The 72,089-nt window shown below is 48.8% G+C and overlaps 1 protein-coding gene across 1 annotated transcript; it reads left to right on the top strand.

Annotated features, from left to right (window-relative positions):
* The first annotated feature begins 18,435 nt into the window (after positions 1-18,435).
* On the top strand, positions 18,436-65,888 carry TXNL1 (thioredoxin like 1). The gene is made up of 8 exons (XM_075343382.1): positions 18,436-18,684; positions 19,867-19,963; positions 23,083-23,256; positions 24,377-24,499; positions 28,990-29,059; positions 32,737-32,909; positions 62,813-62,917; positions 65,632-65,888. Exons 1-8 carry the CDS (start codon positions 18,587-18,589, stop codon positions 65,659-65,661), a joined length of 870 nt encoding a protein of 289 aa, XP_075199497.1. The 5' UTR covers positions 18,436-18,586; the 3' UTR covers positions 65,662-65,888.
* Positions 65,889-72,089: the final 6,201 nt, after the last annotated feature.

Genomic DNA, 72,089 nt, shown 5'->3' with positions numbered 1-72,089 from the left:
GTACCTTTGGAGACAAGTAAAGAAAATTTTGCTGAACACATTCATGAGGGTCCACATGACAGCCAATGTTTCTGCTGGACTGTGCTCAAGCCAGCTGCTGACCATTGGAGATGGCACGGCACCAGTAAAATCTAGCACTGGACAGATCATATTTTCCAAGCAACGTTTGCTACATCATGACATCCATTGAGGAGTTAAAAGAGATCCACCTGCGCCTGTTAGGCTGGTTTCACACTACGTTTATTTAACATCCGTCCATAACGTTTTTTTAGCGGACAAACGGATCCAGTGCAAATGCGTTGTCACTTCAATGCATTTGCAATGGACTCGCGTCCACCTGCGTTCACCTGCGTTTGCGTGCGTTATAGTGAGGATCCAGCGACTTGCAGTTTTTTAACATCTTTCAAAAACGCTACTTGTAGCGTTTTTGAGCTGCGTCAAAATACTGCAAGTCACCGGATCCTGACTAAACAGCACGCAAACGCATGTGAACGCTGGCGTGCTGATAGACAGGATCCTGCTTGCTCTACTGAGCATGCCCAGAACCAGTCTGGCGTGATCTGTCTCTCTCTCCTCCTCCCTCCCTCACCCTCTCTCTCTCTATCTCTGTCTTTCCCCCTCCCTCTCCTGTCTCTCTCTCCCACCTGAGAGCTGCGGACACTCGTGACCAAGGTAAATATCGGGTAACCACTTCTCTTAGTTACCCGATGTTTACGTTGGTTACATGTGCAGACAGCCCGGCTCCTAGCAGCTGCAGACACTCGTAACCAAGATAAATATCGGGTATCCAAGCCCGATGTTTACCTTGGTTACGAACGTCTGCAGCTGTCAGATGCCGGCTCCCAGTCTAGTTCCCCTCACTCCCGATCACATGACTCCAATGCCCACCCCTAAAAAACCAGTGACAGGATCCTGCAAAATAACAGATGCGTTTGCATGCGTTTTTTGCTGCAAAAGCAGGATCCGCTTTTGCGGCAAAAAAACGTTCATGACGCATGTTAAATAAACGTAGTGTGAAACCAGCCTAAGCCGCAGATCAGCAGACGTGGGGAGATTACCGTGGGCTCGGCGTCCTATGTTATGAAGGGGCTAAAGTTGCTCTTGGCAGCCTCAGGACCAATTTTCTTGTTGTCTTTTCATCAATATTTGAGGGAAGTCCAGTTCTAGGTAATGCCAATGTTGTGCCAAAATTCAAGCCAGTTTGGGTGATGAGCTGAATTGGTTGGTGCCGGACATAGCATGTACCTTTGTGACCAAAAGGTTACATTTTGGTCTCATCTGACCATAGCACCTCCCTTGGCGAGTCTCCCACAAGTTTTGGCTGTAAGTAAAGGCTTTTTTCTGGCCACTCTTCCGTAAAGGCCAGCTCTGTGGAGTGTACGGCATATTGTGGTCGTATGGACAGATACTCCAATCTCTGCTTGAAAACTCTGCAGCTCCTTCAGGTTGACCTTTGATCTCTATTCTGCCTCTATGATTATGTGAAGCCCCTCCAGTGTTGTGTCGGTGCATTACCTTCAGGGACTCCACGCAGCTGGATCTTGTCACAGGTAGGAGATCTTCTATTTAGGATTGTCGTGACGCCACTCTCAGAATTGCGGTCAGTGGGGACCGCCACTGCAGGTTAAGGGATGCCTGAGGCTGATGGTGGGTGCAGTCAGTTGTAATAGCCTCCTGAGAGTGAGGCAAGCCCCAGGGCCCTGTGTAGGTGTGTGGAACCACAAGGCGCAGAATAACTCAACACAAGCAGAATGTCTTTCAGGGGTTTTACTCACTGTTGATGGCAGGGTGAGTAACCCGGGCGTAGCTGGGATGAACCAGGCTGGAACCAGGTATCCTTCAGGCTGACTGATGAGGGTGGCTACCGACTCGCCTTCCTTAGCCCTTCTGTGGTTTGTGGTAACCCCGACTTTTAGTCCCTATGGGGGTCACCCAGGGAAGTAACTGCTCCCCTCGTTTCGGCCCGTTTGCTTGTAGCCTGGACCAGATCACTCCAGCTGCTTGCCTCCTGTGAACTATGGGCCCTAACTGTGGCTACGTGGCTGCAGACTCTGTGGTGTTGTGGTGTTGTCTTGGGGGTTTGAAGTGCCCCCTCAAGCAGGTTTGGCAGAAGAAAGCTGGATCTATCTCCGCACTGGGACCTGCTACCCGTTTGGGCCTGGTAACTCCCTGACAGTCTCCTTACTTTCCACTCCGTTGCTCTCTCTTTAGCTGTGTGTGGATTTCGGGCAGCACTACCAGGTGACCGTTCTCCCCCGTCGGTACTCACTCCGCGGACGCTGTTAGACTGCAACAGCTCCAGGGTCTGCTCCTCACGTCTGCTTCTGCTCCCCCCCGAGCTGCACACTAAACTGACTCACTGTTCCCTCCTCTCCTGTTCTTGCCTACGTCACCTAGCAACCAGGCTCTCTACCACACCCCTTGAGTGGAGATGGAGGCTTCGCACCGGCTTCGCCCCCTCCTGGGATCCCCAGGGGTCCTCCCAAAGGTACATGTGTGAGACCTGATCACTATGCGCCTGTGTAGTCACACCTCGGTCAGCCTTCTGGATTACCTGTTTGTACTGTCCCCAGCATGGGTGCAGTACTCAGTGGTGCCTGACCAGGTCAGGGGCGCCACATTCCCCCTTAGTTATCACCAGCACGTCCTCGGGCTGCAAGACAACATTTTAAAATGCATAAAACATTAAAACATGGTAAAACATTTTAAAACCACCAGGTACCATACATCACCACCCTCCACCCACAAGTCCGTTAACCCACCCAAAACCCTCTCACGTTGGCCACGCCTTCAGCCACTTCTGGCAGGATGTAGAGGCGGCTTTCATGGGCTGGTGGTTTCAGGGTATACCTGGCCTGGTGGAGCCGCGCCTTCAGCCTCTTCTGGCAGGATGTAGAGGCGGCCTCCACAGTTGGTGCCAACCAGGTACCCTCTTTGTGGTGGAGAGTCAGGCCCCATAAACAGGCGTGCTCCCTGGTTGCAGGTGAGCCAGGCCCCTAAACAGGCGTGCTCCCTGGTTGCAGGCGAGCCAGGCCCCTAAACAGGCTGGCTCTGGTGGTGGTACCTCTGGGGTAACCATTTACACTGCGAGAGTTTGTGGCTATAGCTAGTTCATAGCCTTAAGGTTCATGGGTTTCTCACACTAGTTCATGTGGGCACATTTCTTGAACATTAACGTTGCAAAACTTCAAACTTTAACTTCTGTACTTTACTTTACATGAACTTTGCTCCTTCTTCCTCACCAGGGCTTGGGCCTGTAGGGCTGCGGCACCTGTTGCTTTCTCCATCTCTGTCATCATCTGTAGTGGTCTCATCAATGGGTTCTTTATCTTTTCCTTCCTCTTCTTCTTTGTTTCTGTAGGGATTTCTGGGACATGGTGTAACATCTAGGGCATACCATCCTCTTTCTCCTTGGTGCTTGGTAAACTCCACTGAATCTCCCATCTGTAAGTTTCTTCCTGGATGTCCTCTAGGCAAATGGGCTCTAACATCCCTTCTGTTCACAAAGATGCCTTCTTTCATGCCAGGTGCAACTATGAAACCGTATCCAGATTTTAAACTAAATTCCTCTACAATTCCACGACAAAGTGGGCCTCTGACCTGGGATTTAGCTCTCCTTAAAGACCGTTTCTCTTCCAAGTCTCTGGCTGTTACTTCATCCTTCTTCTCTGGAGATTGCTGTGCAGGTGGATCCCTTGTCCTGCTGCGGCGCCGTGTCCTGCGGGCTGGATTCTGCTGGGTTGCTACTTCACTGCTTGCAGACTCCCAGGTGATGTATCTGGACAGATCTTCCTCAGCGGAGGGTGTCGGGCTCTCTTCATCCCAGCGGGAATATGGCAACATCTCTGGCTCTGGGCATGGATCCACTGCTGATGGCTCCGGGGTCAGCTTCTCAGCTTCCTGGCCTCCCCTCCCCCTTAGTTCTTCTGAGCACTCCTCTTGTGGCAGCGCTGGGGATGGGTGTTCATCAGCTGGCCAGGGCGGTGGACTTTTTGGCGTGGATGTTGCAGGAGTCTTCCTGTGGGTGTGCGGAGGGAGCAGATACCGGTCCACCATCTCCTGTGGGAACTGGGCCTCTAGATCAGCCTTCAGCTTCCAGTATTCGGGGTCCTCTCCCAGCAGGGACTTCCTAGCAGGGACTTCCTTGGACTGGGGAGCGGTGTCTACTCTGGCCTTGCAGGCCGGGGTAAATGATTGTACAGTCTTGTCTTTGTGGGCCGTGCCCTGCATGGCGGCGGCCTGGTCTTGGCGGGCCGCGCCTGGCATGGCGGCGGCCTGGATCAGCGTCGCAGTTGCAGTCTCAATCAGGGTCGCAGCTGGAGTCTTAGCGGGCATCGCTACTGTGGCCGGTTCTTGGCGGGCCGGGCAGGGCATCGCTGCGGCGGTCTGGGCTTGGCGGGCCGGGCCTAGCATGGCGGCGGCCTGGGTCAGCGTCACACCTGCGGCGTGGAGGAGGGTCGCGGCTGCGGAGGGATCTTGGCGGGCCGGGCTGGGCGCTTCTGCGGCCTGGTTCAGCGTCGCCGCGCCGGGCATCTCTCCTGGGACCGCGGGCATGGCAGCAGGGGTCGGGGCACTCGCGCTGGCAAGGGCAACACTGGACTCACCCATCGGTGGCACCATCGGGGTCTGAGTCGTCGCTTGGTCTGGCACTCGTCGTGCGGTTCCCCTCTCATAGGCCTGAACCGCTGCAGCCATCTCCAGAAGCTCCGTGCGTCCCTCTCTGATCTGTTGCACGATTCTCGCCTCCAGCCGGTTGCTGAACTGGGCAAGCTCTCGGGCCCACCAGGCTGCGGAGCCTGGCTCTGAGTTTTTGTCTTCAGACGCCATCTTCACCGCGTCGTCGCTGCTCTCCAGGTCTTCTCTCAGCAGCAGACTTCTGACTTCTTCTTGCAGCTGAAGTGCCAATTCCTTCACTTCCTGCAACTCCTCTCCCAGCAGCAGGCTTATGGCTCCCTTTCTGTCCCGACGTCTCTGAACGCCTCCGCTCCCATCACTTGCGAGGTCAGGACTCTGCAGGGGATCTCTGGGTAGCCACACCTCTTCGTGGGCGGTAACTTCTCCCAGCGCGGGCTGCTGTTGTTTTTCAGCGCGCTTTTCATGGTGGCAATATGGCGGCGCTTCCAATTTTTCAAGCGGACCACCCAGGCACATGGTCACCTGTCTGAACAGGTCTAGTCCTTATCCTGTTCGTGACGCCAGATCTGAAGCCCCTCCAGTGTTGTGTCGGTGCATTACCTTCAGGGACTCCACGCAGCTGGATCTTGTCACAGGTAGGAGATCTTCTATTTAGGATTGTCGTGACGCCACTCTCAGAATTGCGGTCAGTGGGGACCGCCACTGCAGGTTAAGGGATGCCTGAGGCTGATGGTGGGTGCAGTCAGTTGTAATAGCCTCCTGAGAGTGAGGCAAGCCCCAGGACCCTGTGTAAGTGTGTGGAACCACAAGGCGCAGAATAACTCAACACAAGCAGAATGTCTTTCAGGGGTTTTACTCACTGTTGATGGCAGGGTGAGTAACCCGGGCGTAGCTGGGATGAACCAGGCTGGAACCAGGTATCCTTCAGGCTGACTGATGAGGGTGGCTACCGACTCGCCTTCCTTAGCCCTTCTGTGGTTTGTGGTAACCCCGACTTTTAGTCCCTATGGGGGTCACCCAGGGAAGTAACTGCTCCCCTCGTTTCGGCCCGTTTGCTTGTAGCCTGGACCAGATCACTCCAGCTGCTTGCCTCCTGTGAACTATGGGCCCTAACTGTGGCTACGTGGCTGCAGACTCTGTGGTGTTGTCTTGGGGGTTTGAAGTGCCCCCTCAAGCAGGTTTGGCAGAAGAAAGCTGGATCTATCTCCGCACTGGGACCTGCTACCCGTTTGGGCCTGGTAACTCCCTGACAGTCTCCTTACTTTCCACTCCGTTGCTCTCTCTTTAGCTGTGTGTGGATTTCGGGCAGCACTACCAGGTGACCGTTCTCCCCCGTCGGTAGTCACTGCGCGGACGCTGTTAGACTGCAACAGCTCCAGGGTCTGCTCCTCACGTCTGCTTCTGCTCCCCCCCGAGCTGCACACTAAACTGACTCACTGTTCCCTCCTCTCCTGTTCTTGCCTACGTCACCTAGCAACCAGGCTCTCTACCACACCCCTTGAGTGGAGATGGAGGCTTCGCACCGGCTTCGCCCCCTCCTGGGATCCCCAGGGGTCCTCCCAAAGGTACATGTGTGAGACCTGATCACTATGCGCCTGTGTAGTCACACCTCGGTCAGCCTTCTGGATTACCTGTTTGTACTGTCCCCAGCATGGGTGCAGTACTCAGTGGTGCCTGACCAGGTCAGGGGCGCCACAATTAATGCCCTCCTTGCCTGGGCTAACAGTTTTAGTGGGTGGCCCTCTCATAGCAAGTTTGTTGTGGTGCCATCTTCTTTCCTTTTGATGATAAAGAGTTTGATGGTGCTCCGGGTTTATCAGAGATTGGGATATTTTCTTTTAGAAGCCAACCTTGATTTGTACTTCTCAATAACTTTATCTCTGACTTGTTTGGGGATCTCCTTGGTCTTCACGGTGTTGTTTGGAGATCTCCTTGGTTTTCATGATGTTATTTGGAGATCTCCTTGGTCTTCATTGTGTTGTTTGGAGAGCTCCTTGGTCTTCATGATGTTGTTTGGAGATCTCCTTGCTCTTTCTTGTGTTGTTTAGTGATCTCCTTGGTTTTCATGGTGTTGTTTGGAGATCTCCTTGGTCTTCATTGTGTTGTTTGGAAATCTCCTTGGTCTTCATGATCTTGTTTGGAGATCTACTTGGTCTTCATGGTGTTGTTTGGACATCTCCTTGCTCATTATGGTGTTGGTTGAAGATCTCCTTGGTCTTCATGGTGTTGTTTACAGATCTCCTTGGTCTTCATGGTGTTCTTTAAAGATTTCCTTGGTCTTCATGGCGTTGTTTGGAGAGCTCCTTGGTCTTCATGGTGTTGTTTGGAGATCTCCTTGGTCTTCATGGTGTTGTTTGCACATCTCCTTGCTCATTATGGTGTTGGTTGAAAATCTCCTTGGTCTTCATGGTGTTGTTTAGAGATCTCCTTGGTCTTCATGGTGTTCTTTAAAGATTTCCTTGGTCTTCATGGTGTTGTTTGAAGATCTCCTTGGTCTTCATGGTGTTGTTTGGTTACTGGTGCCTCTTGCTTAATATTGTTGCAGCCTTTGTGGCTTTTCAGAAAAAGTGTGTATATGACTGACCCCAGGACGCTTACACTACACACAGGTGGACTTCATGTCAATAAGCATGGGAGTTATAAAGGTAATTGCTTGCTCCAGAAATTTTTAAGTGCTTCATTGCAAAAGGGGTGAATACTGGTGATGGATGAGCACTAAAATGCTTGAATGCTCATTACTCGATTCGAGCTGGTCAGATGCCAGGACGAGGTTGACGCGAGTAATGAGCATTATGGAAAGTCAATGGTTGGGTAGTTTGGGTCTCTGCCTACGTACAGCCAGCCATAACCAAAGCATTTCCAGCCCAAAGTTGGGTTATTTTGAGTCACATTACATCTAAGAATGTTGTTTTATCCAACAGGAGACCTATTCAGAGACTGTGAATGGCTCTCCTTAGGGTTCCTGCAAACATCATGCAGTGAAGCGAGCCTCTGCGTTATGCTCGCTGTTTCATGTGCAAAATATTCGAACACCCATGGCAAACCTGGACAAGTTCAAGTACATGGACGCGCTAATGCTTATTCGAATAACAAGCAGTACCGAGAACACTTACCCGTCACTAGTAAATACATATACACATGGACATTTTTATTTGTTTTCTCTCAGAAATTTAATGTTTGCCTATATTTTTCTTACTTCACTTTCCCAACTTAGACTATATCGTGCTGATGCATCACACATTATCTGGATTACAAAAATATTTAAACACAAGTTGTAGTGTTACAAAATAGGTAAAAAGCCAAGGGGGTGAATACTTTTTGCAAGGTACTGTATATACAATATACAACCAGCCACATCAAAGTTGAAGTGAAGAACTGCAGCGCCACCTATTGGAAGTAGCCATCCTAAAAGTTAATATTGACTACAGGGTCATAAAGCTGGTTTCACACATCCGTTTTTTGCCGTCAGGCAGAATCCGGCAAAATACGGATAAAACGGATCCGGCGCTGTTTTCGTTTTATTCCCCATTGACTTGTATTAGCGCTGGATTGTGATGGGTGGCCTTGCGTTGCATGCGGCGAAATTTCTTTGTCTGGCTGCTGGAAAGGACGCAGCATGGAACGTTTTTTGTCTCCGGCAAAAAAATGGACCACGCCGGATCTGGCGCCGTCCGGCATGTTGTATAATGGAAGCCTATGGGCACCGGATCCGTCGTCATCCGGCATATGACGGAATCCGTTTTTTTTAACTGAGCATGCTCAGTATCACAACGGATCCGTCAAAAAACGGAAGTAACGCATGGAAAAAAGTGATGCGACGGATCCGTTTTTTCATCGGATCCGTCGCATCAGTTTTTTTGCCAGATTGTGCTTGATGGCAAAAAAGTGATGTACCTAAGAAGGTAAACCAAAAACGACAATTGCAGACATGTTTCAGGATTTTTACCCCTCATCATTGCAAAGCAACATAACTGGCTACCTTGGTGAGAGGCCTCTGAGAGGGGGTCTACAGATACTTACACAAAGGGCCTGTTTTAGATATGGTTGGGGCCTAGGCAAAATATTAAAGTGGGTTCCTATATCCTAACATATTGCACCACTCCACGCAACCATTTAGGTTAGATTTACATGTGCTGAGATCAGACTGTTAAAAGAGCGCGATCCACATTATTGAAGTAGTTTGGTGCTTGTTTCCCGGCCTCTTTACAAAGGATGATGAAGAATGATGGGCAAAGAACGATCATTATAGATCACTCTGTACTCACACAGTATCATGTTATCAACAGCATATCTGCAGTCTGTACCTGGCGATGTGCTGCTGAGATCAAAGATTTCTGTTCCACAATAAACCATCCAATCCCCGATGGATGAGTGGCATTTTGTTCTTTTGTTGGGCGATTGCCGACATGTTTACATGACATCTCGTCTATGCTGCCAGGATTTATAAATGGATGCCACATACACACATATATACACATATATAACACTGAGCACATTTGTGAAGGTAGCCTGGGCTATAGGTCGTTTGTCCAAATGTAATAAGATTATCTGTGTGTGTAAATAATCAAAGTATAGATGTCGTTGCATAATTATCTGTGTGTCTATATGACAATTGCATAGAAGCTTTATTATATGATTCTAAGGGGCACTTTGTACACTGCAGCTGCGATGTCGGTGGGGTCAAATCGAAAGTGACGCACATCCGGCGTCGCAGTCGATATCGTAGTGTGTAAATCCTTTTTGATACGATTTAAGGAGCGCAAAAACGTCCAAATCGTATCATCAGTGTAGCCTCGGTCATTTCCATAATTTCGGAAGGACCGATGTTACGATGTTGTTCCTCGTTCCTGCGGCAGCACACATCGCTGTGTGTGAAGCCGCAGAAGTGAGGAACATCACCTTACCTGCGTCCTGCGGCTCACGCTGGCTATGCGGAAGGACGGAGGTGGGCAGGATGTTTACGTCCCGCTCAGCTCCGCCCCTCCGCTTCTATTGGCCGCCTGCCGTGTGACGTCGCTATGACGCCGCACGACCCGCCCCCTTAATAAGGAGGCGGTTCGCCGGCCAGAGCGACGTCGCAGGGCAGGTGAGTGCATGTGAAGCTGCCGTAGTGATAATGTTCGCTATGGCAGCTATCACCATGATATCGCAGCTGCGACGGGGGCGGGGACTATCGCGCTCGGCATCGCAAGCATCGGCTTGCAATGTCGTAGTGTGCAAAGTGCCCCTAAGATGTGCATACAGGAATGTGCTAATTATATAATCAAGCCAGAATGCACAATAAACAAAGAGGTATTTAGAAGAGAATCTGTAATCAGTTAGTTCTCACCATGTGAGATGTGGGATGTGAAATGTGGGATGTGAGATGTGGGAGGTTGCTTCCTTGTTGTTGCTCAGCAATGTGTTAACAAAGAAGTATTCAGTAAGCAAGAAACAGGCTGATGACGTACTATATGAACACTGCTGGTAATCTCTAACCAATCAGGGACAATGTTGAACTGAATAACTGTGTGTATTTTACAATATACGGATCAGAAGACCATTGAGCTTCTCCCGAATAGAGACACGTCTCTGTGTGGTTATTGCTCCTCATACATACATCTGCGCAGATTGATTTGGACTCCGTCTTTGTGACCCTGAAGAACCCAATTTGCAGGTTTTCCCTAAATTCCCAACCTTGACACATTCACACATGTATACACTGAGCACATACACACATGTATACACTGAGCACATACAGACACATGTATACACTGAGCACACACACATATATACACTAAGCACATACACAAGTATACACTGAGCACATACACACACATGTATACACTGAGCACACACACACACACACACACACACACGTATACACTGAGCACATACACACATGTATACACTGAACACATACACATGTATACACTGAGCACATACACACACATGTATACACTGAGCACACACACACACACACACATGTATACACTGAGCACACACACACACACACACACATGAGAAATATGCATTCCATAAGGAAAATACAATTGAATAAACCTGGTGGACAGGCCAACTCAGGTTTTCAGCAGCTCAAAATACATGGAAGAATGGAGAACCAGAGCAAAAAAGCTGAATCAAAAATTACAAAGTTTATTTTTATTTTTATATTCAAAGTGCACAGTGCAATACATGAAACATTGATGTTCAATAAAAAAGGGGGGTGGGGAACATGGGTGCAAAACAAATCAACATTAGCCGGGTGTGGACCAACAGGCAATATAATGTTCAAATATAGAAAAACCCCTGATTGCCTGCAATGAAGAAGGTCAATATGCTAAATAAGAGCATATATGTGTGGTTACCCTGGAGGAGTGAGAACACAGAAAAATCGAACTGTAGGTGGTCAGATATGGCTTAGCAAAGGAGATGGTTAACAATCAGGAGACAACCCAATATAGGGAAAATCAGATCAAAACGTAAATAGCGCAGGATCCCAAGTGGGAAGAAAAGTACTCCTGACTGAACAATCACAGGACTAAGCCACACAGAGAGCTCGAACTGTTGGTGATCAGAAATGGTTTGGCAAAGGAGATGGTTAACAATCAGGAGACAACCCAATGTAGGGGAAATCAAGTCATACATGAATAGCACAAAATCCCATGTGGGAAGGGAAATGCTCCTGACTGAACAATCACAGGACTGAGCCAAAGGATTGCCACAGTAGAAAATGAAATGTCCTCACACAGTTAAATAAACCCCCTAGATTTGTTGATACAAGGGGGGAGTCAGATGGAAACCCCAAGGCTCTAGGGCAGTCCTGTGATTGTTCAGTCAGGAGCATTTCCCTTCCCACATGGGATTTTGTGCTATTCATGTATGACTTGATTTCCCCTACATTGGGTTGTCTCCTGATTGTTAACCATCTCCTTTGCCAAACCATTTCTGATCACCAACAGTTCGAGCTCTCTGTGTGGCTTAGTCCTGTGATTGTTCAGTCAGGAGTACTTTTCTTCCCACTTGGGATCCTGCGCTATTTACGTTTTGATCTGATTTTCCCTATATTGGGTTGTCTCCTGATTGTTAACCATCTCCTTTGCTAAGCCATATCTGACCACCTACAGTTCGATTTTTCTGTGTTCTCACTCCTCCAGGGTAACCACACATATATGCTCTTATTTAGCATATTGACCTTCTTCATTGCAGGCAATCAGGGGTTTTTCTATATTTGAACATTATATTGCCTGTTGGTCCACACCCGGCTAATGTTGATTTGTTTTGCACCCATGTTCCCCACCCCCCTTTTTTATTGAACATCAATGTTTCATGTATTGCACTGTGCACTTTGAATATAAAAATAAAAATAAACTTTGTAATTTTTGATTCAGCTTTTTTGCTCTGGTTCTCCATTCTTCCACACACACACACATGTATACACTGAGCACATACACACATGTATACACTGAACACATACACATGTATACACTGAGCACATACACACACACATGTATACACTGAGCACACACACACACACACACGTATACACTGAGCACATACACACATGTATACACTGAACACATACACATGTATACACTGAGCACATACACACACATGTATTCACTGAGCACACACACACACACACACACACATGTATACACTGAGCACACACACACATGTATACATTGAGCACATACACACATATTGTCACAGATCCTCTGTGCAGAGTATCTTGGACTAGGAGATGCTCTGCTGTGTTTTTCTGGGCTACTGGCTGGCAGGTTGATTGACAGCGCAGGCTTCTATGCTGGTTCTGGAAAGTGCTGTTTGCTCAGGTGTTCCATCTTCTGGGTAATTTCTCTTCTTTACTGAGCATGTTCTCCCAGAACCTTGCCAGTTGTATATTCTGGTTCTGCGGTTGTGCTGTTGGCCTGAGTTCTTGCCTATGCTATGATTTTTGTTTCCTGACCCTGGACTGTTGTTTGACTCCTCTCTGCCCATTCCCTGTTCCTGTTGTCACCTCCTGGCTTTGGACCATTACCTGACCACGTCTCAATTTTCTCCCTGAATCCATTACATGTCTTCCCAGAATTCTGACCCTTGGATGTGACCTGACTATGTTTCTGTGTACTCCCTGTGTCCATACATGTCCTTCTGTTACCAGACCCCAGCTTTTCTGACTCTTCTACCGTTTGTACTACTTGTAAGTAGTGACTAGCATCACACATATATACACTGAGCACATACATACACATATGTATACACTGAGCACAAACACACGCATATGCATAGACTGAGCATACACACACATATGAATGCACTGAGCACATACATAATTGTATAAACAGAAACATACAGACACATATATACTCACCAGGAGGCCATACATTCTGATGTCCTCATTAACCCCTTCACAGGGGGCCAATTTCCATTTTTGCATTTTTGTTTTTTTCCACCCCCTTCTTTCCAGAACCATACATTTTTAGTTCTCTGTTCACATAGGCTTGTTTTTTGTGGGAAGAATTGTACTTTTGAATTACATTAATTTTGTCACATGGTATACTGGAAAACAGGTAAAAAAAAATCCAAATGTGGAGAAATTGTGGACCCCCCCCCCCCCAATTCTGACGTGTTTTTGGGAACTGTTTTTATGGTTTACATTTTGTGGTAAACATGTCCTCGGAAAAAGATTCCCCTCATCAGTACGATTACAGCGATATTAAATATGTCCAGTTTTTTCATTATTTTAGTAGTGAGAAAAAATAAATAAATCAGAAGTTTGTAAAAAAAAAACCCCTAAATAAATTGGGGGCTGTCTCCATTTTTTAAGATTCGTAATGCTTTCAATTTTTCAGTCGATGGAGCCGTGTGATGACTTATTTTTTGAGAGATGAGACGTTTTTATTGATGCCATATTGGGACACCCATAACTTTTTTTACAGCATTTTTTCTGGTATTGCAGTGCCCAGAGAAATTTAATTAATTTTTTTTGTATACGGTATTTACATATAGAGGTTAATTATTCTTATATTTTTATATATATTTTAATATATTTTTATATATTATACTTTTCTGCTGGCGCAGTCGCTTTTCTAAATGCGTTGATACCACATGTGTATTTTTTTTCAATTTTTTATTATTTATATTTTTAATGGTGCAAAAGGGGGATGATTTGAATGTTTATATTTCTTTAATATTTTTAAAAACATTTTTTTTTTACTTTTTACTGTATTTAATATTCCCCTTAGGGGACGAAGCTGCAATTGTGTGATCCCTTGTGTTATATACAGCAGTGTCACAGTGTATACCACAGTATTGCTGTATATAGCAGAAATCACAGTCTCCTTTGAAGCCCGGCCACAGGCAGGTTTCAGTGGAGCTCAGCTATGACAAGCACGGAGGTCTTCAGAAGCCCCCCTGCTGTCATAGCAACCCAGGGGCAATCGGCGACCACCTCACAGGTGCGCCAATGGGTGCTTAAAATGGCGTGCCCACATCCCGGCGCCTGTTAAATCCCACTATTACAGAAGACGCGGGAGCTCTGGAATTGAGTGTTTCCAACCGCCTGCTGCTACCACCGTCACTAGCTGATCAGTGGGGGTGTGGGGTGTCGGACCCTCACCAATCAGACATTGATGACCAGTCCTAAAGATACGCCATCAATGCTAAAGTAGTAGACAACTCTTTTAACCCCTTCATGACCTAGGATATATATATACATCCTAGGTCACCTCCTTCTCGGCGAGCCCAGTTTTTTTATAAGTGATTATTTTTATTTCACTTTTTTTTTAGAAAGCATGATAAAGAAAAAAACGATTTTTTTTGGCTTTTTTTTCGCTGTTCAAATATATTTTTAAAATCTGAAGTTTTACAGACAGAACGCGAGAATACATCAGATTATTTAATATACTATGTGTATTTTTACAGATATAAAATATCTCTAGGTGCTTTAAAAAAAAAAAAATAAAAAAATAAAGCACCTAGAGATATTTTATATCTGTAAAAATACAGATAGTATATTAAAATATCTGACGTATTTTTGCGTTCTGTCTGTAAAACTTCAGATTTATTTCAATGAAAATATATTTGAGCAGTGAAAACAAAACCAAAAAAATCGTTTTTTTCTTTATCATGCTTTTTAAAAAAAAAATGAAATAAAAAATAATCAAAAATGTAAAACATACAGAAAATTGTAAAGAAAAAAGTTTAAACCATGGAGCAAAATATATAAAATCCTCTATAAGTAATTTAAAAAAAAAATAATGGCTACAAAATTATTATTTGTTCATTTTTAATAATAGTGTGGAAAAGTTGAAAAAAATATAAAAAATATATATATAAATCTGGTATCTCAGGAATGCAGTTGTTAAAAAAAATAAAAAAAAATACTGGGTCTTAACCCCTTAATGACCAACGAAGTACATGGTACGTCATCAGCTGGTGTCATTTCCCGCACCATGACGTGTTATGTCCGCCATGGAGTAATGTGACGCCCTGGCCTATCAGGTCGTCACAGGGTATTGTGCAATCTTCCCTTCTGCACGGTATCCTACCCTCCTTGGATACGGGTCCTGGTCCTTTGGTGTTGCTAACAGCTTAGCCAGTAAAAATCCTAGGAACACTTTGCACCATACCCACCAGACACCCATTGGGGGGCCTAAAGGAAATAGGACCGCCCATATGGGGAGTTGGTAGGGGAAAGTGACAAGGTGGAAAAGGAGTAAGGGAGTTGAGTGGTGACTCTCAAGAGGAGAGGTCACAGGTTAGGAGCTGGGCTCCTTGAGTACTAGGTGGCAGACGTTGGTCTGGGCCTGGTAGGAGCTGTAACCCCGGTCGCAGGGGATCGTGTCAAGGGGCACAGATTGCCGAGGAGGGCCTTGAGCTATCTCCGGGCAGGGGCCAGGGAACAACGGGGTACGCGGACCCTAGGCCAGGAAGTAGCTTCAAGCGTCCTGGTAATTTACTCGACAGGGGTGAAGTCTTCAAGATTCATCCCTCACCCGCTCCAAAATCGGGGTACTAGCGCACCGATGGGATAGGACTTTCCCTGACACAGTCCACAGAAATCCCGAGCGTGAACCCTGAGAGCAAGCTCACTCCGTTAGCCATACGGATGAGCGGGACCTGACTAGTTCCACACCACAGGGTCCAAACAGTGAACAAGGTGCCACGGAAAAGGCATTCTAACAAGCAACACCAAGGACACGGATCCAAGCGTGCTCCCTCCTTGCTGCAGCGGTGCTCAGAATTCTGGTTTACAAGCTGTCAGTGTCATTATTCTTGGACTGAGTGAGTACGCAGAAACCCTTCCTTTTCCCAACGGCATCCCACACTCCTGCACCACCAACATCGGGCCCCGGGGCACAAACCCCCTACCCATGGAGGAATTAAACACCTTGCTGCCGTACCATCGCCACCAGGCTCCCCCTCTCCCCAACAGCAGCGGTGGTATCCCACCTTACCACGCACCGTGGGTGGCGTCACGAACTTCTAACTCCCCTGTACATACTCCCCTTTTCAAACTTGAGTGTCCGCACAAACACCCGGGTCCGGAGACCCCTCGAGCCACCGCGGTTCCGGATCCGAGCGGCTCGGCCGCTGGCACGGGGGCGGTACAGTAAAACTTACAGTTCTGAGCCAGCAGCAAGCAGTCACTGACAACTGACATGGGAAGAGGTCCCGGTAGTCAGATCAGGCTAGTTTTACACTTGCGTTGAATGGTATCCGTTGCATTGCGTTGTGTTACGGATGCAATGGATGTGTTGCATATAGTGGCACAACGGATGCAACGGATCGTACAAAACAACGGAAAGCTTTTTTTTTTTTATTTTTTTTTCTTATTTACAGTTTTACTGGCAGCAGACTATTGTGAACGATCAGCTGATCACCCGGCTGCCGGGCGCTCAGCTGATCGATCTCACATACCGGCTGCCGGGCGCTCAGCTGAGCGCTCTCACATGCCGGCGGCCGGGCGCTCAGCTGAGAGCTCTCACATACCGGCGGCCGGGCGCTCAGCTGATCGCTCTCACATGCCGGCTGCTGGGCGCTCAGCTGAGCTCTCACATGCCGGCGGCCGGGCGCTCAGCTGAGCTCTCACATGCCGGCGGCCGGGCGCTCAGCTGAGCGCTCTCACATGCCGGCGGCCGGGCGCTCAGCTGAGAGCTCTCACATACCGGCGGCTGGGCGCTCAGCTGATCGCTCTCACATGGCGGCGGCCGGGCGCTCAGCTGAGCACTCTCACATGCCGGCGGCCGGGCGCTCAGCGGAGCGCTCTCACATGCCGGCGGCCGGGCGCTCAGCGGAGCGCTCTCACATGCCGGCGGCCGGGTGCTCAGTAGAGCGCTCTCACATGCCGGCGGCCGGGCGCTCAGCGGAGCGCTCTCACATGCCGGCGGCCGGGTGCTCAGCTGAGCGCTCTCACATGCCGGCGGCCGGGCGCTGAGCTGAGCGCTCTCACATGCCGGCGGCCGGGCGCTCAGCTGAGCGCTCTCACATACCGGCGGCCGGGCGCTCAGCTGAGAGCTCTCACATGCCGGCTGCCGGGCGCTCAGCTGAGCTCTCACATGCCGGCTGCCGGGCGCTCAGCTGAGCTCTCACATGCCGGCTGCCGGGCGCTCAGCTGAGCTCTCACATGCCGGCGGCCGGGCGCTCAGCTCAACGTTCGGCCACCGAGAAACAAAATAAAGTTTTTGTGATTTAAAAAAAAAAAATGAGCATGCACAGTGAAAAATAAAGGTTTCTGCCGCTCAAAAAAACGTTACATGCTGCGTTCCCTCCACCCGACGCAGTGTCAAAATAACGACGCTGCGTCGTCCAGCGGATGCAACGCTGACACTTGCGTTACAGTGCGTCGTCCATACAAGTCTATGGAGAATAGCGCAGTGCATTAGCGGACTGCGCTATTCCCCATAGTGACGGACTGTGCTGAATGCAAGTGTGAAAGTAGCCTCACTGTGCTTGGTCAGTCAGTCTGACTGGCTGATCACAGCATGATTGTGCGGTGGGTGCCAAAGTATCAGCACTTCCTGCATGATCACCGCCAGAGCTGATTAACCCCTGTAGATGCCACGATCAATAGTCACACAGCATTTAGAAGCTTGTGAGAGGGCGGGGACTCCCTCTGCCACCCCCATAGGCATTACCATTATGAAATCAGGGGGAGCCGATGGTTGTCATGGCACCCGGACATCAAGGAATGACCTCCTGATGTCCCAGGTATGGTGGCCTGTTAGACCCAGCCATAGGCAGGGTCTAACATCCCTTTTATCAGTGTAATCTCACAGGTTTCATGTATTGCAATGCAGGAAACCAGTGATCATAGAAATAAGAGTTACTGTCCCATAGAGGGACTAAGAAAAAAAAAGAAAATATATAAACCTCCTCCCTCCCCCCACAAGATAAAGAACTAAAAATATTACACCAATAAATATGAATATTTATGTATAAACAAAAATAACCAAATAATGTACAAATGTTTAGTATCGCCGCGTCCAGAACAACACAATCTATAAAACTGTCCCAAAATAGTACCACTAAAAACGTCATCTTGTCCCGCAAATATATATCAAATTGACACTGGTCAGAATTGAGTGGCTCAGTTCTTAAAGAGTTAAAGGTGAGGAGTGTGCACCATAACCACTGTCTCTCCCTATCAAATCTCCATTATAGCTTAAGAAACGCTCCCTCTATATTTTGTCCTCACACCGCCATTTTTCCGAAGCCTGAACGCTATTGTCTGTGTTGCGCATGCGGAAGTCACGTGACGAGAAGCATAGTCTCCTACGTAAAGGACGCGTACGTAGTAACGTGAAAAATCTGCCAGCGAGAAAAATGGCGGCGCTGGATCAGCGTCACGTGGTCCGGCATGCTACCTCTTTGCATTGTGGGGATTAGAGAACAGCCAGGGCCCGGCGTGACGCGGCAGAAACGAGCGAGTGCAGCAGCCGGTGGATACAGGAAGCAGTGAGGGAACATGGTGGGGGTGAAGGTGATCGGGGGAGACGCGGAATTCCAGCCGGAGCTGAGCGCCGCCGGATCCAGGCTCAGTGTGGTGAAGTTCACCATGAGAGGGTGAGAAGGGCAGAGCGCCGGGGACGGACGCTGGGAGTATAGTGCGTGACCGGCAGCAGGGCAGGCCAATGGGTCTCCGTACCCTAATGTGTGTGCAGAACAGTGAGTGCAGCTCTGGAGTATACCATAGGCTCAGTAATGTATGCACACAGTGACTGCACCAGCAGAATAGTGAGTGCAGCTCTGGAGTATAATACAGGATATAACTCAGGATCAGTAATGTATGTACACAGTGACTGCACCAGCAGAATAGTGAGTGCAGCTCTGGAGTATAATACAGGATATAACTCAGGATCAGTACAGGATAAGTAATGTAATGTATGTACACAGTGACTGCACCTGCAGAATAGTGAGTGCAGCTCTGGAGTATAATACAGGATATAACTCAGGATCAGTACAGGATAAGTAATGTAATGTATGTACACAGTGACTGCACCAGCAGAATAGTGAGTGCAGCTCTGGAGTATAATACAGGATGTAACTCAGGATCAGTACAGGATCAGTAATGTAATGTATGTACACAGTGACTGCACCAGCAGAATAGTGAGTGCAGCTCTGGAGTATAATACAGGATGTAACTCCGGATCTGTGTAGGATCAGTAATTATGTACACAGTGACTGCACCAGCAGAATAGTGAGTGCTGCTCTGGAGTATACTATAGGCTCAGTAATGTATGCACATAGTGACTGCACCAGCAGATTAGTGAGTGCTGCTCTGGAGTATACTATAGGCTCAGTAATGTATGCACATAGTGACTGCACCAGCAGATTAGTGAGTGCAGCTCTGGAGTATAATACAGGAGGTAACTCAGGAACAGTACAGGATCAGTAATGTAATGTATGTACACAGTGACTGCACCAGCAGAATAATGAGTGCAGCTCTGGAGTATAATACAGGATGCACCGCAGGATCAGTAATGTAATGTATGTACACAGTGTGGTGCATTCTGGGAGTTGTAGTCCTCCATGTGCCCGCTGAGCAGTAGTAGTGCCGCTCGTCCCTCCGCTCACCATGTTGCGTGCACAGTCAGGTCTGAGTCCCGGCTGCTGATCTGGGCTTAGTAATTAGTTGTTTGCTTCCTCTAATCCCTCGTTAGTGGATTGCTGCTGTCGCCTCCTCTGTTGCTTTCCTCTTTATTTTGGTGCGGTGCTCTCTCATTTCTCGCGGTCTCTTTCTTTCAGGTGCGCCCCATGTGTGCGGATAGCGCCGGTGTTCACATCACTCAGCAATAAGTATCCACAAGCTGTGTTTCTGGAAGTAGATGTACATCAGTGCCAAGTAAGTGACCCGCACCCGACTCCGGGGCTCTGCCTGCTCCCGTCTATCCTATGGTCCTCTGGTCATTCACTTTTGTCCTGTGTGTAGCAACAACTTCAGGCCGATTTCCAGCAATACTCTTTTATGGCCAGGCTGTTCTTATGTCACTGAGAGATCAGCACAAATGAGGCTGAAGAGCTGTCTTAGATCGGAAGCCTCTGCCACTCCAGCTCTATTGTTTGCCCAGTGCCATCTATTCTTGCTTGACTGACTGATCCTTTATCTAAAGTCACACAGCAAAGAGGCTGTCAGGGAGGAGGCAGCTGCACTGGGCGGGTAATAGAGCTGGAGTGACAGAGGTTTCAGATCTAAAAACAAGTCTGAAGAACTATTTGTACATCTGAAGCCTCTGCCACACCAGCTCTATCGCTCGTCCAGCGCCGCCACCTCCTACTTGACTGATTGCTCCTTTGTCTGAAGTCACATAGCAAAGAAGCTGTCATGGAGGAGGAAGGCGGTGGCAGCTCTGGGTGAGCAATAGAGCTGGAATGACGGACTTCAGATCTAGAACTAGCTGTTCAGTTTAATTTGTAGATCTGAAGCCTTTGTCACTCCAGCTCTATTGCTTGCCAGTGCTGCCGCCTCCTGTTTTACTGAGAAATCCTTTTTCTGAAGTCACCCATCATAGAGGCTCAGTCAAGCAGGAAGAGGTGGCGCTGGGCGGGGAATAGAGCTGGAGTGACAAGTTTCATATCTACAAATGAGGCTGAAGAGCTATTTGTAGATCTGAAGTCTCCGTCCCTGCAGCTGTTTTTCCCACACAGTGCTGCCTCCTCCCGCCTGACTGATGGATCCTTTTGTCTCAAGAGGCTGTCATTCAGGCGGGAACAGGTGGGGCTGGGTGGGAAATAGAGCTGGAGTTATAGGTTTCAGATCTACAAGTGAGACTGAACAGCTATTTTGTAGATCTGAAGTCCGTCACTCCAGCTCTATTGCTTGCTCAGTGCCATCTTTTTTGCTTGACTGACGGATCCTTTATCTCAAGTCGCACAGCAAAGAGGCTGTCAGGGAGGAGGCGGCGGCACGGGGCAAGTAAAAGACCTGGAGTGACAGAGGTTTCAGATCTACAAAAGAGACTGAAGAACTAATTGTAGATCTGAATCCTCTGCCACACCAGCTCTATTGCTCGCCCAACACCTTCTCCTATTTGACTGACAGCTCCATTGTCTAAAGTTACACAGCAAAGACTGTCAGTTAGGGATGAAGGAAGAGGCGGTGCTGGACGGGGGAATAGAGCTGGAGTGACGGAGACTTCAGATTTACAAATATAGCTTCAGCCTTATTTGCTTATCACACACTGATTTCTCAGTGATGGAGGAGGGGATTGGCCATGTAATAGTATTGCTGGGCTTTGAATGACCTTTATGCACATATAAATACTTTGTGGAGGTGAAATCCTGCTGTAGATTCCCTTTGAACTGAATGGTTAAAATCCGCACCAAAAAGTGCAATTCTGCATTGAGAATTGATGTACTGTGAATAACCCCCCCCCACCAAAAAAAACCCCCCAGATTCCATCCATAAGAATACCCTCCAAAAAATGTAGCACTTCTAGGTGATTGAATTAAAACTTCCTTTTTTGCTTTAGAAAAAAACAAACAAAAAAAAAAACCTGAACCAAGGGCCCCTGAAGAGGATAAGTGTCGAAACATGTGTCGGGGTGGGAGGGGCTCAGACCCTGATACACTTTCCACTGTAGCATTATTTATAAGTATTGACTGGTTTCTACATTTAGACCTCTTGCCTTTTTTCTTGCTGTCAGGGAATCGGCATGGTGGAATGTGGGTTGTTACTAATGGGCTCTTTATTGCAGGATAATAATAATAATTGTTCTATACTAACATTTTCTATATTTTTCCTACTGATTCTGCCTTGTAGTCATTGAATAAGGAAGCCCACTTATTTTACGGGTGCGTGATTCCAGAAGCACGTGCTGGGGCCCTAGAGTGTGCGATTTGAAATTTTTGCTCTTTTAACCTCTACTGCGTGTTTTGTTTCTAGTGTATAAATAGTCACTACACCCAGAGATGAATTCCCAGAGGGGTGTAAATTATAATATGAGTTCACTTGAGGGGGTTTTCCACTGTTTAGGCACATCAGGGGGCTCTGCAAATAAAATCCGCAAACTATTCTAGAAAAATGTGCGCAAAAGTCATAGGGCGCTTCTTCCCTCTGGTGCAGCCAAAGAGTACTGTACAGTCACATGTGGGGCATTGCCACGTTTTGGAGAAATTGTGTAATAAGTTTTGGGGCCTTTTTTTTAACCTATTACCTTTGTGAAAATAAAAAAATCTGGGGCTAAAACCGTATTTTAGTGATTTTTAAAAATGCAATTATTAGCTCTTTACCACAGAATGGTATCAAATTCTTTGACATCTTTGGTGTCAATATCCCCACTGCATCACTAGATGAATTCACTGAGGGGTGCAGTTTGTAAAATGGGGTCACTTGTGGGGGTTTCTGCTGTTCTGGCACCTCAAGGGCTCTGCCAATGTGACATGATCATCCCAGCAAAATCTGCATCTCAATATGGCGCTTCTCCCTTCTTTACTTTGCCTGAAATGTAGTTTCCACCACATGTAAAATATCGGCGAACTCGGGAGAAATTACGTAACAAATTATATGGTCCATTTTCTCTTAATAGCCTTTTTGAAATTAAAAACATTGGGCTGAAACAACATTTTAGTGGAAGCAACTTTAATTTTTAATTTCCGCAGCCCAATCTTGCAGAATTCTATGGATCATTTGTGGGATTAAAATACTCACTACACCCCTAGATGAATTCCTCAAGAGGTGTGCCTTCCAAAATGTGGTCACATGTGGAGGGTGTTTGCTTTTTTTCCCCACCTTAGCAAGTTTTCAAATGTGACATGACACCTGCAGTATTCTGTTCTTGCCAAATCTGCGCTCAAATGGCGCTCCGTCCCTTCCAAGCCCTGCCGTGCACCCAAACAGTAGTTTTCCACCACATATGGGGTATCGTTGTACTCAGAAGAATTTGGAAAACAAATTGGGCGGTGCTTTTCCTTCTGTTATCTCAATTTTTGTCTTATTTGTCTCCATTTTTGTTTTCTTTTTAGGGGACAGCTGCAGCCAATAACATATCGGCAACCCCCACCTTTTTATTCTTTCGAAATAAAGTGAAAATCGACCAGTACCAGGGGGCAGACGCCGCCGGCCTCGAAGAAAAGATCAAACAGCACCTAGAAAATGATCCCGGGAACAACGAGGACACAGATATTCCCAAAGGCTACGTACGTAATAATACAATGATGATTTGCCCTCGCCGGCGCCCTACTTGTTGCGTTGCCCTTTCCGGCGCCCTACTTGTTGCGTTGCCCTTTCCGGCGCCCTACTTGTTGCGTTGCCCTTTCCGGCGCCCTACTTGTTGCGTTGCCCTTTCCGGCGCCCTACTTGTTGCGTTGCCCTTTCCGGCGCCCTACTTGTTGCGTGGCCCTTTCCGGCGCCCTACTTGTTGCGTGGCCCTTTCCGGCGCCCTACTTGTTGCGTGGCCCTTTCCGGCGCCCTACTTGTTGCGTGGCCCTTTCCGGCGCCCTACTTGTTGCGTGGCCCTTTCCGGCGCCCTACTTGTTGCGTTGCCGGCGCTCACAGGTCCCTCTTGCTGGTGCCGCTGTATAAAGGAATTTGATGGAAGCAGTGGTTGATCATACACGCTGCCGCTATTCTAGGCTGCAGAGGTTTATAGAATCATGCAACCACGAAGTCTCGATCACCACTCCACTTAAACACCACCTACCTGTATAAATCCTGAGCCCCCCAATATAGTATTCAGTGGGGATCCACATGGCTGGGCCCCCAACACTTGGGGGTGTTTTGACTGCAAACACCTTGATTTGAAAGCACCTCTTCCGCCTTTGTTTCAGCGCTGGAGTGGTGCCTTTTAACCTAAGGTCCCTCCCCATACTCATATATTCGCCCTCCTACGTTTTCATCCTATTTTTGGCCTCGCTCTAGTCCTGCAGCGCCATCTTGTGCTTGTAACTTCTGACTGACCGGGAGAAGTTACGTCGTAAAGTCTGAGATAAAGTCTATGAGAGTCAGAACGAGGCTCTCATAGACTCTTAACGATTTGTGACTTCTGGCACGCTCCATGAAACATTGGAGCTGCTGTCAGGTGACAAATCACAGAGACCGATCGGAGCAATGGAAGATGAAGCAGCCTAAAGTTGAGTATAAGACGCAGGGCGGGGGACTTGGATTTAAAGCACCAATCCAGCTATGGTTAAAGCACCATTGTGGGATTTTTTTCAATCTACTGTACTAGTTTTTATATATATTATTTTTTTTTTTTCTTTTTAATTTGCCCTTTTTTCCTATTTCTCATGACTTTCACTCCTCACCATTTCCTTGCAGATGGACTTAATGCCCTTCATCAATAAAGCTGGGTGTGAATGTCTTAACGAGAGCGACGACCACGGGTTTGAAAACTGTTTACGGAAAGATCCGACGTACCTAGAATCGGACTGCGATGAGCAGGTGAGTGGCGGCACTTTCCACGGCACACACCCTTATTTGTGGTGGGGAGCAGATTGGTGACCTGACGCTTACCCCCATGTGCTTCTCTATGGGGAAGGATTTTATACTTGTGCCCCCTTCTTTGCAATTCCTCGTGTGCATGGGACCTTGGTGGATGATAGCGCCTGCCATTAGTCATGGAGATTATGGCCGTGGTGGCATCATGTTCAGCAGAAAGAACTTATGGAGAAAACCCAATCATCTAGGGAAATGCGGGTATTAAAGGGAACCTGTCACCAGTTTTTTGGCCTATAAGCTGCGGCCACCACCAGTGGGCTCTTATATACGGCATTCTAACATGCTGTATATAAGAAACTCTGTAAATGGGACTTTCTATACAAAGTCCTCAAAAACCAGCGCTAGAAAAGGGTTATAACATTTTAAAAAGTTTTTATTATCAATTTGTTGCTATCCTTGTTCTAGATAAGATAAGAAAAATAAACCACAGTACATAGATAAGAAAAAATAATAAATAGTGAATAAAAATATTAATAATAAATCAAATTATCACAGCAGGCTTTCTCTGAATAGTCTGTTGTAATGCCCCGGCCGGTGGCAAAACAACCAACTATAATAGTATGGTATAATGGTGGTGTAAAACAGATACCATATAAAACCGGATCAAGCTAACGCTGTAATCTGTAGAGGGTCCAGAGTGATTTAATAGCAATTTGCAGTATATGCATATAATTTACAACGTTCCAGGTGCCTCCAGATGAAGTGGAGAGACCGCTCTCCGGTCAGTCTAAGCCGACAATGTGGTAGGGCACCGGTTCATATAGTTATTCCAACAGGTTTTTTTTACCTGCAGCTTGATTTGGGCAGGAATCCCCGCAGATCTAGTTGCTGCACACACCTCCTTTGTAACTGGAGCCGTTTCAATGCAGGATTCCCCTGTCAGAGCTTCCAGAGCGAACAGTGCAGAGACGGTGAACCGCAATATAGTGCTGGCTCTAAGGAGGGGTACAGTTGGTACAGATGTCCCCTATTACCGCTTCCAGAGCAAACTGAGCAGAGCCGATAACGCTAAGCAGAGCTGGCTCTAATGAGAGATGTAAAATAAGCAGTCCAGGAGTCTCCTATTAGCGCTTCCAGAGCAAGCGGAGCAAAGCTGACAAAGCACTATATGGTGCTGGCTCCAAGGAGGAATAGAATTTAAGCACAGATTGCAGCTTCTCCAACTCTTCAAGTGGCAGCCTGGGCAGTCACCTTAATAGGCTGATCTGATCCACACGAGGGAGAAGTCGCTAGAAAGAGTGTCGCCACACAAGATGAGCTGAGCAAAGTCCACATCCGACGCGCGTTTCGGGGGTGTTACCGGTCCCCTTCCTCAAGGATCAAGCCTGCTGTGATAATTTGATTTATTATTATTTTTATTCACTATTATTTTTTTCTTATCTATGTACTGTGGTTTATTTTTCTTATCTTATCTAGAACAAGGATAGCAACAAATTGATAATAAAAACTTTTTAAATGTTATAACCCTTTTCTAGCGCTGGTTTTTGAGGACTTTGTATAGAAAGTCGCATTTATAGAGTTTGTGATATCAGGCAAATTGAAGGGGTCACTTTGTCATTTAACCTAGCTGCAAGAGTCTAAGGGTTATTAGGTCAAGCGCTGACAATTGCCTACGGGCAGTTTACGTTAAATTTTGCTGTATATAAGAGCCCAGGCCGCTGTGAGAACATAAAAATCACTTTATAATACTCACCTAAACCAGTCGCTGCGGTGCTGGTTGGCCCGGTGGGTGTCTGTTCTCCGGGACCGGCGCCTCCTCTCTCGGCCATCTTGCTCCTCCGTCTTCTGAAGCCTGGGTGCATGACGCGTCAACGTCATACACACTCGCCAGCACTGAGGTCCTGCGCAGGCGCACTTTGATCTTTCCTGCTCAGGCCAGATCAAAGTATTGTAGTGCGCCTGCGCAGGACCTCAGTGCCGGTGAGTGTGTATGACGTGGATGCATCATGCACCCAGGCTTCAGAAGACAAAGGAGGCGCCGGTCCCGGAGAACAGCGCCGCCAACCAGCACCGCAGCGACCGGTTTAGGTGAGTATTATAAAGTGTTTATGTTCTCACAGTGGCCTGCACTCTTATATACAGCATTCTAACATGCTGTAAATAAAAGAGTCCACTGGTGGTGGCCGCAGCTTATAGGCCATAAAACTGGTGACAGGTTCCCTTTAAAGGGCACAGATCATTTCCAATTTGGGAGGTATGTCTTATCTCCAACTACCTGCCTCTTAGTTCTTAGCCCCGTAGGGAAAAATAATAAAAGTCCAGGGACAACCCCTTCCCAACATGTGCATCAATTTGTTTTGTTTTTTTTTAAGTCACATAGCTAATAAAAAAAAGTGGAATAAAATGCGATCAAAAAGGCATATGTAAATTAAAAATGGATCTGAAAACGTTATCTTGTCCCGCAAAATTAAAGCCGCCATAGAGCTCCGTTGGTTAAAAGATTAAAAAATCTATAGTTCTTAGAATACATCAATGAATTTTTTTTTTTTTTTGTATAACATTTTTTTTATGGTGTAAATGCAACAAAACAAAAAAATATAAATGTAGTATCGCTCTAATCTTACGGACCCGAATAATAAAGCTGTCTTATCACTTTTACCGCACAGTGAACGGCATAAAAAAAACAAAAAAAAAAACAATTCCTGAATTGATGTTTCTTCTTGGTTCTGTCTCACAAAAAAAACAACATAATAGAAAGCGATCAAAAAAATGTTGTTGGCCAAAATGGTACCAATAAAAACTCCGAATCATCCCGCAAAATCAAGCCCCCTCATGACTGTTGGCAGACAAAATAAAAAAAAAATGTAGCCTCCAAAATTTGGTAATCTGGCCTGTGGTTTAGCAGTGTCCATCTTTTTATGCAGCCTTTTAGATGTGCACAAAAGTGCGGTTATCAACAGTTTTGTTCACCTTTTTGAAAAGGACACCACTGAACGGAGGCCCACTCCCTTTTGAGCCCCCCAATGTGCCTAGATCAAAGTTATCGAACTTATCGTCCACATGTTTGGCATTGTTGTAGTGAGGAGAGCCTGCTTAATTTATGGGGTGCAGGTTTACAGAAACACTAGCTGGGTAGAATGTATGGGCACTACAATGTACTGGGCACTACAAGGGCTTAGTTGCAATTTTTAATTCAGCAACATTCATTGCGTTAGACTAAATGGATTATTTCCAGAGACCAATTCCTCACTAGACCCTTGAACTCCAAGAGGGGTGTAACGTCCGAAATTTGATCGCTAGAGGGGATTTCTTCTGTTCTGGCACTTAAGGGCTCTGCAAATGGAGTCTGCACACTATTCTAGGGAAAATCTGGGCTACAAAAATCCAAATGGTGCTCCATCCCTCCTTAGCCCTGCGGTGCGGCCAAACAGTACTGTGCTTTCCTATATGGGATATTGTCGCTTTCAGGACAAATTGGGTAACACACATGGGGCATTATTTATCTATTCCCTTTGTGAAAATTGGAAATCTGGGGTTAAAACAACATTTTAGTGGTTAAAAGGTAATTATTTTTTCTTCACCGCCCAATAGTACAACATTTTGGACACACCTGTAGTGGTCATATGCTCACTGTGCCCCTGGATGCATTCATTGAGGGGTGCAGTTTGTAAAATGGGGTCACTTGTGGTGGGTTTCTGTTGTTCTAGCTCTATCAATATGACATGATACCTGCAAACCATGCCAACTAAATCTGAGCTCAAATCTGGCGCTCCTTCCCTTCTGACCTTCAACAGTAGTTTTCAACCACATATGGAGTTTTAGTGTACTCAGGAGAAATTGTGTAACAAATTCTGTGGTCTCTTTTCTCCTATTATTCTTTTTGAAAAATGAGACTTTAGGGCCAAAGCAATATTTTAGTGGAAAAATTGGATTTTTTTTTTTTTTTTTTTTTATGTTCACAGTCCAAAGTTACACAATCCTATGACTCCTCCTGAGGGTTAGAATTGCTCACTTCTCCCCTAGATAAATTCCTTGAGGGGTGTAGTTTCCAGAATGGGTTCACTTGTGGGGGTTTTCTGCTGTTTTGGTGTTTCAGGGGATCTTCATATGACATGACGTACACTAATGATTCCAGCCAAAATGTGCTCCAAAATTTAAATAGCGCTTAATTCCTGAGCTGTTGCCACTTGGGGATGGTACAAGACATCCGTGAAGTGTTGTTTTTTTTTTTTTTTTTTTTTTTGTTTTTTTTTTGGATGGTCCTGTGACATCATGACGTACGTCTCGCTGCAGGATCTTTTAGGCTCATGTGGTGCCCAGGACGGCGGGACCAGCTGCTGCCTTAGAGGGACGGACTGGACGCTGGACCCGGGCAGCGCAAATCGAATTGTTCATCTGTAGTCGTTACTTTTCTGTGAGTTATAGGATTATTTTGTTCTTTTTGGAAATATATCCAATCTTTTTATTTTTTTTGCCCCTTTCTTGTCCCTCAGCTCCTGATCACTGTAGCTTTCAACCAGCCGGTAAAGTTGTACTCCATGAAGCTACAAGGTCCAGACAACGGTAAGTGTATGACGCGTTTTTCATGCAGCGTGTTTCTGTAAAGTCTGTATATAAAACCTGTATTGCTCCTGCCCTGGTACTACAGAAGGTGCACGAGAGTCATACGAAGTATCTTCATAATGGAGATCATCTAAAGGACACCTCTGAGCAGGACTTCTCAGGCTGCGGTACAAGCTTCCTCCATTCAGGCCTCCATCAGTTTGTTTTTCATATACTTGTTTTAATAATAGTCTCCTGTGGGACATCAGGGAGTGGGGAAGCAGCCCCTTTCTCCACCAGTGTGACATCTGTGAGGGAGGAAGTAGCTCCACCTTCTCCTGTGAGAGAGGAAATACCACCTTCTCCTCCACCCTTATGATGTCTGTATGGGAGGGAGTAGCCACCTTCTCTGCCCCTGTGACCCCTGTGAAGGAGGAAGTAACCACCTTCTTCTCCGGCCGTGTGACGTCTGTGAGGGAAGAAGTAGCCACCTTTTCCGCCCATGTGACCTCTGAGAGGGAGGATGTAGCCACCTTCTGAAAACGAGGATGTAGCCACCTTCTTCTCTGCCTCGGTGATGTCTGAGAGGGAGGATGTAGCCACCTTCTTCTCTGCCTGGGTGATGTCTGAGAGGGAGGATGTAGCCACCTTCTGAAAACGAGGATGTAGCCACCTTCTTCTCTGCCTCGGTGATGTCTGAGAGGAAGGATGTAGCCACCTTCTTCTCTGCCTCGGTGATGCCTGAGAGGAAGGATGTAGCCACCTTCTCTGCCTCGGTGATGCCTGAGAGGAAGGATGTAGCCACCTTCTTCTCTGCCTGGGTGATGTCTGAGAGGAAGGATGTAGCCACCTTCTTCTCTGCCTGGGTGATGTCTGAGAGGAAGGATGTAGCCACCTTCTTCTCTGCCTCGGTGATGTCTGAGAGGAAGGATGTAGCCACCTTCTTCTCTGCCTCGGTGATGCCTGAGAGGAAGGATGTAGCCACCTTCTTCTCTGCCTCGGTGATGTCTGAGAGGAAGGATGTAGCCACCTTCTTCTCTGCCTCGGTGATGTCTGAGAGGAAGGATGTAGCCACCTTCTTCTCTGCCTCGGTGATGCCTGAGAGGAAGGATGTAGCCACCTTCTTCTCTGCCTCGGTGATGTCTGAGAGGAAGGATGTAGCCACCTTCTTCTCGCTGAAGATCTCTAGGTCTCATATGGCCATCTGCTTGGTCAGGATGAAAGTGTATGTTCTCTCTGTTGCACAGACATTTAAAGGTGGTTCTAGAACATAGTTATATCTACAGTATTGAAGGTAAATGAATGATTGCTGAGACTGATCCCAAGAACAGGAGGCGCTTAAAGAGGCTGGTCACTACTTTAACATTGATGGTCCATCCTTAGGATAGGTCATCAGTGTCTGATCGGCCGGGGTCCAACACATGGCGTTACCAGGTGTCGCATATCTGCCGATCAGACATAAATGACCTATCCTAAGGATAAACAATCAATGTTAAAGTAGTGGACAACCCCTTTTAATGTTGGATGTGTGAATGGATCGTTTATTGAGCATGTGTGACCACCACTTCTATGGAGTGACTGGAGCAGTGGTCGCACATGCTCAGTACAGCTTCATTCACATAGGGGACTTCAGTTTTCATGTTACACAATTTTATTCTTTACATCTTTATATCCCTTAGGGATCCTGAACCCTGAGATGGCTTGTTCTGCAATACTTTAAGACAGGCTGGAATACTGCTGATGACCTCCTATGCAGTAGGAGTACATACCTGGCAGACCCTAAGGGGCCTCCAGTAGACCCCTCCCGGCTGCCGTAACACAATTAACACCATGTGACCCTAAGTATTTCCGTCATCCAACTTCTGGTTCTAATTGCGGCAGTTAAATCCCTTAGATGCTGCTGTCAGCTGTGACTGCGGCGGCATCTAGGAGGTTTGACTCCAGAAATTGTAGTTGGCTCATATTTATCATCCGGAGAGTTGGCCTCAGTCCCGGCACATCTGCAATGTGCTAATATCTTCTTGGAGAGAGCCACAGACGTTCTCCACGCGTCTGACAATCCCCTATATCTGCTAATCTGACATTTGTATGATCACCACCATTGATGCCTGAAAAAAAAAATACCGTATTTTTCAAATTTTAAGACTCCATTTTCCTTCCAAAAATTTGGGAGGAAAATGAGGGGTGCGTCTTATAAGCCAAATGTAGCTTACCAGGTAATGGTGGAGAATGGTCACAGGAGGCAGCGGCGATGCTGTGGGCAGTGTGGCTTGCTATGTGATGGGCGGTGACACAGGGGTCATAGTGAGAATGTCAATAGTGTGGGCTTCAAATAATGGCGAGTGTTACGATTCAGGGACCGGGGAGGATCAAAAAATGCGGAATCCCAAAAAGGTAACAGAGTGGCTGGAAACTTAACGGACTGCAGACCTAATCCTGACACACAACTAGAAGAAGCCGTGGGATGAGCCTACGATGACATGGACTCCTCAACAAAACTGGAGAACTAAATAATCTCACAGATGGGGATATAGGAAAGCTAATCTGCCTCGAAGCAGTCCCCAAAGATGGATAGCCCCCCCACATGTAACGACTACAGTGATATAGAAAAACACAATACAAAGCCAGAAACAGGTTCAGCAAAGGTGAGGCCCAATCTATCTTTATAGGAAAGAATAGGAAAGAGCAACTGTCTGCAGCCGTAAAAAACCCTAATATATACCAGCACTTCTGATGTGGAAAAATCCTGAGGTCACACAACCTCTCCCCCACTGTATCAGGACTCGGATGTTACTGGGATCCAAAAACACTAATACAGATGAGGGACTGAATTAATACCAAGCATGTCAAACTCAATATCTTGCAGAATCATGGAGCTTTGTATACAGACACTCCCAGCAGGGAATGATCCCATTCCACCAAGAACTCCACACAGACAAAATAGCAATCAAGCCTTAGTATTAAAGCAGAAAAAAAAACACCAAGAAAGTAGAAAACAAACAGCAGAGGTACAAAGACCACTTATCTGAGAGGAGTTCTGGTAGTGAGCAGAGCTGATTACAGAATGTTCTTAACACACAGGAGACAATGACCACCGGCAAGTAACAGGAGAAAACTACTCAGTTATATAGCCCAATCTGACCCTGATTGCCTGTCCTCTGCAGGTGTGTGACTTTTATTCCACACATCAACTGCACCGCCAGCACTGACCACAAGAGGGAGCCCCAAACTGGAAAACGTATTCACAACAGGCGAGTACGCAGATTAAGCTCTTGGCTCATGATCTCTTCTGCACACGCAACTCCTCCAGCCCATTGATCTCCCAGCAGCGGACTTAAGGAAAATGGTGCTTGGAGGTGGCGCATGTGCAGATAAGATTTCGGCTTGTCATTGAACCGATAGCTCAATCTGCACACGTACTGATTCCCGGTGCCATTTCTTTGATGCCTGCACCGACAGTTTCTGGATGTTCCTGCCTCACAGGCACCACCACCCCTATCTCCTGTGACACCACCCCCCCTTCACGCTCTCTCACTGCCGCTGCCCCCTTCCCCGCTAAGACACCATAAGACGGACCCCCATATTATGTGTTTACTGTCTAAATTGGGGTGCGTCTTTATAAAACAAAAATTACGGTATATATTTTAAAAAAAAAGTCATTATGGAAAGGTAAAAATGAAGCACATTCCTTTCCGCAGGTCAAGGTCCAAAGTTTGTAAAAATCTTCATAAACCTCCCGCGCTCCATGGATTTTGACGAAGCCGTAAGGAGTGAACCGACCCAAGCGCTGGAATTGACGGCGGACGACATTAAGGAGGACGGCATCGTACAGCTCCGCTACGTGAAGTTCCAGAATGTAAACAGTGTAACGGTGAGTCTTGTGGTCGGTAATGTCCCAGATGGACCTTCCTTCCCAGCGTGGTGGCGAATGTGTTCAGCAATTTTAAGAATATCTCTCCTCTTACTCCATTGCTTTTTTGCAATTTTAATTCGTATTAACCTCTTCACCCCTGGGCAATTTTTTTTTTTTTTTTTTTTGTGCTTTTTGCTTTTCTTCTTCCGAGAGCCGTAACTTTTTTTATTTTTCTGTCAATCTTGCCATGAAGAAAGTGCGACATCTGTTTTTGGGATATTTTATTCAGTTTTCACTATATGGGAAAACTGATGTGTCAGTGCGATGCCTCAGGTCGGTACGAGTTCGATGATACTAAACATGTATAGGTTTACTTTTATCTAAGGGGTTAAAAATAAAAATCACAAGTTTGTCCAAAAAAAAGTGGCACACTTTTTCCGCAATTTCCGAAACCCGTAACGTTCTCATTTTTCGGGATTTGGGGCTCAGGGACGTCTTAATGTTTACGTGTCGAGCTGACGTTTTTCTAAGTACCATTTTGGCGCAGATGCTACGTTTTGATCACCTGTTATTGCAATTTGTGCAAAATTTGCGGCAACTAAAAACCGTAATTTTGGCGTTTGGAATTTTTTTGCCGCTTACCTATCAGATTAATTGATTTTATATTTTGATCGGGCATTTCTGAATGGAGCGATACCAAATGTGTTTCCTTTTTTTTTTACCCTTTACTTGCAAATGAGGGGGTGAAATGAACTTTTTTTTTTTTTAATAGTCCCCTTAAGAGGCTATAGAATTCAGCAATGTGATCACTTGTGCATTTCTGTAGATCACAGCTGCACAGCTCTGATCTGCAGAAATGCAGCTTTCCTCTCAAACATGGCGCTGTGATAGCAGTAAGAGGAAGTGAGCTATGATACCTACAGGAGTAATCACATGACCCTCTACTACGGTACCATTGCAACCATCGGCTCTACGTGATCATGTCGCGTGACTTCCGATGGCTGCCGGTGAGTGTGAGCTTACCACGGCAGGCATTTACATCACCCTTTCAGATTTTGACAGCAAAGGGGTTAAAAGGTGTGTGTGGATCACGAATCCACCTGCGCCTGAAAGCCGCACATGTCAGCCGTTCAAATCAGCTGACGTGTGTGGGAATCACCACCGGCTCACCGCAGCAGCCGGCGGTGGTTACCCTGACACAATCCATGATGTACCCAGTATGTCATGTGTCGTGAAGAGGTTAACATTTAACGTTGTTTTTGAGATATTAAGACTTTTTTTTTTTTTTTTTTTGATTTATATTTTCTTGTTTACAGCTGGTTGTTTAGGTGACAGACCACCTTTACAATCTAGCTTGTAAACACTGTGCTGAAGATGACTGGGATTAGCAGGTGTGGATCCTGGACAGTGGTTTACAAGCTTAATAAAAAAAGAACTTGTAAGCAGCTGCGCACGCTCTGTTGTCTAACAGCGGTGGTCAGTTTCCAAGACAACAAGCTGTAAATAATTGTAAATATCCCAGTAGTGAGAGATGATGAGACTTTATAGAGATGGGAATTAACCCTTTAACTTAGTAGGATTGGTTGTATATGTGGAAAAATTGCACAAAGTGCTGCAGCCCCTTCACTCTTAGGGACAGCGGGGCTCTAGGAGGTCAGACCCCCCCCTTCCCCATCGATCAATTACACAATGACATATCACATAACACCCACAGATGGGGTTCAGTAGGCTGAGATACCCACATTTATGTGTGATCATTGTTCTGTGACTGAGCGAGAACGTTGCGGCCCCTCCATACCCTTCACTTCAGGGTCTTATCGTTTTGATCTAATAAGTAAAAAATGAGTCACCGACAAAGTACAGTGTTTCCCCGAAAGTAGGACCCCCCCGAAAGTAAGACAGGGTGGGGGTTACGGGGGGGTCCTTCAATGGCCTCCCCCGAATGTAAGGCAGGGTTGGGGGGCTGCTGTGAAATGTAAGGCCCTTACCTTTGGGCCGCCGCTGTCCCCCATTGGGTCCCCAGGCTCCAGAGGTGTCCTCAGGTGCAGCTGGGCGGGTCCAGCGCTCATGGGGTTAACTCGCCGTGTTAACCCTGCAATCCGCCCAGCTCAACAGCTCATTGGCCGCCCCTGCTCCCCACGTCACCGCCGGCCCCCGGCTCGAGCGCTGATTGGCCCAGCAGCTCGGGCTGTAATTGGCCGCCCCAGCCCCACGTCACCGCTGTTTCCCTGCTGATTGGCACAGCGTTCCCTGCAGCACAGGCCTTCCGCACCCACAGCCGCACCGCAGAGGAAAACGTCCAGCATTTAAAAACCAAGTAGGGAAACATGTACTGTATAGGGTATGGGGCTGTGTGCAGTGGGATACGGCACTGTTATGGGGTGTGGGGCTGTGTGCAGTGGGATACGGCACTGTTATGGGGTGTGGGGCTGTGTGCAGTGGGATACGGCACTGTTATGGGGTATGGGGCTGTGTGCAGTGGGATACGGCACTGTTATGGGGTATGGGGCTATGTGCAGTGGGATACGGCACTGTTATGGTATGCAGGCAGAGGGTATACTGGTTGTGATGGAATAAATCTTGTTTTATCTTCCAGTATAACTCATTCAGACTGTTTGTTGTTGTTAGTTCGTTGTTTTACATCTTATACATGGAAATACCGTCATACGGTAATACGGTAGTAACAAGATATTCTTGATACGCTACATTTGTTTTATTCTACTGTTTGGTGATGACTGACTCTTCAGCATGTTAATAAATGTTAATTTATTGGTTAAAAAGAAATTGTCATTTTTTTTTTCGGCTAATGCAAGACCTCCCCTGAAAGTAAGACAGGGTGGGACTTTTTGGGGTAAAATTAATGTAAGACAGGGTCTTACTTTCGGGGAAACACGGTATGAGGCTTCCACAAGACTGATCCCCATATTTTGGCTACTTGCAGTACATAAGGATGTTTCTTCATCGTTCCTTATGGGAGACCCAGACCATGGGTGTATAGCTTCTGCCTCCGGAGGACACACAAAGTACTACACTAAAGTGTAGCTCCTCCCTCCGAGCATATACACCCCCTGAATAACCAAATTTAGCCAGTTCAATGCTTTGTGTTCAGGAGGCATACATCCACACATGCATTCTCATCTGATTTTTGATTTTAAAGAGTTTGAAGAAAAGCGGGTCCAAGCTGGACCCCCGGCATGTCCCTTCTCACCCCACTGTGTCGGCGGTGTTAAGGTTGATTTCAAGGCTGGAGCCTTACATGCCGCGCTCCTTCACCATCCCTCGGGCTCTGGCTTGAAGTGGGAGCCAGCACGGTTCTCACTGCTTTGCAGGAGACCGGTCTCCATCCGCAGCCCTTTCAGGACCCTGCCGGACGGAGCACTCATCCCTCAGGGACCTGGCCCTGCGTCTCACAAGCTAAGTATTTGAGACGTTATTGCAGGGGGTCCTTTGCATCTTTATTGTTGGGGAGAGTGTGTCAGGTTACTTTAGTGACATTTCCGGCCGGTTCTCTGGTTTTCACCTGAGAACCGCGCCGAGGGTGCCTGCTCGCCGGCCGCATTGTAAAATTTAGGCCCCGGCTTCGGCTGCGGCCTACTTTCGTTTCCACTGCCCCTGCATGTCAGTCATGCAGAGGGACAGTGCGGCGGCGCCCACTGGCCGTTCAGCACAGGGGAGGACACTCCTCTCTGAGGAGATGTTTCCCTCCCCTGTATATCTCCTTGGCCCTCCGGTTCCCACTCTTGGACTAGGCCCCGCCCCCCCTCCTCACTCCGGCGCCATTTTATTAGCGTTCTCACACTGATCGGCGCTGGCTGCTGCATCTCTGCAACCTAGAAAAAAAAACAAGGAGAAAATTGTAGAAAAAATACCCTGACTATAAATAAATAAATTGCAAGTGCTTAATAAACAGGGTACTTAGTATATACATTTTTGCAAAAAGGTAAGAAGCTGTCTCACCTCGTCACGGTGTACCCATCTGAGACAGTCCCTAACCTACTAAAGTTAAAAACATATTCTGTACCTGACTAGTGTCATGTCAAAACTTCAATATGGATGGTAAAGTGGTTAGCTGGGTCCCAGATTAAATACACAGCAAAAAGTGAGAAGCAGGTAATTGTTCAGCCTCAGTATCAGGAGGGCTGCACCCCCAACTTGCATTAACCCCTTCAGCCCCCGGGCACTTTCCGTTTTTGCGTTTTTGTTTTTTGCTCCTTTTCTTCCAAGAGCCGTAACTTTTTTATTATTCCGTCAATCTTGCCATATGAGGGCTTGTTTTTTGCGGGACGAGTTGTACTTTTAAATGAAATCATAAGTTTTACCATATAGTGTACTGGAAAACGGCAAAAAAATTCCAAGTGCGGAAAAATTGCAAAAAAAGTGGGATCGTACAATAGTTTTTGGGATATTTTATTCACGGTGTTCACTATATGGTAAAACTGATGTCTGGGTGTGATGCCTCAGGTCGGTGCGAGTTTGTAGACACCAAACATGTATAGGTTTACTTGTATCTAAGGGGTTAAAAAAAATTCACAAGTTTGTCCAATAAAAGTGGCGCACGTTTTGCGCCATTTTCCGAAACACGTAGAGTTCTTATTTTTTGGGATCAATGGCTCAGTGATGGCTTATTTTTTGCGTCTCGAGCTGACGTTTATAATGGTACCATTTTTGCGCAGATGCTACGTTTTGATCGCCTGTTATTGCATTTTGCGCAAAACTTGCGGCGACCAAAAAACGTAATTTTGGCGTTTGGAATTTTTTTGCCACTACGCCGTTTACCAATCAGAATAATTGATTTTATATTTTGATCGGGCATTTCTGAACGCGGCGATACCAAATATGTGTATATTTATTTATTTTTTAACCCTTTAATTTTCAATGGGGGGAAAGGGGGGTGATTTGAACTTTTAGGTTTTTTGTTTTTTTTTTTATTTTTTAAAACTTTTTTTTTTACTTTTTTTTTTTATTTTACTAGTCCCCCTAGGGGGCTATAGCAATCAGCAATCCGATCGCTGATCGCTATCTGCTGATCACAGCAATACCGCTGTAATCAGCAGATTCACTCACTTTGGTTTTCCCTCTGCTCTCGGCCGAGGGAAAATGAAAGTGAAAGATCATAGCAGCAGGCGTCATCACATGACCCTGTGCTACGATGGCAACCACCGATAGTCACGTGATAACACACGTGACTTCCGGTGGGGGCGGCGGTAAGTAACAAACATGGCCGCGCGCATTTAAATCTTGCTGCCAGACTTTGGCAGCAAGATTTAAGGGGTTAATGGCCGCGGGTGGAAGCGATTCCACCCGCGGCTAGCAGGCACACATGTCAGCTGTTGAAAACAGCTGATATGTGTGCCGATCCACGCCGCCTGCCCGCGGCAGGGGGCGGGGCTTAACGGGACACGATCTATGACGGATAGATCCGTCCAAGGTCGTGAAGGGGTTAAAGCAAGATAACAGACAAAAAAAAACAAAAAACTGAGCTGTGACAAATGTCAGCTTCTTACCTTTTTGCAAAAATGTATATACTAAGTACCCTGTTTATTAAGCACTTGCAATTTATTTATTTATAGTCAGGGTATTTTTTCTACAATTTTCTCCTTGTTTTTTTTCTAGTCTTGAGGCTGCAATTCACATGCTTGTGATGTTGCATGTTTATTGAACATTTGTCACAGCTCAGTTTTTTGTTTTTTTTTTGTCTGTTATCTTGCTTTAATGCAAGTTGGGGGTGGCTCCCTCCTGATACTGAGGCTGAACAATTACCTGCTTCTCACTTTTTGCTGTGTATTTAACCCCATAGCGACGGCCTAACGTCTCAAGACGTCGGAAAAACAGGGTACTTATTCTGTTCCGACGTCTTGAGACGTCAGGCCGGAAAAAGCTTGTAGCGCCCCCCAGTGACGAAAAATCTCGGGGGTTTCAGCTACCGGAGGTAGCTGAGACCCCTAAGATTATGAATCGGGGTGTTTTTTTTGGACCCCGTTAATGCGATCGCCGGTATACACTGTATACCGGCGACAACATTAAAAAAAAATAAATGGCCGGTAAAATTGATTTATTTCTCATCTGACGTGATCAAACATGTCAGATGAGAAATAAATATGAGCCCTTAGTGCCCCCAAAGCCCCCGGTACCGGAGAGTCCCCCCACCACCCCTACCCCCCCTCTGGAAAATCCAAGATGGCGCCGACGCGCGCTGAAAACTCCCGCCGCCGCCGGCTCTGCATTCATTTCCCTCCGATCTGAAATGATCAAACATTTCAGATCGGAGGGAAATGTCCTCCCCCTGACCCCTCCTCCGGGCCACCGGAGATCTCTGGTCCCCGGAGCCCCCTCCGGTCTCCAGAGCCGGCTCCCCCCTCCCTCCTCCCCCTTCCCCCCTCCGGAGCGTGGAAGATGGCGGCCGCATTCATCCTGCTCTTTCTGCCGCATGTGACACGTCACATGCGGCAGAAAGTTGTCCCACCGTCACCCCCCGTCACCCCCCCCCAGCCCCCGGTCTTACGTTACCTGTCTGCTGGTGCTCCGTCCCTGCGATCACGCCGCCTGCTTCTTGAAAGCTGGCGGCGCATGCGCAGACAGCGGCTGTCAGCTGGATCCCTGCAAGCAGGGACGCTGACGTCGCTGCTGCACAGGCTGCTGCACTATGGACCGGGGGAGGGTGAGTATAGTGATCTGCAGCCACACTCCTCACATGGAGAGGCTGCTATTCCAGAAAAGGGGGGTACGTTCTGTGAGCGTGCCCCTCATATTCTAGAATGAGGTTACTGCAGGTCACTCTGCCCTAGGTTGGACCGGGGCAGTGTGAGTGCAGTATTCTCAGATTACTGCACCCACACTGCTCATGGAGAGCTTGCTCTTCCAGAAAATGGGGGATACGTTCCCTGAACGTGCCCCCCATATTCTAGAAGATCCAGAGTCTGCGTGGGACCTCCAAAATGGATTACAGTGACCGAAATTTATTTATTTTCAATAAATTGGTAAAAGAGGAATGTTTCGGGGAGTTTTTTTTTCAAATAATTTTTTTTTTTGTCTTTATTTTTTTCTATTACTTGACTGGGTTAGTAATGTCGGGTATCTGTTCAGATGCCGTGACATCACTAACCCCAGGGCTTGATGCCAGGTGACATTACAGCTGGTATCAACCCCATATATTACCCCGTCTGCCACCGCACCAGGGCGCGGGATGAGCTGGAGCGAAGCGCCAGGATTGGCGCATCTAATGGATGCGCCACTTCTGGGGCGGCTGCGGCCTGCTATTTTTAGGCTGGGAAGAGTCCAATAACCATGGCTCTTCCCACCCTGAGAATACCAGACCCCAGCTGTCCGCTTCACCTTGGCTGGTGATCTAATTTGGGGGGGACCCCACGTTTTTTTTTTTTTTTTTTAAAAACGCCTGGGGAGCCCTCCAAATTGATCACCAGCCAAGGTGAAGCTGTCAGCTGTGGTTTGCAGGCTACAGCTGTCTGCTTTACCCTAGCTGGCTATCAAAAATAGGGGGGACCCCACGTCGTTTATTTTAATTATTAATTTTTTGGGGGGCTAAATACAAGGCTAGGCACCCTTTAGTGCCACATGAAAGGCACTAAAGGGCGCCAGCTTAGAATATGCAGGGGGTGGGACGTTATATTTGTTTGACATCTATCCATTCATCCATTGTAGCATTTTAGGCTGTGCGCCCACAATCGGGATTTGCAGCGTTTTGGGCGCAGAGTGTTTTCCCTGCGTCCATAGCGCTGCGTTGTGCAGTAGAAGCACAGTGGAAGGATTTTTAGAAATCCCGTGCCCACTGTGCTTCTCTTCTCCGCAGCATAAACCAACCTGTGGTGCAGCTTCCCGAGCCTCAGCATGTCAATTTATGCTGCGGAGATGAGTGTTCTCTGCAGGTAGCATAGAGCTCCACAGCGGCCTGAACCCAAATCGTGGGCATGGGCAGCTGCGTTCTCCCGTGGACAACACTCACATCTCTGCAGGAAGGCTGACACTGTATACTAGACGCCGTGTCGCTGGATCATGGCCACATAGCCTAAAAGTGAGACATTTGTTGCTACAGCAACATTTTTGTGAAGTACCTGTGGATTCAAAATGCTTACTATACTCCTGAATAAAATCCAGTTTCCAAAATGGGGTCACTTGTGGGGGGTTTTGTGCTGTATAGGTACCCAAGGGGCCCTGCAAATGTGACATGGTGCCCGCAATTTATCTCAACTTTTCCAGAATTCAAATGGTGCTCCTTCCATTCCAAGCCCTCCCATTTATCCAAACAGAGGTTTTAGGCCACATGTGGGGTATCCCTGTGCTTATAAGACATTGGATAACAACCTGTTGGGTCCACGGTTTGTTGTTGTCTCTTGAAAAAGTGAGAAATTTGATGCTGAAGCAACATTTTTGTGAAAAAAAAATGAAAATTTTCAATATGGCAACCTAAGCTTATCAAATTCTGTGAAGTATTCGTGGATTCAAACTGCTCACTATACACCTAGATAAAAGCCTTGAGGTGTCTTGTTTCCAGAATGGAGTCACTTGTGGGGGACCGCCACTGTTTAGGCACCTCAGGGGCTCTCCAAATGCAACCTGGCGTCCGCTATTGATTCCAGCCAATTTCTTCGTCGCTCTATTGGGAGACCCAGACGATTGGGTGTATAGCACTGCCTCCGGAGGCCACACAAAGCAATTACACTAAAAAGTGTAAGGCCCCTCCCCTTCTGGCTATACACCCCCAGTGGGATCACTGGCTCACCAGTTTTCTGCTTTGTGCGAAGGAGGTCAGACATCCACGCATAGCTCCACTGTTTGTAGTCAGCAGTAGCTGCTGGCTATATCGGATGGAAGAAAAGAGGGCCCATATGGGGCCCCCAGCATGCTCCCTTCTCACCCGCGGTGGTGCTTGTAAGGTTGAGGTACCTATTGCTGGTACAGAGGCTGGAGCCCACATGCTGTTTTCCTTCCACATCCCCTGGAGGGCTCTGTGGAAGTGGGATCTTGCCGGCCCCCAAGCCCTGGGGCCGGGCTCCATCCACAGACCCATAGAACCTGCTGGATTTGGAGCGGGAGTGCCGTTCAGGGACAAGGCCCTGCAACTTTCAGGTACTCTGTGTCCCCGGCAGGCACGGACACTCTCAGGCTTGCTGAGCGTTATAGTGCGCCGGGGACAGTAGCGCTGTGCGCCGGGGTTAGGTCACTGCAGCTTTGCTGAGTGACGTTTCATGTTGGGAACTACTGCGCCGACCGCTCCTGGAGCGGCGGCGCAGCTGCGACTTGTAGTGCGCCGGGGACTTTGCGCCGACCGCGCTTTTACGGCGGCGGCGCTTCTAACTTTAGCCCCCGGCTTCTGCGGCCTAGTGCCGCTTCGTTCCCGCCCCCACCCTGTCAATCAGGGTAGGGGAGAGACGCTGCTCAATTGGCAGCGCCGAGGGCTGGAGCTTTATTTACATGCTCCAGCCCTCTCACTAGGCACAGGGGGAAGCAGACTTCCCGCTCTTCGTCGGTGTACGCCCAGGGCCCGCCCCCCCCTCTCCACAAGGACGCCGGCAGCCATTACACATGCGGTCTGGCTGGGGAAAGGCAGCAGGCTCTGGGAGACCCAGACTAGAGGGATTTCTGGCGTCCACACACCGCTCCTAAGCGGGCGGTAAGCAGCACAGTAGTGCTGGCCCCTCTAGTGCCTCAGTGTTATATTAGTGTACTTTTTTCTTGGTACCATATATATATATATATATATATATATATATATATATATATATATATATATATATATATATATATATATATATATATATATATATATATATATATATATATATATATATATATATATATATATATATATATATATATATATATATATATATATATTTATATAGTGCACTGTAAGGTCGCTTCTTGGCTGGACACCCTGTACTGCTCTGAGGAGGCAGCAACATGTCATCCGCAAAACGCAAGGGTGCCAAGGCACAGGCTGTGTACACTGTTTGTACTGCATGTGGGGCTAATCTACCAGCAGGCTCCAACGACTCTCATTGTGTGCAATGTTCAGTCCCAGTGGCACTTCGTCAGCCAGAGCCTATGGTGGTAGTGGCCCAGGCAGAGACGCCTGTGAACCCTGCCCCGGTGACGGGGACAGACTTTGCAGTTTTTGCTGATAAAATGTCTGTGACTATGACAAAAATCCTGGAGACCTTGCAGTCCAGGCCAGTTGCTCAGACCATGGACACTGCTGTGTCTATGCTCTCCGGTCCCCCTCAGTTGGAACTAATCCGTACTTCAGGGGGGTCTCAAGCATCACAGGCTGAAGTCTCTGACTCAGATGACAGTCCCAGGCAGCCTAAGCGAGCTCGCTGGGAAAGACCCTCCACGTCATCACACTGCTCAGGGTCTCAGCGACAAGAGTCTCTCTGTGATGAGACTGAGGACGGTGATCAGGATTCTAATCCTGAGGCCCCTCTCAATCTGGATGCCCCTGATGGTGACGCCATGGTTAATGACCTTATATCGGCAATTAATAGACTGTTGGATATTTCTCCCCCAGCCCCTTCTGCAGAGGAGGCAGCTGCACAGCAGGAGAAGTTCCATTTCCTATATCCCAAGCGTAAATTAAGTGCTTTTTTGGACCACTCTGACTTCAGAGAATCGATCCAGAAACACGACGCTCATCCAGACAAGCGTTTCTCTAAACGTTCTAAGGATACCCGTTATCCTTTTCCCTCTGAGGTGGCCAAACGCTGGATCCAGTGTCCAAAGGTGGATCCCCCAATTTCCAAGCTTGCGGCTAGATCCATAGTCGCAGTAGAGGATGGCGCTTCACTTAAAGATGCCAACGACAGACAGATGGACCTTTGGTTGAAATCTGTCTATGAAGCTATCGGCGCGTCGTTTGCTCCAGCATTCGCGGCCGTGTGGGCACTCCAAGCTATTTCAGCTGGTTTAGCACAGGTGGATGCTTTCATACATCCAGCAGTGCCGCAAGTGGCGTCCCTAACTTCGCAAATGTCTGCGTTTGCGACCTATGCGATCAATGCTGTCCTAGAATCTACGAGCCGTACCGCTATGGCGTCCGCCAATTCTGTGGTTTTGCGCAGAGCCTTGTGGTTAAAGGACTGGAAAGCAGATGCTGGTTCCAAAAAATGCTTAACCAGCTTGCCATTATCTAGAGACAGACTGTTTGGTGAGCCATTGGCTGAAATCATAAAACAGTCCAAGGGTAAGGACTCTTCCTTACCACAGCCCAGAGCAAGTAAACCTCAACAGAAAAAGTGGCAGTCGAGGTTTCGGTCCTTTCGAGGCTCGGGCAAGGCCCAATTCTCCTCGTCCAAAAGGACTCAGAAAGAACAAGGGAGCTCAGATTCCTGGCGGGCTCACTCACGCCCCAGGAAAGCAAATGGAGGAACCGCTTCCAAAGCGGCTACCTCATGACTTTCGGCCTCCTCCCTCCGCATCCTCAGTCGGTGGCAGGCTCTCCCGCTTTTGCGACATTTGGCTGTCACAGGTCAAAGACCGGTGGGTAACAGACATTTTGTCTCGCGGGTACAGAATCGAGTTCAGTTCTCGGCCTCCACTTCGGTTCTTCAGAACCTCCCCACACCCCAACCGAGCAGATGCCCTGCTGCAGGCGGTGGACTCTCTAAGAGCAGAAGGAGTCGTGATCCCTGTCCCCCCTCAGGAACGGGGGCGAGGATTTTACTCCAATCTCTTTATGGTTCCAAAAAAGGACGGCTCCTTCCGTCCTGTTCTGGACCTAAAACTGCTCAACAAGCATGTGAACGCCAGGCGGTTCCGGATGGAATCCCTCCGCTCAGTCATTGCCTCAATGTCTCAAGGAGATTTCCTAGCATCAATAGACATCAAAGATGCTTATCTCCACGTGCCGATTGCTACAGAGCACCAATGCTTTCTACGCTTCGTGATAGGAGACGACCATCTTCAGTTCGTAGCTCTGCCATTTGGTCTGGCGACAGCCCCTCGGGTGTTCACCAAGATCATGGCGGCAGTGGTAGCAGTCTTGCACTCTCACGGACACTCTGTGATCCCTTACTTGGACGATCTACTGGTCAAGGCACCCTCTCAAGAGGCATGCCAACTCAGCCTGAATGTTGCACTGGAGACTCTCCAGGCGTTCGGGTGGATCATCAACTTCCCAAAGTCAAATCTGTCACCGACCCAATCACTAACGTATCTTGGCATGGAGTTTCATACTCTCTCAGCGATAGTGAAGCTTCCGCTGGACAAGCTGCGGTCTCTACAGACTGGGGTGCAGGCTCTCCTTCAAAGTCAGTCGCACTCCTTAAGACGCCTCATGCACTTCCTCGGGAAGATGGTGGCGGCAATAGAGGCGGTTCCGTTTGCGCAGTTTCATCTGCGTCCACTTCAATGGGACATTCTCCGCCAATGGGACGGGAAGTCAACATCCCTGGACAGGAAAGTCTCCCTTTCCCAGACGGCCAAAGACTCTCTGCAGTGGTGGCTTCTTCCCACCTCATTATCACAAGGAAGATCCTTCCTACCACCGTCTTGGGCGGTGGTCACGACAGACGCGAGTCTGTCAGGGTGGGGAGCAGTCTTTCTCCACCACAGGGCTCAGGGTACGTGGTCTCAGCAGGAGTCCACCCTTCAGATCAATGTTCTGGAAATCAGAGCAGTGTATCTTGCCCTACTAGCCTTCCAGCAGTGGCTGGAAGGAAGGCAGATCCGAATTCAGTCGGACAACTCCACAGCGGTGGCATACATCAACCACCAAGGGGGGACACGCAGTCGGCAAGCCTTCCAGGAAGTCCGGCGGATTCTGATGTGGGTGGAAGCCACGGCCTCCACCATATCCGCGGTTCACATCCCCGGCGTAGAAAACTGGGAAGCAGACTTCCTCAGTCGCCAGGGCATGGACGCAGGGGAATGGTCCCTTCACCCAGACGTGTTTCAGGAAATCTGTCGCCGCTGGGGGGTGCCGGACGTCGACCTAATGGCGTCACGGCACAACAACAAGGTCCCAACCTTCATGGCACGGTCTCGCGATCAAAGAGCGCTGGCGGCAGACGCCCTAGTGCAAGATTGGTCGCAGTTCCGGCTCCCTTATGTGTTTCCACCTCTGGCACTCTTGCCCAGAGTGCTACGCAAGATCAGATCCGATTGCAGCCGCGTCATACTTGTCGCCCCAGACTGGCCGAGGAGGGCGTGGTATCCGGATCTGTGGCAGCTCACGGTCGGCCAACCGTGGGCACTCCCACACCGACCAGACTTACTGTCCCAAGGGCCGTTTTTCCATCGGAATTCTGCGGCCCTGAACCTGACTGTGTGGCCATTGAGTCCTGGATCCTAGCGTCTTCAGGATTATCCCAAGGGGTCGTTGCCACCATGAGACAGGCTAGGAAGCCCACGTCCGCTAAGATCTACCACAGAACGTGGAGGATATTTTTATCCTGGTGCTCTGCTCAGGGAGTGTCTCCCTGGCCATTTGCATTGCCTACCTTTCTTTCTTTCCTGCAATCTGGGTTAGAAAAAGGTTTGTCGCTCGGCTCCCTTAAAGGTCAGGTCTCGGCGCTATCCGTCTTTTTTCAGAGGCGTTTGGCACGCCTTCCTAAGGTGCGCACGGTCCTACAGGGGGTTTGCCATATCGTACCCCCGTACAAGCGGCCGTTAGATCCATGGGATCTGAACAGGGTACTAGTTGCCCTCCAGAAGCCGCCCTTCGAGCCTCTGAAGGAGGTTTCACTTTCTAGACTATCACAGAAAGTGGCTTTTCTGGTAGCGATCACATCTCTTCGGAGAGTGTCTGAGCTGGCAGCACTATCATCCAAGGCTCCCTTCCTGGTCTTCCACCAGGACAAGGTTGTGCTGCGTCCTATTCAGGAGTTTCTCCCGAAGGTGGTATCCTCTTTTCATCTTAATCAGGATATCTCTTTGCCTTCGTTTTGTCCTCATGCAGTTCATCGGTATGAGAAGGATTTACATTTGTTAGATCTGGTGAGAGCACTCAGAATCTACATTTCCCGCACGGCGCCCTTGCGCCGTTCGGATGCACTCTTTGTCCTTGTCGCTGGTAAGCGCAAAGGGTCGCAGGCTTCTAAAGCCACCCTGGCTCGATGGATCAAAGAACCAATTCTTGAAGCCTACCGTTCTGCTGGGCTTCCGGTTCCATCAGGGCTGAAGGCCCATTCTACCAGAGCCGTGGGTGCATCCTGGGCATTACGACACCAGGCTACGGCTCAACAGGTGTGCCAGGCAGCTACCTGGTCGAGTCTGCACACTTTCACCAAACATTATCAGGTGCATACCTATGCTTCGGCGGACGCCAGCCTAGGTAGAAGAGTCCTGCAGGCGGCAGTTGCCTCCCCGTAGGGGAGGGCTGTCTTGCAGCTCTAACATGAGGTATTTCTTTACCCACCCAGGGACAGCTTTTGGACGTCCCAATCGTCTGGGTCTCCCAATAGAGCGACGAAGAAGAAGGGAATTTTGTTACTTACCGTAAATTCCTTTTCTTCTAGCTCTTATTGGGAGACCCAGCACCCGCCCTGTTGTCCTTCGGGATTGTTGGTTTGTTTGCGGGTACACATGTTGTTCATGTTGAACGGTTTTCAGTTCTCCGATGTTACTCGGAGAGAATTTGTTTAAACCAGTTATTGGCTTTCCTCCTTCTTGCTTTTGCACTAAAACTGGTGAGCCAGTGATCCCACTGGGGGTGTATAGCCAGAAGGGGAGGGGCCTTACACTTTTTAGTGTAATTGCTTTGTGTGGCCTCCGGAGGCAGTGCTATACACCCAATCGTCTGGGTCTCCCAATAAGAGCTAGAAGAAAAGGAATTTACGGTAAGTAACAAAATTCCCTTCTTTGCAGTCAAATGGCACTCCTTCCCTTCCGAGCCCTGCCATGCGCCCAAACAGTTGATTTCCACCACATATAAGGTATCGCCAAACTCAGGAGAAATTGCACAATAAATGTTATGCTGAATTTTTTCCTTTTACTCTTGTAAAAAAAAAAGCTACCTGGTTGAAATAACAATTTTGTGGTAAAATTTTATTTTTTTTTTTTCATGGCTCAACGTTATAAAATTCTGTGAAGCACCTGGGGGTTCAGGGTACTCACCAAACATCTAGATAAATTCCTTGAGGGGCCTAGTTTCCAAAAAGGGGTCACTTGTGCGGGGTTTCTGCTGTTTAGGTACCTTAGGGGTCCTCCAAATGTGACATGGTGCCCGCAATCTTTTTCAGCCAAATTTCCTTTCCAAAATTCAAATTTCTTCGGCGCTCCATTGGGAGACCCAGACGATTGGTGTATAGCACTGCCTCCGGAGGCCACACAAAGCAATTACACTAAAAAGTGTAAGGCCCCTCCCCTTCTGGCTATACACCCCCAGTGGGATCACTGGCTCACCAGTTTTCTGCTTTGTGCGAAGGAGGTCAGACATCCACGCATAGCTCCACTGTTTAGTCAGCAGTAGCTGCTGACTATATCGGATGGAAGAAAAGAGGGCCCATACTAGGGCCCCCAGCATGCTCCCTTCTTACCCCACTTGTGGTTTGTAAGGTTGAGGTACCCATTGCGGGTACGGAGGCTGGAGCCCACATGCTGTTTTCCTTCCCCATCCCCCTGAGGGGCTCTGAGGAAGTGGGATCTTACCGGCCACCAAGCCCTGAGGCCGGGCTCCATCCACAGACCCATAGAACCTGCTGGATGTGGAGCGGGAGTGCCGTTCAGGGACAAGGCCCTGCAACTTTCAGGTACTCTGTGTCCCCGTATGGCAGGCCACGCACACCCCAGGCTTGCTGGGTGTGCTAGTGCGCCGGGGACTGTAGCGCTGTGCGCTGGGCTTATAGTCCCTGCAGATTACTGGGGGACTTTATGTGTGTGGATCGCCGCGCCGACCGCCCCTGGAGCGGCGGCGCAGCTGCGACTTGTAGTGCGCCGGGGACGCGCCGACCGCGCTTTTACGGCGGCGGCGCTTCTAACTTTAGTCCCCGGTTTACTGCGGCCTAGCTCCGCTTCGTTAACGCCCCCCACCCTGTCAATCAGGGTAGGGGAGAGACGTTGTTCAATCGGCAGCGCCGAGGGCTGGAGCACGATTTACATGCTCCAGCCCTCTCACTGAGCACAGTAGGACACAGGCTTCGCGCTTTTTCTCTGTGCACGCCCTAGGCCCGCCCCCAGGCTTGCAGCTCCCCAGGACGCCGGCAGCCATTATACACATGCAGTCTGGCTGGAGGACGGACGCAGGCTCTGAGGGACCCAGGCTAGGGGTTTCTGGCGACCACACACCCGCGCTAAGCGGGCGGTAAGCAGCACATACGTGCGGCCCCACTAGTGCCACAGTGTTATATTTGTGTACTGCACTGTAAGGTCGCTTCTTGGCTGTACACCCTATATTGCTTTGAGGAGACAACAGCATGTCATCCGCAAAACGCAAGGGTGCCAAGGCACGGGCTGTATACACTGCTTGTACAGCATGTGGGGCTAATCTACCAGCAGGCTCCAACGACTCTCATTGTGTGCAATGTTCAGTCCCAGTGGCACTTCGTCAGCCAGAGCCTATTGTGGTGGTAGCCCAGGCAGAGACGCCTGTGAACCCTACCCCGGTGACGGGGACAGAATTTGCAGTCTTTGCTGATAAAATGTCTGTGACTATGACAAAAATCCTGGAGACCTTGCAGTCCAGGCCAGTTGCTCAGACCATGGACACCGCTGTGTCTATGTTCCCCGGCCCCCCTCAGCTGGAATTAATCCGTAATTCAAGGGGGTCCCAGGCATCACAGGCTGAGGGCTCTGACTCCGATGACAGTCCCAGTCCGCCTAAGCGAGCTCGCTGGGAGAGACCCTCCACGTCATCACGCGGATCAGGGTCTCAGCGAGAAGGGTCTCTATATGATGGCTCAGAGGTGGGTGATCAGGAGTCTTGTCCTGACGCCGCACTCAATTTGGATACGCCAGATGGTGACGCCATGGTAAATGACCTTATAGCGGCCATCAATAGGCTGTTGGATATTTCTCCCCCAGCCCCTTCTGCAGAGGAGGCAGCTGCACAGCAGGAGAAATTCCATTTCCTGTATCCCAAGCGTAAATTGAGTACTTTTCTGGACCACTCTGACTTCAGAGAATCCATCCAGAAACACAATACTTATCCGGACAAGCGTTTTTCTAAACGCCTTAAGGATACACGTTATCCTTTTCCCCCTGACGTGGTCAAACGCTGGACCCAGTGTCCAAAAGTGGACCCTCCAATATCCAGACTTGCAGCTAGATCCATAGTTGCAGTGGAGGATGGGGCTTCACTTAAAGATGCCAATGACAGACAGATGGACCTTTGGTTGAAATCTGTCTATGAAGCTATTGGCGCGTCGTTTGCTCCAGCATTCGCGGCCGTGTGGGCGCTCCAAGCTATTTCAGCTGGTCTGGCACAGGTGGACTCTCTCATACGTCCAGCAGTGCCGCAAGTGGCGTCCCTAACTACGCAAATGTCTGCGTTTGCGACCTACGCTATCAATGCGGTACTGGACTCTACGAGCCGTACCTCAATGGCATCCGCCAACTCTGTAGTTTTGCGCAGAGCCTTGTGGTTAAAGGAATGGAAAGCAGATTCTGCTTCTAAAAAATGTTTAACCAGCTTGCCATTATCTGGAGACAGACTGTTTGGTGAGCAATTGGCGGAAATCATTAAACAGTCCAAAGGTAAGGACTCCTCCTTACCCCAGCCCAGATCAAGCAAACCTCCACAGAGGAAGTGGCAGTCAAAGTTTCGGTCCTTTCGAGGCTCGGGCAAGCCCCAATTCTCCTCGTCCAAAGGGACTCAGAAAGAGCAAAGGAGCTCTGATTCCTGGCGGGCTCACTCACGCCCCAAGAAAGCAACCGGAGGCTCCGCTTCCAAGGCGGCTGCCTCATGACTTTCGGCCGCCTCCCTCCGCATCCTCGGTCGGTGGCAGGCTCTCCCGCTTTTGCGACATTTGGCTGCCACAGGTCAAAGACCGGTGGGTAACAGACATTTTGTCTCACGGGTACAGGATAGAGTTCAGTTCTCGTCCTTCGCCTCGGTTCTTCAGAACTTCCCCACATCCCGACCGAGCAGATGCCCTTCTGCAGGCGGTGAATTCTTTAAGAGCAGAAGGAGTGGTGGTCCCTGTTCCTCTTCAGGAACGAGGTCAAGGTTTTTACTCCAATCTCTTTGTGGTGCCAAAAAAGGACGGCTCATTCCGTCCTGTTCTGGATCTAAAACTGCTCAACAAGCATGTGAACGCCAGGCGGTTCCGGGTGGAATCCCTCCGCTCAGTCATTGCCTCAATGTCTCAAGGAGATTTCCTAGCATCAATAGACATCAAGGATGCTTATCTCCACGTGCCGATTGCTACAGAGCACCAACGCTTTCTACGCTTCGTGATAGGAGACGACCATCTTCAGTTCGTAGCTCTGCCATTTGGTCTGGCGACAGCCCCACGGGTGTTCACCAAGATCATGGCGGCGGTGGTAGCAGTCTTGCACTCTCAGGGACACTCTGTGATCCCTTACTTGGACGATCTACTGGTCAAGGCACCCTCTCAAGAGGCATGCCAACTCAGCTTGACTGTTGCACTGGAGACTCTCCAGACGTTCGGGTGGATCATCAACTTCTCAAAGTCAAATCTGTCACCGACCCAATCACTAACGTATCTTGGCATGGAGTTTCATACTCTCTCAGAGATAGTGAAGCTTCCGCTGGACAAGCAGCGGTCTCTACAGACTGGGGTGCAGGCTCTCCTTCAAAGTCAGTCGCACTCCTTAAGACGCCTCATGCACTTCCTCGGGAAGATGGTGGCGGCAATGGAGGCGGTTCCGTTTGCGCAGTTTCATCTGCGCCCACTTCAATGGGACATTCTCCGCCAATGGGACGGGAAGTCAACATCCCTGGACAGGAAAGTCTCCCTTTCCCAGACGGCCAAGGACTCTCTGCAGTGGTGGCTTCTTCCCACCTCATTATCACAGGGAAGATCCTTCCTACCACCGTCTTGGGCGGTGGTCACGACAGACGCGAGTCTGTCAGGGTGGGGAGCAGTCTTTCTCCACCACAGGGCTCAGGGTACGTGGTCTCAGCAGGAGTCCACCCTTCAGATCAATGTTCTGGAAATCAGAGCAGTGTATCTTGCCCTACTAGCCTTCCAGCAGTGGCTGGAAGGAAGGCAGATCCGAATTCAGTCGGACAACTCCACAGCGGTGGCATACATCAACCACCAAGGGGGGACACGCAGTCGGCAAGCCTTCCAGGAAGTCCGGCGGATTCTGATGTGGGTGGAAGCCACGGCCTCCACCATATCCGCGGTTCACATCCCCGGCGTAGAAAACTGGGAAGCAGACTTCCTCAGTCTCCAGGGCATGGACGCAGGGGAATGGTCCCTTCACCCAGACGTGTTTCAGGAAATCTGTCGCCGATGGGGAAGGCCGGACGTCGACCTTATGGCGTCCCGGCACAACAACAAGGTCCCAACCTTCATGGCACGGTCTCGCGATCAAAGAGCGCTGGCGGCAGACGCCCTAGTGCAAGATTGGTCGCAGTTCCGGCTCCCTTATGTGTTTCCACCTCTGGCACTCTTACCCAGAGTGCTACGCAAGATCAGATCCGATTGCAGCCGCGTCATACTCGTCGCCCCAGACTGGCCGAGGAGGGCGTGGTATCCGGATCTGTGGCAGCTCACGGTCGGCCAACCGTGGGCACTACCAGACCGACCAGACTTACTGTCCCAAGGGCCGTTTTTCCATCGGAATTCTGCGGCCCTGAACCTGACTGTGTGGCCATTGAGTCCTGGATCCTAGCGTCTTCAGGATTATCCCAAGGGGTCGTTGCCACCATGAGACAGGCTAGGAAGCCCACGTCCGCTAAGATCTACCACAGAACGTGGAGGATATTCTTATCCTGGTGCTCTGCTCAGGGAGTGTCCCCCTGGCCATTTGCATTGCCTACCTTTCTTTCTTTCCTGCAATCTGGGTTAGAAAAAGGTTTGTCGCTCGGCTCCCTTAAAGGTCAGGTCTCGGCGCTATCCGTCTTTTTTCAGAGGCGTTTGGCACGCCTTCCTAAGGTGCGCACGTTCCTACAGGGGGTTTGCCATATCGTACCCCCGTACAAGCGGCCGTTAGATCCATGGGATCTGAACAGGGTACTAGTTGCCCTCCAGAAGCCGCCCTTCGAGCCTCTGAGGGAGGTTTCACTTTCTAGACTATCACAGAAAGTGGCTTTTCTAGTAGCGATCACATCTCTTCGGAGAGTGTCTGAGCTGGCAGCGCTATCATCCAAGGCTCCCTTCCTGGTCTTCTACCAGGACAAGGTAGTGCTGCACCCCGTTCAGGAGTTTCTCCCGAAGGTGGTATCCTCTTTTCATCTTAATCAGGATATCTCTTTGCCTTCGTTTTGTCCTCATGCAGTTCATCGGTATGAGAAGGATTTACATTTGTTGGATCTGGTGAGAGCACTCAGAATCTACATTTCCCGCACGGCGCCCTTGCGCCGTTCGGATGCACTCTTTGTCCTTGTCGCTGGTAAGCGCAAAGGGTCGCAGGCTTCTAAGGCCACCCTGGCTCGATGGATCAAAGAACCAATTCTTGAAGCCTACCGTTCTGCTGGGCTTCCGGTTCCATCAGGGCTGAAGGCCCATTCTACCAGAGCCGTGGGTGCGTCCTGGGCATTGCGACACCAGGCTACGGCTCAACAGGTGTGCCAGGCAGCTACCTGGTCGAGTCTGCACACTTTCACCAAACATTATCAGGTGCATACCTATGCTTCGGCGGACGCCAGCCTAGGTAGAAGAGTCCTGCAGGCGGCAGTTGCCTCCCTATAGGGGAGGGCTGTCTTGCAGCTCTAACATGAGGTATTCTTTACCCACCCAGGGACAGCTTTTGGACGTCCCAATCGTCTGGGTCTCCCAATGGAGCGCCGAAGAAGAAGGGAATTTTGTTACTTACCGTAAATTCCTTTTCTTCTAGCTCCTATTGGGAGACCCAGCACCCGCCCTGTTGTCCTTCGGGATTTTTGGTTGTTTTTCGGGTACACATGTTGTTCATGTTGAACGGTTTTCAGTTCTCCGACGTTACTTCGGAGTGAATTTGTTTAAACCAGTTATTGGCTTTCCTCCTTCTTGCTTTTGCACTAAAACTGGTGAGCCAGTGATCCCACTGGGGGTGTATAGCCAGAAGGGGAGGGGCCTTACACTTTTTAGTGTAATTGCTTTGTGTGGCCTCCGGAGGCAGTGCTATACACCAATCGTCTGGGTCTCCCAATAGGAGCTAGAAGAAAAGGAATTTACGGTAAGTAACAAAATTCCCTTCATTGCTCCTTTCGTTCCAAGCCCTCCCATTTGTCCAAACAAAGGTTTCAGACCACATGTGAGGTATCACCGCGCTCATAAAAAAGTGGTTAACAAACCTCGAGGTCAAATTTTTGGAATTACCTCTTGAAAAAGTGAGAAAATTGATGCTAAAGCAACAGTTTTGAGAAAATTATTAAAATTTTCAATATGACAACGTAACGTTAACAAAATCTGTGAAGTACCTGTGGATCTAAAATGCTCACTATACCCCTAGATAGAAGCCTTGAGGGGTCTAGTTTCCAAAATGGTGTCACTTGTGAGGGATTTCTTCTGTTTAGGTACCTTTAGCGGACATGTAAATGCAACATGGTGCCCGCAATCTATTTCAGCCAAATTTGCTTTCCAAAATTCAAATATTGCTCCTTCTGTTCCGAGCCCTCCCATTTGTCCAAACAGAGGTTTCTGACCACATGTGGGGTATCGGCGCGCTCATAAGAAAGTGGGGAACAAGTTTTGGGGTCCATTTTGTTGTGTTATTTCTTCTAAAAGTGAATAAATTTGGGTTAGAGCAACATTTTTAGGTAAAATTTAATTTTTGCTTTTTTTCATTCCACATTGCTTTTGTTCATGTGAAGCACCTGAAGGGTTAATAAACTTCTTGAATGTGGTTTTGAGTACTTTGGGGGGTGCAGTTTTTATAATGGTGTCACTTTTGGGTATTTTCTGTCATCTAGGCCTCTCAAAGTCACTTCAAATGTGATGTGGTCCCTAAAAAAATGGTTTTGTAAATTTTGATGTAAAAAGGAGAAATCGCTGATAAACTTTGAACCCCTCTAACTTCCTAACGAAAAAAAAATTTGTTTCCAAAATTGTGCTGATGTAAAGTAGACATGTGGGAAATGTTATTTATTAATTATTTTGTGTCACAGAAATCTCTGGTTTAACGGTATAAAAATTCAAAAGTTGAAAATTGCAAAATTTTCAAAATTTTTGCCAATATTCAATTTTTTTCATAAATAAACGCAAAAAATATTGTCCTAAATTTGGTACTAACATGAAGTCCAATATGTGACGAAAAAACAATCTCAGAATCACCGGGATCCGTTGAAGCGTTCCAGAGTTATAACCTCATGAAGTGACACTGGTCAGAATTGCAAAATTTGGTCTGGTCATTAAGGTGAAAATTAGCTCCGTCACTAAAGGGTTAATCTGGGACCCAGCTAACCACTTTACCATCCATATTGAAGTTTTGACATGACACTAGTCAGGTACAGAATATGTTTTTAACTTTAGTAGGTTAGGGACTGTCTCTGATGGGTACACCGTGACGAGGTGAGACAGCTTCTTACCTTTTTACAAAAATGTATATACTAAGTACCCTGTTTATTAAGCACTTGCAATTTATTTATTTATAGTCAGGGTATTTTTTCTACAATTTTCTCCTTGTTTTTTTTTCTAGTCTTGAGGCTGCAATTCACATGCTTGTGATGTTGCATGTTTATTGAACATTTGTCACAGCTCTTTTTTTTTTTTTTTTTTTATCTCTGCAACCTGTCTGGGGGTCCGAGCTGTGGGATCCGGAGGGCACACAAAACGGTCTGGTAAGCCACAACCTCTGGTTGTGGACTTTATTATACACTCTCTGGGGGTCATTCTGAAGGAGTGTGTTCTTTACTGCAGAGCCTCCACCTCAGCAGCATGTCTCACATTAGGAGCAAGGCTCCAAGGCTGTACTCAATATGCACTGCATGTAAGCTCGTACTGCCTGAACCGAGCACATATCCACATTGTGATGCCTGCTCTAACATGGTGGTGCCTCAGCCTGGAGTCTCCCCAGTGGTCCCTCCGGCTGCTCCGGCCCCGGTGGCTGAATCCCCGGCTTGGGTAGAATCGTTTTCTAAGGCTATCTCCCAGTCCTTTGCCGACTCCATGGGACAGCTGTCCCGGACTCTGCTGAGCATGCATCAGCCCCCTTCTCAGGGCGCCTCTGCTGCTTCGGCTCGCTCTGCAGAGCTCACAGAGGATTCTTCATCTGCTCCCAGACCCCGTCCTCCTAAAAGGAGACGCAGGGTCCCCTCTCCTTCCTCGTCCCGCGGCTCCGATTCACGAGCCAACTCTCAGGACGAGGAGGATGTCTTTACTGGGGGCTCGGACGCTACCTCCATGTGCCCCATTGATCTGACCGAGGGTGATGCGGATGTTAGTGATTTGATTGCGTCCATGAATTCTGTACTGGACCTCAATCCGCCAGTATCAGAGGAGCAACCTTCTCTGGCAGAAAAGCACCAGTTTACCTTGCCTAAGAGAACAAGGAGTGTGTTCTTTAACCACTCCAGTTTTCAAGCCACTGTGTCCAAGCCTGTCCTGACAAACGCTTCCCAAAGCATGGTTCTGATGACCGTTTTTCTTTTCCACCAGAGGTGGTCAAGGAGTGGGCTCACTCACCAAGGGTAGACCCTCCAGTGTCTAGACTCTCAGCCCGGACAGTTGTATCTGTGGCTGATGGCACCTCACTTAAGGATCCCACTGACCGCCAGGTTGACCTCCTGGCCAAGTCTGTCTATGAGGCGGCAGGGGCCTCGTTCTCCCCATCCTTTGCAGCAGTGTGGGCTCTCAAAGCCATCTCTGCTTCCCTAGAGGAGATGCATTCCCTCACTAGGGACTCTATGCCCAAATTGGTTGCCTTAACTTCCCAGGGTTCAGCCTTTTCAGCCTACGCCATGTCTGCCATGCTGGAGGCTTCTCACCGCACTGCGGTGGCCTCCGCTAATTCCCTCGCTATCCGCAGGATCTTGTGGCTTCGAGAGTGGAAGGCAGATGCTTCTTCAAAGAAGTACCTTGCTGGGCTCCCATTTGCTGGGTCCAGGCTGTTCGGTGAACAACTGGATGAAATTATTAAGGAGGCTACTGGCGGGAAGAATACTTCCTTGCCACAGACTAAACCCAGGAAACCTGTCCAGGGCAGGAACCAGTCGAGGTTTCGTTCCTCTAACTGGGCGGCCTCTAAGCCCTCGGCCTCGTCCACTAACTCAGCCAAGGACCAGAAGCCCACCTGGCGCAAGAAGCCGCGTCCACAAAGGTCCGCAGGAGCTGCTGCCACCAAGGCAGCCTCCTCTTGACTATCTGGCTGAGCCAGCAACGTCCTTGGTCGGTGGCAGGCTCTCCCACTTTGGCGACGTGTGGTTTCAACACGTCTCCGATCAGTGGGTGCGGGATATCATCTCCCACGGCTACAGGATAGAATTCTCTTCCAGCCCGCCAAACAGATTTTTTCTGTCAACTCCCCCCTGCTCCAAGGCCGCCGCCTTCTCTCAGGCCGTGGCATTCTTACAGGCCAACGGAGTAATTGTACCGGTTCCCGCCAGGGAACGGTTCAGAGGTTTTTACTCAAATTTCTTCCTAGTCCCCAAAAAGGACGGTTCCTTCCGGCCCATCCTGGATCTCAAGCTTCTCAACAAGCATGTTCAGGTGCGGCATTTTCGCATGGAGTCTCTGCGATCAGTCATTGCCTCAATGACCCAAGGAGATTTCCTGGCATCCATCGACATCAGAGATGCCTATCTGCATGTGCCAATTGCAGTTTCACACCAGCGTTGGCTACGTTTTGCAATCGGAGAGGAACATTTACAATTCGTGGCTCTCCCCTTCGGGTTAGCCACGGCCCCTCGAGTATTTACCAAGGTCATGGCAGCAGTGGTTGCGGTTCTGCACCTCCAGAGGTTTTCAGTGATTCCTTACCTGGACGACCTTCTTGTCAAGGCTTTATCCAGTGCAGACTGTCAGCGGAGTGTCTCGCTCACTCTCGCCACTCTTGTTCAATTCGGGTGGCTTGTCAATCTGCCCAAGTCCACTCTGACCCCGACCCAAAAACGTACGTACCTAGGGATGCAATTCGAGACTCTGCCGGCACTTGTGAAGCTGCCCTTTGTCAAACAGCAGTCCCTCCATCTGGCGGAGCGCTCTCTGTTGAGGCCCCGCCGTCATTCCATCAGGCACCTCATGCAGGTGCTGGGTCAGATGGTGGCGTCAATGGAAGCGGTTCCCTTTGCCCAGTTCCATCTGCGTCCTCTGCAGCTGGACATTCTCCACTGTTGGGACAAGCGGACTTCTTCCTTGCACAGGTTGGTGGCTCTGTCGCCACAGACCAGGAGCTCTCTTCAGTGGTGGCTTCGGCCCCTCTCTCTGTCTCAGGGACGCTCCTTCCTGATCCCGTCCTGGGTGATTCTCACCACGGATGCCAGTTTATCCGGCTGGGGAGCAGTATTTCTCCACCACCGAGCACAGGGCACTCTCGATCAATGTGCTGGAAATCAGAGCTGTGCTCCTAGCTCTCGTAGCCTTTCACCACCTGTTGGCGGGCAAGCACATTCGAGTCCAGTCAGACAATGCGACAGCAGTTGCCTACATCAATCACCAGGGCGGGACTCGCAGCCGCCTGGCAATGTTGGAGGTTCAACGCATCCTTCAGTGGACGGAGGACTCCAAGTCCACCATATCCGCAGTCCACATCCCAGGCGTAGAAAACTGGGAGGCAGATTATCTCAGCCGTCAAACCGTGGACAGCGGCGAGTGGGCTCTGCATCCGGCAGTGTTCCGGTCGATCTGCCGCAAGTGGGGCACTCCGGAAGTGGATCTAATGGCATCCCGGCACAACAACAAGGTCCCGGTTTACGTGGCTCGCTCCCACGATCCTCAGGCCTTTGCAGCGGACGCGCTGGTTCAGGATTGGTCCCAGTTCCGTCTGTCTTACGTGTTTCCCCCTCTAGCTCTCTTGCCCAGAGTCCTGCGCAAGATCAGAATGGAGGGCCGTCGGGTCATACTCATTGCTCCAGACTGGCCCAGGCGAGCTTGGTACCCAGACCTGCTCCGTTTGTCCGTAGAGGTGCCGTGGCATCTTCCGGACCGCCCAGACCTTCTCTCACAAGGTCCGTTTTTCCGCCAGAATTCTGCAGCTCTCAGATTGACGGCGTGGCTCTTGAGTCCTGGATCCTGACAGCTTCCGGCATTCCTCCCGAAGTCATCTCCACTATGACTCAGGCTCGGAAGTCTTCCTCGGCCAAGATTTACCACAGGACTTGGAGAATTTTCCTGTCCTGGTGTCGTTCTTCCGGGCATGCCCCTTGGCCTTTTTCCTTGCCGACCATCCTGTCCTTTCTACAGTCCGGTCTGCAGCTAGGACTATCCCTCAATTCCCTTAAGGGACAGGTCTCGGCTCTGTCAGTGTTGTTCCAGCGGCGTATCGCCCGACTGGCCCAGGTGCGCACATTCATGCAGGGCGCATCTCGCATCATTCCACCTTACCGGCGGCCTTTGGATCCCTGGGACCTTAATCTGGTCCTCACGGCCTTACAGAAACCCCCCTTTGAGCCTCTTAGGGAGGTTTCTTTGTTTCGACTTTCACAGAAAGTCGTCTTTCTGGTGGCCATAACTTCTCTCAGGAGAGTCTCTGATTTGGCTGCGCTCTCTTCGGAGTCACCTTTTTTGGTTTTTCATCAAGACAAGGTGGTTCTCCATCCGACTCCGGACTTTCTCCCTAAGGTGGTGTCTCCTTTCCACCTTAACCAGGACATTTCATTGCCTTCCTTTTGTCCGGCTCCTGTGCATTGCTTTGAGAAAGCGTTGCATACTCTGGATCTGGTGCGGGCGCTCCGGATCTATGTGTCACGCACCGCTGTTCTTAGGCGGTGCACCTCTCTTTTTGTGCTGACCACAGGTCAGCGCAAGGGTCTCTCGGCTTCTAAACCGACCCTAGCTCGTTGGATTAGGTCGGCCATATCCGATGCCTACCAGTGTACTCAGGTGCCTCCCCCGCCGGGGATCAAGGCGCACTCGACCAGAGCTGTCGGTGCCTCTTGGGCTTTCAGGCACCAGGCTACGGCTCAGCAGGTCTGTCAGGCTGCCACTTGGTCTAGTCTGCACACCTTTTCGAAGCACTACCAAGTGCATGCTCATGCTTCAGCAGATGCGAGCTTGGGCAGACGCATCCTTCAGGCGGCTGTCGCCCATTTGTGAAGTTAGGTTTTGCCTACTTCTCAGTTTTCTGTTTATTTCCCACCCATGGACTGCTTTGAGACGTCCCATGGTCTGGGTCTCCCATAAGGAACGATGAAGAAAAAGAGAATTTTGTTTACTTACCGTAAATTCTTTTTCTTATAGTTCCGACATGGGAGACCCAGCACCCTCCCTGTTGCCTGTTGGCAGTTTTCTTGTTCCGTGTGTTTTTACCGGCTGTTCTTGTAGACAGAGGTTCCGGTTGTTCCGGGTTTTGCTCTATCTCTACTTGTGGGTGGATGTCCTCCTTCAGCTTTTGCACTAAACTGGCTAGATTTGGTTATCCAGGGGGTGTATATGCTCGGAGGGAGGAGCTACACTTTTTAGTGTAGTACTTTGTTTGTCCTCCGGAGGCAGAAGCTATACACCCATGGTCTGGGTCTCCCATGTCGGAACTAGAAAAAGAATTTACGGTAAGTAAACAAAATTCTTTTTTAGTTTTCCGATGCCGCACTTGATTTTTTTTTTTAGTTTTTAGCAAATTAAAGTTTTATTGGGAGATCGAGGGGTATTTCAGGACTATAAAATGCTCCGGGGTTCTCCATCAGGACCGGAAGTGCCGGTTTTCGGTCCTCTCACCCGCATGGTCCCTCATGGACGGGACTTTGTCACTACCAATTTTGGTATAAGGAACGCTTATGTCTTTTTGTTTTAGAACTGTCTCTTAATTTTGGCAACTTTTCAAAAGTTCTGTAAAAGTTCTAAAACTTTTTGATATGTCTTGGCGCTAAGACTCCCACCAACTGCTAAAGGGAGGGAGCAGAAGAGCTCAGCGGCCGGGTGATGGCCTACTAAAAATGGACACTCTTAGTGAGTTCAAAGGATATTTCAGGACTATAAAATGCTCGATTGTGACCGGAACTGCCGGTGTACCCTCAACTGTATGGTCCCTGATGGACCGGACATCGTTGCTACCAGTCCTGGTCAAAAGCAGTGGGATTAGAAACTCTTAAGTCCTTTTGTTTTAGAATTGTCTTTTATTTTGAAATTTTTTTTTAAAAGTTCTCCCAAAAACGTCTTGACACTTGGGGTAAACCTTTTTATTATTATTTATTATTATAGCGCCATCAATTCCATGGCGCTTTACATGTGAAAGGGGTGTACATAATAGGGACAAGTACAATAATCATAAACAATACAAGACCCAGACAGGTACAGGAGGATAGAGGTCCCTGCCCGCGAGGGCTCAGTCTACAAGGGATAGGTGAGGATACAGTAGGTTAGAGTAGAGTTGATTGTGCGGCGCTGTATCAGACTGAGGGTTACGGCAGGTTGTCGGCTTGTCAGAAGAGGTGGGTCTTCAGGTTCCTTTTGAAGCTTGGCAAGGTAGGCGAGAGTCTGTTGTGTTGAGGCAGAGCATTCCAGAGTATGGGGGAGGCACGGGAGAAATCTTGGATGCGATTGTGGGAAGAGGAGATGAAAGGGGAGTAGAGAAGGAGATCTTGTGAGGATCGAAGGTTACGTGCAGGTAAGTACCGGGAGACTAGGTCACAGATGTAGGGAGGAGACAGGTTGTGGATGGCTTTGTATGTCATGGTTAGTGTTTTAAGCTGGAGTCATTGGGCAATGGGAAGCCAGTGAAGGGATTGGCAGAGAAGAGAGGTCGGGGAGTAGCGGGGGGACAGGTGGATTAGCCGGGCAGCATAGTTTAGAATAGATTGTAGGGGTGTGAGGCTGTTAGAAGGGAGGCCAGAGAGCAAAAGGTTGCAATAATCCAGGCGGGAGATAATAAGTGCATATACTAGGGTTTTTGCAGCTTCTAGGGAAAGGAATGTACGGATCCGGGAAATATTTTTGAGTTGGAGGCAGCAGGAGGTGAAGGGGGCTTGGATGTGTGGCTTGAAACCTTAGCGTTAAGACCCCCACCAACTGCTAAGGAAGGGAGCAGAAGAGCTCAGTGGCTGGGTGACGCCCTCCTGAAGAATGGGCGCTCTTGGTCAAGGGAGGAAATGTCAATTGGATATTTTTGGAAATGATGGTTACACTTTAGCAATTCTTTAACCATTTCATTGAAAGTTCAGCTCATTCGTTGGTGACATCAGCGGCACCCATGAAACCTAATAACATACAATTGGGTTCACATGGAAATCGAACACGTGACCAGTTTGTACTATGATGGACAATGTCCGTGTAGGTGGGTGACCCGCGCCGGGTTCGGGCCTCTGCAGGGTAAATGCATTTTGTGGCTAATTTTTTAATTCTTTTGGTAAGATCCTCCACAATATAAACTCTGCTCGTAAACTTCCCGGGCAGCGAGGGCCGTTGTGTGAAGGTCCTTTTTCCTGGCCCTAATTGGCGGGGCCGCGTTGGGCTCATTAGCGTGCTTCATTGCTCCGGCTCTCGTAGATAAATTATTTTTAAGTTTCATTTCCGCTCCGTATCATCCACCAGCCTTTAAATAACCCATTCTGCGGCGCGGCACACAGGTGGCTGCTCTAGAATGACATTGCTAGGACAGCTCCAATTTGTGAAATCTGTGAAATCTGCTCGGCTAATTGATATGTGAACTAATTAAATTATGTCTTTTATTGCTCGGCCACCTGATCCCACAAAAGTGCGTTCACACCAGATTTATCACGTCTATCCCCCAGTGTCTTCCTAACCGGCCGCTAATCATTCTTCTTTCAGCTATTTGTCCAGTCCAATCAGGGTGACGAGGAGGCGACAAGAATCACATACTTCACTTTCATCGGGACCCCCGTACAGGCAACAAACATGAACGACTTCAAGAGGGTGAGTGAGGGGTCGTGTGTAGGAAACCTAGATCATATTTTGGAAATATCTCTCTTGGTGGGATTTGTGCATAATGGTGGAAAATGCAAAATCTTAAGACGGACAAAATGATGCTTCGGACTCTAATACTAATGTCTGACTCTACTATAATTCTTTTAAGGATTTTTTTTTTTTTGGGGAGGGGTGGGGGGGTTTACAGGAATGGAAAAAGTAGAAGATAAAACAAACACGAAAGCAAAACAAACACACTAATAATAAATAATGGAGGGAGGAGTAGAAAGGAATGGGGGAACAAATGAGGGAGGGAGGAATAGAAAGGAATGGGGGCACAAATAATGGAGGGAGGAGTAGAAAGGAATGGGGGAACAAATAATGGAGGGAGGAGTAGAAAGGAATGGGGGAACAAATAATGGAGGGAGGAATAGAAAGGAATGGGGGAACAAATAATGGAGGGAGGAATAGAAAGGAATGGGGGAACAAATAATGGAGGGAGGAATAGAAAGGAATGGGGGGCACAAATAATGGAGGGAGGAATAGAAAGGAATGGGGGCACAAATAATGGAGGGAGGAGTAGAAAGGAATGGGGGAACAAATAATGGAGGGAGGAATAGAAAGGAATGGGGGCACAAATAATGGAGGGAGGAATAGAAAGGAATGGGGGAACAAATAATGGAGGGAGGAATAGAAAGGAATGGGGGGCACAAATAATGGAGGGAGGAATAGAAAGGAATGGGGGAACAAATAATGGAGGGAGGAATAGAAAGGAATGGGGGAACAAATAATGGAGGGAGGAATAGAAAGGAATGGGGGAACAAATAATGGAGGGAGGAATAGAAAGGAATGGGGGAACAAATAATGGAGGGAGGAGTAGAAAGGAATGGGGGAACAAATAATGGAGGGAGGAATAGAAAGGAATGTGGGAACAAATAATGGAGGGAGGAATAGAAAGGAATGAGGGAACAAATAATGGAGGGAGGAATAGAAAGGAATGAGGGAACAAATAATGGAGGGAGGAATAGAAAGGAATGGGGGAACAAATAATGGAGGGAGGAATAGAAAGGAATGGGGGGAACAGGAAAGGTATTAAAATGCTTTATATCCTCTATAGAGCTACAATTAAAGGTAACCGGTCACTAGATTTGGCGACTATAAGCTGCTGCCACCACCACTAGTGGGCTCTTATATACAGCATCATAGCATGCTGTATATAGGAGCCCAGGACGCTGTGTACAACATAAAAATAACTTTTATAATAGTCACCTGAGGGCGGTGCGGTGCAGACTGGTTGGATGGGTGTCTCCGTTCTCCGGTACCGGCGCCTCCTCTTTCGACCATCTTTGTTCTCCTTCTTCTGAAACCTGGGTGCATGACGCGTCCTACGTCATCCACACTAGCCGGCATTGAGGTCCCTATAATACTCTGATCTGCCTTGCTCAGGATCTCGATGCCAGCGAGATTTTGCCCGGCTACGTGGGTGACTCCACTGGCACTTCTGGTCATGCGCAGTAGACCTCTCTGAAGCTGGGACACGTACACCCGGCTTCATAATGCGCATGACCGGAAATGCTGGGACTTCTGATCCATGCGCACTGAGCTTAAACCTGGCATCTGAAGCGATTACAATGGACACAGGTATGCGTGTCACTGCCGATGATAATGGGCATTGAATAGCATGGTAGCATGCCACTGTGTATGTGCTAACATGCGAAGAGGACGGACTAGTCGGGGGAACTAACACCCTTGGGACTAGTCCCTGCGCTCATTAGCATATCATAAAGGATCTTTAGAAATACTTTTTCTGATGATCTCTTTATCTATCCTACTGGATACAGGGATGGTTAGGCAGGGATTAGCAACATGCACCCAGAACTGCTCGTGGTTCTCACTGCATATTGCACCTGACAGGTTCCCTTTACTATCCTGTTGATCTCAGGCAATTTGGTGTAGCAGAGGGGCGGGGCTTAACATGTTTAATGTAGTTGGGGGGGAGGCTCCTGCTGCAGCCCGTTGTCTCACAGCAAGATACAGGACCGTGAAGAGGACGAGGCAGAGTGGGAAACCAAAAATGAAAAATGTATAAGATAAAATTGGATCAACAGAATAGAGAGAGCAAAGGGAAACTGTCAGCATGTGAAAGAAGCTGTGTAGGTGTCTGTGTCCTAATAATAATCATGGTATCCATATATCCCCCCCCAACCCCCCCCCCCCCCCGTATTCAATGTACTTGTCATGAGAAATCTAGAGAAGAATCCACATGTGTTTTGGGGCCTGTACATGCACCTGGGTTGTTTTTGACACTACACTCCCCCTTTGCACCTACAGCCTGATTTCCATATAACTTTAAGGCTGGATTTCTCATGACTGGCACATTGTAAGGGAGAGGATATGGATATATATATATTTTTATATTATATGTCATTTTCCAGTTTTTTTTACATACTCATAATATATATATATATATATATATATATATATATATATATACAATGAATGTATGTAAAAAAATTTATATATTTTTATACATTCATATAAATATATTTATATATAATATACTTATATTATGAAAGTATGTAAAAAAACTGAAAGATAGAGATATATATATATATATATATATATATATATATATATATATATATCATTTTTTTTTTTTTATTACATACTTTCTATTGTTCCTATTCTTTTAAATATTTTAACCATATCCCCTTTTTTTCCAGGTTGTAGGCAAGAAAGGCGAGAGCCACTGAGCAGACATCGGGGGAAAGTTACTGTTACACATTTTGGGTCGTAACCACCAGAGCATTTTCCGAAAAAGTTTAATGTCCCATTCAAAACATAAAAACATAATTCTCAATAAACCCATTATTTTATTTTATTTTTTTTTTTGCTTTTTGTTTAAGTTTGATAACTGTGATTTTATTGGAATCTGCTTCCGCCCATTTGTAAATAAATAGGACTTACTTTTGCCAAATCACTTTTGTGTCTCAGGAATTTAATGAGCGTCTTGTTAAATTCTGTCCGGAACCAATAGGAAAACAAATAAGTCTCTGGCTTCCGTTCTTGTTTTTGGGTTTCACAATTGACAATAACAGCTGAACGGAGGGGTGCGACCCCCGGTACCCCACCTGATCCGCTCTTGCCGGGTGTCCCCGCTCCCCACTGATCAAATATTGATCCTGCATTTCTCAATTGTAACACCTGAAAACATTAGCAAAATTAGACAAACTTTTTTGTTTTGTTTTTTTATACCTTTTTAGAGTTTGTGTCTTTTTCCTGTAGCACTGGCTGATGAGCAATGTCACTGCTGTTGAGCTCCGTGCCCAGAGGTTTTCAAAGCCGGTCCACTAAAAAAAAATAAGAAAACCTTTTGGAAAATCCTATTCATTTAATTGCTGGACTGTGTTCACACAACCTCACTGTTACTCAGGGCTCCAGGATAATTTGCTGCCCAAAATTCTATTTAGAATGTCAGTAAAGCTGGGTTATAACTCCCATTAGGCTTTTAATGGCCGCTACGATGCAGACAATTCTCACTATACAAGGATTTCTATGTGATTAAAATTGACTGCAAACTCTGATCTGAAAAGTGCAGGGTGTGTGGCGGGCGGGCGTGCCTGGGTCGGCCGGGTGTGTGGCGGGCGGGCGTGCCTGGGTCGGCCGGGTGTGTGGCGGGCGGGCGTGCCTGGGTCGGCCGGGTGTGTGGCGGGCGGGCGTGCCTGGGTCGGCCGGGTGTGTGGCGGGCGGGCGTGCCTGGGTCGGCCGGGTGTGTGGCGGGCGGGCGTGCCTGGGTCGGCCGGGTGTGTGGCGGGCGGGCCTGGGCCGGCTGGGTGTGTGGCGGGCGGGCGTGCCTCGGCCGGCCGGGTGTGTGGCGGGCGGGCGTGCCTGGGCCGGCCGGGTGTGTGGCGGGCGGGCGGGCGTGCCTGGGCCGGGCAGTGCTGGGAGGCGCAGACTTTTAAGAGACGCTGAGGGCAAATGCATCACTGTGGAGGGCTGGGAGAAATATACATCACTAGGGCACTGACATCACTGGTGGTATATACATAGCTAGGGGGCACACACCTTGCTTGAAATATATACGAAGCTGGGGGTCACTGAGAGCCCCGGGGAGGGAGGGAGGAGGCTGGGGGGTCACAGAGCCCCGGGGAGGGAGGGAGGAGGCTGGGGGGGGTCACTGAGAGCCCTGGGACAGCCGTTCTTGGGCCTCAGACAAACCTGGGGGATGGGGAGCGCAGCATGCCTCGCATCTACCCCACCCACAAAGTACGTCCTCACACTGGCACTGGCATGTGTAGGGATGTAATCCTTCGGTGCCGGAGTCACAGAATAACTGTGTGGGGTTTAAAAGGCTGGTAGCCAGCAAGACACAGTTGCCAACCAAGCACTGCGGTCCCTGGGAATCTGCAATGTCTAGGTGCATATTCACGTTGTGACCATTAAAGGGAATCGGTCAGCGGATTTTTGACACCCAATCTGAGAGCAGCATCACGTAGGGGCAGAGATCCCGATTCCAGCGATGTGTCACTGACTGGGCTGCTTAGTGTCGTTTTGCTTAATCAGTAGTGATTATCATTACAGGACTACTTGGCGTGCTGCAGGTAGTCCATCATATTCATGAGCTCTGTATAACTGCTAGATCTGCAGCAGAGAAAACATTCATTTTATCAAAATGACAGCAAATAGCTCAGAAAGTGACACATTGCTGGAATCGGGGTTTCTACATTATGCTACGGGAGGAAAATGAGGGGTGTGTCTTATAATCCGAATGCACCCTACCGCGAGGTGCTGGAGAGGGGTCGCAGAAGGCAGGCACTGTGCTAGGGCGCTGGGAGGCAGGAGAATCCTGAAAATGTTGGTGGTGCGAGCTTCAAATAATGGTGCCCGAAGGCGGTGTGTGCGCAGATGGAGCTTTCGGCTCAGGATCTCATCTGCGCACGCGCGTTTCCGGCCCATTGATCTCCCGCCAGCAGACTTAAGGAAAATGGCGCCTGCAGGTGACGTGTTGGCACAATGACAAGCCAAGATCTCATCTGCACACGTGCCGACTCTGGGCGCCATTCCTATGACTCCCTCACCGCTGATAGTTTCTGGAAGTTGCCCACCTCCCATCATCTGGGACACCCGCTTGCTCCACCTCCTGCACAATCAATCTGCTCCGCCCCTGCTTCCTGTGACCCTGCTCCACTGCCATCCCCCCTGGTAAGAGACCACTGGACTGTAAGACAGACCCCTTTTCTTCGGCGCTCCATTGGGAGACCCAGACGATTGGGTGTATAGCTACTGCCTCCGGAGGCCACACAAAGTATTACACTAAAAAGTGTAAGGCCCCTCCCCTTCTGCATATACACCCCCCGTGGGATCACGGGCTCCTCAGTTTTATGCTTTGTGCGAAGGAGGTCAGACATCCACGCATAGCTCCACTGTTTAGTCAGCAGCAGCTGCTGACTATGTCGGATGGAAGAAAAGAGGGCCCATACTAGGGCCCCCAGCATGCTCCCTTCTCACCCCACTTTTGTCGGCGGTGTTTGTTAAGGTTGAGGTACCCATTGCGGGTACGGAGGCTGGAGCCCACATGCTGTTTTCCTTCCCCATCCCCCTGAGGGCTCTGGGTGAAGTGGGATCTTACCGGCCTCCAGGCTCTGAGGCCGGGCTCCATTCACAGACCCGGAGATCCTGCTGGAATGGAGCTGAGTATCGTCAGGGACAAGGCCCTGCAACGTTAAGGTACTCTGTGTCCCCGTACAGACCACGCACACACACACCAGCATGCTGGGTGTGTTAGTGCGCCGGGGACAACAGCGCTGCGCGCTGGGGCTATACTCACTGCAGCTTAGCTGAGTGAGTTAATGTGTGGGAAACTGCCGCGCCGGCCGCTGCTAGAAGCTGCGGCGCGGATGAGACTTGTGGTGCGCCGGGGACTTCCGCGCTGACCGTGCTTTTACAACGGCAGCGCTTATAAATCGAGTCCCCGGCTTTTGCGGCCTAGTTTCGTTTCCTTCCCGCCCCCGGGCCTGCCAGTCAGGGAAGGGGCGGGACGCTGTACAATGGTCAGCACCGAGGGCTGGAGTCTTATTTACATACTCCAGCCCCCTCACTGGGCACAGTGGGACGCCAGTTTCCCGCTCTTTGTCTGGGGCACGCCCACGGCCCGCCCCTCTTCACAGGACGCCGGCAGCCATTCCTGCATGCAGTCTAAGCTGGAGAACGGACACAGGCTCTGGGAGACCCGGTCAAGGGATTCTGGCGACCACACACCCGCTTAAGCGGGCGGTAAGCAGCACCTTGGTGCTGACCCCACGAGTGCCACAGTGTTTTGTCTACTTTATGCTTGTACCTATATTTGCACTGTACGGTCGCTTCTTGGCTATATACCCCTGGATTGCTCTGAGGAGACAACAGCATGTCGTCCGCAGAAAAGCAAGGGTGCCAGGGCACAGGCTTTCTATGCTGTCTGTACCGCAAGTGAGGCTGTTTTACCGGCAGGTTCCACTAACCCCCATTGGGTAGAGTCTCTGCTAGTGGTGGCCCAGAGAGAGCCACCTGTGAAACTGTCCAGAGGACAGAGTTTGCAGTTTTTTGCGGATAAAATGTCTGGGACTATGACCAAGATTCTAGAAACTTGCAGTCCAGGCCGGTGACTCAGACAATGGGCACTGTTGAACAATGCCCCCCGGTCTCCCTCAGTTGGAACTAATACGTGCTCCAAGGGGGTCCCATACATCCCAGGCTGAAGGCTCTGCACGGACGACAGTCCCAGTCAGCCTAAGCGAGCTCGCTGGGAGAGACCCTCGACTTCACACACTGGTCAGGGTCTCAGCGAGAGGATTCTCTGTATGATGAGGCAGAGGTAGCTGATCAGGATTCTGATCCTGAGACCGCTTTCAATCTGGATGCTCCTAATAGTGACGCCATGGTGAACGATCTCATAGCGTCCATCAATAGACTGGTGGATATTTCTCCCTCAGCCCCTCCAGTGGAGGAGTCAGCTTCGCAGCAGGAGAAATTCCATTTCAGGTATCCCAAGCGTAAATTAAGTACTTTTTGGGCCACTCTGACTTCAGAGAAGCAGTTCAGAAACACCACGCTTATCCAGACAAGCGTTTCTCCACACGTCTTTAGGATACACGTTATCCCTTTCCCCCTGACGTGGTCAAGCGCTGGACCCAGTGTCCAAAGGTGGATCCCCCAATCTCCAGGCTTGCGGCTAGATCCATAGTGGCAGTGGAAGATGGGACTTCACTTAAAGATGCCATTGACAGACAGATGGACCTCTGGTTGAAATCTGTCTATGAAGCTATCGGCGTGTCGTTTGCTCCGGCATTCGCAGCCGTATGGGCGCTCCAAGCTATTTCAGCTGGTCTTGCGCAGGTGGACACCGTCACACGTACATCTGTGCCGCAGATGGCGTCCTTAACCTCGCATATGTTTGCATTGCGACTTACGCTATTAATGCTGTCCTGGACTCTACGAGCCGTACGTCAGTGGCGTCCGCCAACTCCGTGGTTTTTACGCAGAGCCTTGTGGTTAAGGGAATGGAAGGCAGATTCTGCTTCCAAAAAGTGTTTAACCAGTTTGCCATTATCTGGTGTCAGACTGTTTGGTGAGCGATTGGATGAAATCATTAAACAGTCCAAGGGTAAGGATTCTTCCTTACACCAGCCCAGATCAAACAAAACCCAACAGAGGAAAGGACAGTCGAGGTTTCGGTCCTTTCCAGGCTCGGGCAGGTCCCAGTTTTCCTCGTCCATAAGGACTCAAAAGGCTCAGAGGGGCTCAGATTCCTGGCGGGCTCAATCACGCCCAAAGAAGGCAGCCGGAGGAACCGCTACCAAGGCGGTTTCCTCATGACTTTCAGCCCTCTCTCTCCGCATCCGCGGTCGGTGGCAGACTCTCCCGCTTTGGCGACATTTAGCTGCCACAGGTCAAAAACCGGTGGGTGAGAGACATTTTGTCTCACGTGTACAGGATAGAGTTCTGTGCTCGTCCTCCGGCTCGATTCTTCAGAACTTCCCCACCTCCCGACCGAGCCGATGCTCTTCTGCAGGCAGAAGGAGTGGTAATCCCTGTTCCTCTGCAGGAACAAGGTCACGGTTTTTACTCCAATCTGGTTGTGGTGCCAAAAAAGGATGGCTCTTTTCGTTCCGTTCTGGACCTATAACTGCTCAACACATGAAAACCAGGCGGTTCCGGATGGAATCCCTCCGCTCCGTCATTGCCTCAATGTCTCAAGGAGATTTCCTAGCATCAATAGACATCAGGATGCTTATCTCCACGTGCCGATTGCTCCAGAGCACCAGCGTTTGCTACGATTCGTTATAGAAGACGAGCATCTTCAGTTCGTAGCCCTGCCCTTCGGTCTGGCGACAGCCCCACGGGTTTTCACCAAGGTCATGGCAGCAGTGGTAGCAGTCCTGCACTCTCAGGGTCACTCTGTGATCCCTTACTTGGACGATCTACTTCTCAAGGCACCCTCTCAAGAGGCATGCCAACACGGCCTGAACGTTGCGCTGGAGACTCTCCAGAGTTTCGGGTGGATCATCAACTTTTCAAAGTTAATTCTGACCCCGACCCAATCGCTGACATATCTTGGCATGGAGTTTCATACTCTCTCAGCGATAGTGAAGCTTCCGCTGGACAAACAGCGTTCACTACAGACGGGGGTGCAGTCTCTCCTTCAAGGCCAGTCACACCCCTTAAGACGCCTCATGCACTTCTTAGCGAAGATGGTAGCAGCAATGGAGGCAGTCCCTTTCGCGCAGTTTCATCTGCGTCCACTGCAATGGGACATTCTCCGCCAATGGGATGGGAAGTCGACGTCCCTAGACAGGAACGTCTCCCTTTCTCAGACGGTCAAGGACTCTCTTCAGTGGTGGCTTCTTCCCACCTCATTGTCAAAAGGAAAGTCCTTCCTACCCCCATCCTGGGCGGTGGTCACGACAGGCGCGAGTCTGTCAGGGTGGGGAGCAGTCTTTCTCCACCACAGGGCTCAGGGTATGTGGACTCAGCAAGAGTCCACCCTTCAGATCAATGTTCTGGAAATCTGGGCAGTGTATCTTGCCCTGCAAGCCTTCCAGCAGTGGCTGGAAGGCAAACAGATCCGAATTCAGTCGGACAACTCCACAGCGGTGGCATACATCAACCACCAAGGCGGAACACGCAGTCGGCAAGCCTCCCAGGC

This window comes from Anomaloglossus baeobatrachus, chromosome 1, assembly GCF_048569485.1.
Source record: "Anomaloglossus baeobatrachus isolate aAnoBae1 chromosome 1, aAnoBae1.hap1, whole genome shotgun sequence".
Lineage (NCBI taxonomy): Eukaryota > Metazoa > Chordata > Amphibia > Anura > Aromobatidae > Anomaloglossus > Anomaloglossus baeobatrachus.
This window is presented reverse-complemented; position numbering and strand designations above follow the sequence as displayed.

Coding starts and splice junctions, on each gene's coding strand:
- TXNL1 (XM_075343382.1), top strand. CDS start 18,587: ATGGTGGGGGTGAAGGTGATCGGGGGAGACGCGGAATTCCAGCCGGAG. Junction 24,500..28,989: donor AATCGGACTGCGATGAGCAG/GTGAGTGGCGGC, acceptor CTTGTCCCTCAG/CTCCTGATCACTGTAGCTTT. Junction 32,910..62,812: donor AGAATGTAAACAGTGTAACG/GTGAGTCTTGTG, acceptor TTCTTCTTTCAG/CTATTTGTCCAGTCCAATCA.